Source organism: Candoia aspera, chromosome 3, assembly GCF_035149785.1.
Source record: "Candoia aspera isolate rCanAsp1 chromosome 3, rCanAsp1.hap2, whole genome shotgun sequence".
In the NCBI taxonomy this organism is placed as follows: domain Eukaryota; kingdom Metazoa; phylum Chordata; class Lepidosauria; order Squamata; family Boidae; genus Candoia; species Candoia aspera.
In genome coordinates this window covers 2,703,116-2,773,358 of record NC_086155.1, presented here as the reverse complement: position 1 = coordinate 2,773,358, position 70,243 = coordinate 2,703,116, and the positions used below count along the sequence as shown (strand labels likewise).

The window sequence follows — 70,243 nt, the reverse complement described above, 5'->3', positions numbered from 1 at the left end:
AGCAGTGTGACACCGTAGAAATGGACTTGGAGTCACATGCACCCCTGGAGCATCAAGTACCCTCCACATAATTTCCTCCCTAATTTTTGTCCCAATATGTGCTCTTTCCTCCTCTCCAGAACTTTAGGCGTGGTTGTACACTCAAATATGTCTATGTGCCATTTGTCCACAAAAGAATAGGTGGAATTTTAAGACTGAAGTACAACGTTAGAAGGCTGTGTCAGTTTTAGAAATAATTTAGCAACAGAAATGACTAAACATTTCTTCCACATAAAACCCAAAATTCTTGGCTGCTGAATTATGCATTTGTGTGGCACAATTCTGGGATTGTGGAATATATACTGTCATGTCTAATGTCTTCTTCTAGTAACTGAGTTTGGTCTGCACAGCCTCAGTGCGCGAATTAATCATTCTTTCTAGTTTATCTTCTGTTGAGCTGCCTCCCTAAGATTTCAAAAATAGAAAACTCTGTGGGGGGCGGCGGGTAAATTGACAACCATCTGGCAGTTGTAAGACGTTGCCGGAGGTTGATTTGGCCAGTTGTAAGTTCAGCAAAGGATTGTTACCTTGTCGTGGTGCTGGAGCACCTCAGTGATGCCATGAGCTAAACCGTGAAGGGCCACCCAAGACGGAAAGGTCATGACAGAGAGGTCAGACTAAATGCGATCCCTGGGGAAGGTCATGGCAACCCACCCCAGTATTCTTGCCGTGAAAACTCAATGGATCAGTACAAGCAATGCGTGGAAGTGGAAGAAGACAATAGAATAGGAAGGAGAAGAGACCTCTTCCAGAAAATTAGAAACATCGGAAGTAAATTCCAGGCAAAAATGGGTATGATCAAAAACAAAGATGGCAAGGACCTAACAGAAGAAGAAGAGACCAAGAAAAGGTGGCAAGAATATACGGAAGACCTGTATAGGAAGGATAACAATATCGGGGATAGCTTTGACGGTGTGGTCAGTGAGCTAGAGCCAGACATCCTGAAGAGTGAGGTTGAGTGGGCCTTAAGAAGCATTGCTAATAACAAGGCAGCAGGAGACAACGGCATCCCAGCTGAACTGTTCAAAATCTTGCGAGATGATGCTGTCAAGGTAATGCGTGCTATATGCCAGCAAATTTGGAAAACACAAGAATGGCCATCAGACTGGAAAAAATCAACTTATATCCCCATACCAAAAAAGGGAAACACTAAAGAATGTTCAAACTATCGAACAGTGGCACTCATTTCACATGCCAGTAAGGTAATGCTCAAGATCCTGCAAGGTAGACTTCAGCAGTTCATGGAGCGAGAATTGCCAGATGTACAAGCTGGGTTTAGAAAAGGCAGAGGAACTAGAGACCAAATTGCCAATATCCACTGGATAATGGAAAAAGCCAGGGAGTTTCAGAAAAACATCTATTTCTGTTTTATTGACTATTCTAAAGCCTTTGACTGTGTGGACCATAACAAATTGTGGCAAGTTCTTAGCGGTATGGGGATACCAAGTCATCTTGTCTGCCTCCTGAAGAATCCGTATAACAACCAAGTAGCAACAGTAAGAACAGACCACGGAACAACGGACTGGTTTAAGATTGGGAAAGGAGTACGGCAGAGCTGTATACTCTCACCCTACCTATTCAACTTGTACGCAGAACACATCATGCGACAAGCTGGGCTTGAGGAATCCAAGGCTGGAGTTAAAATCGCTGGAAGAAACATTAACAATCTCAGATATGCAGATGATACCACTTTGATGGCTGAAAGCGAAGAGTTGCTGAGGAGCCTTATGATAAAGGTGAAAGAAGAAAGTGCAAAAGCTGGCTTGCAGCTAAACCTCAACAAAACCAAGATTATGGCAACCAGCTTGATTGATAACTGGCAAATAGAGGGAGAAAATGTAGAAGCAGTGAAAGACTTTGTATTCCTAGCTGCGAAGATTACTGCAGATGCTGACTGCAGTCAGGAAATCAGAAGACGCTTAATCCTTGGGAGAAGAGCAATGACAAATCTCAATAAAATGGTTAAGAGCAGAGACATCACACTGACAACAAAGGTCCGCATAGTTAAAGCAATGGTGTTCCCCGTAGTAACATATGGCTGCGAGAGCTGGACCATAAGGAAGGCTGAGCGAAGGAAGATAGATGCTTTTGAACTGTGCTGTTGGAGGAAAATCCTGAGAGTGCCTTGGACTTCAGGAAGATCAAACCAGTCCATCCTCCAGGAAATCAAGCCAGACTGTTCACTTGAGGGAATGATCTTAAAGGCAAAACTGAAATACTTTGGCCAATGAGAAGACAGGACACCCTGGAGAAGATGCTGATGCTGGGGAGAGTGGAGGGCAAAAGGAAGAGGGGCCGACCAAGGGCAAGGTGGATGGATGATATTCTAGAGGTGACGAACCCATCCCTGGTGGAGCTGGGGGTGTTGACGACCGACAGGAAGCTCTGGCGTGGGCTGGTCCATGAAGTCACGAAGAGTCGGAAGCGACTAAACGAATAAACAACAAGTTGTTGGGTCTGGGATATGTTGACGTATTTAATTTCATGCCTCTAACCACCTTGTGAGGGTGATGGCCCAGAGCCATCCACTGAGCTGAATGAGGCTTTGGCTTAACAGGTTGCATTGATTCATAGCAGCCTTGCCAAGCCTTCCAACATTGCAGCCACGTCCCTGGTCCATGCTTTTGTTCTAGGGAGCATCACCTTTGCTGCAGTTTTCAAAATAAGATGACTGGTCAATAGGGGAATTTTCCAAGAATGGAGCCGTTTAGAGGGAAGCAAATGTTTTTACGTGAGTGCAAGCTGTTTAAAATCTGAGCTGCCACATCAAGAGATTTACTGCAGCACAGGCGTTGTCAGACTATAATTTAAACTATGGTGTGCTTTCATCTGATGAAAGGGACAATTTTTTTTGTCATAACAAATGAGATTCACCCATCAAGCTAAGCCAGTTTGTTGAATAAATCATCATTGCCTTGATTCACTTGTTGCAGAACACCAAAAAGCCATGAACCCAAAAGGTGTCAGGAGACTGTGCAGGAGACTAACAAGGCTTCCTACCTTCTGGATGGATTCACACGTACATTTCCCTTGAGAGGACATGGCTCCCCTTTCTCAAGGCATTAAGCTACCCATGCCTACATCAGAATTTACCCGGGAATTAAAGTCTTGCAGCTCACTCTGAAGGCATTTCAGAGAGATGCCACAATGTTTTTTCTCTAGTATACAACTGGGAAACGATTGGAATGAATTTGTTTATTACTGTATTTACTTTGGGATTTTATAGTTTCATCCTCAAAAGGCCTCTTCTATCAAACCACAGCAGCTGAAATTTTGGGAAATGGCCTAAAGTCTCTGGGGATGATGGAAGTTGCCATCCAGGCTGCAGAAGGCTGTCAAAAAGTCCTCCAGGAGGCAGGACAGGGGTCCTGTTATTGCTTAACATTAAATAATCCCCATTATCACACCCATGGAGTAGGAAGCCTGGGGAACCCACAGCAGGGGCTTATACGACTCGCTCTGCCATTCCTTGCACTGGCACCCTTCAGTTCAGCTACTCCCTGCCACACGTCCACTGCTGCTGGCTTTGTTCCTTGGGACTTGACTTCCTATGAAGCCCTTGCCGTGGGGTTGATACGGAGGGATCTGCATCCAATACACTGAAGGTCTCATTTTCCAGTCCATCACTTCCTGTTTTGGTTAACAGATGGTACGGGAGCGGTTTCTCCTAAGTTTTCCATTTGTAATTGCTAGAGAAAAGAGCCTGTGAGCAGCAATGTTTGAAAAGATGGGGCTTGGGATGAAGGAGAGTGTGAGCTTGGCTAAAAACCAACTCTCGAAAGAGACCAGAGCTCGGCTGCAGAGCACATGCTTTGAGTGCAGAAGGGCCTGGGTTTCATCACAGCATCTCTCACTGAAAGGACCAGACAGCTGCAGGTGACCTCTTTCTACCTGAAGATACAGCACTACTCAAAAGCCACTACCCGGCTCAGAATAGGACAACTTCAGCTTGCCTGTTTGGCCAGCCTGAGCACTGTGGTTGAGCAACCAATGATCTGACCCATAAAAATCCATGTTTCTTAAACGGTAGGAAAGGCTTTCTGAATGGACAATATACTTCCAGAACCGGAAGAGTGGGTGCCTGGGACTGGCACACTACAGGATATGTCTGGGTGTGGAAGTGGATGGGGGAAGAGAGACCATTTTCTGGCCCTGCCAATGCTCTCCATGAACCTGATGCAGGGCTCACCAGGTGTGCTGCCTGCTTCTGTGGAGCCATTTCTGTTAACTTTTATATTATAGTAGTAAAGGAAACAGATACAACAGCGGCATGTCATGTTTCTCCTCTGGAGGACACCATTTGCTGATGGAACAGAGAGCCTACAAGCAATGTGGGGCAGTGCTGACAATCCTTGCTCTGAGCTGGGTCCCACAGTCTGACCCAGATCTCTCTCCTCCACTTCTCCCTGTTGGATTCTTCCTCTTCCTTCCCTTAGAATTTAGACTACAAGCACCCAACAAAAGCAGGCCAAGCCTTCTCTATGGCTTCAGTTAACAGCCACAGAGGACATAGGACAGTGCTACCACAGGGGGTCCTCGAGTCCCAGCCACATCAGAAAGCGGTGTCTGGGAGGACCTTGCTGGGAACAAGGGCAAAAATCCATCCCTGAGTTTGCTGTCAATCGGCAGTCAGGCGCTCCTCTAGCATCCTTTGCAATTTGGTGTACCCCTCATCGAAAGCGAGACTTGAATTAATATTTGTTTGTTTATTTAATAGCCACCCACCTTGTACAGGCTGGGTTTAGAAAAGGCAGAGGAACTAGAGACCAAATTGCCAATATCCGCTGGATAATGGAAAAAGCCAGGGAGTTTCAGAAAAACATCTATTTCTGTTTTATTGACTATTCTAAAGCCTTTGACTGTGTGGACCATAACAAATTGTGGCAAGTTCTTAGTGGTATGGGGATACCAAGTCATCTTGTATGCCTCCTGAAGAATCTGTATAACGACCAAGTAGCAACAGTAAGAACAGACCACGGAACAACGGACTGGTTTAAGATTGGGAAAGGAGTACGGCAGGGCTGTATACTCTCACCCTACCTATTCAACTTGTATGCAGAACACATCATGCGACAAGCTGGTCTTGAGGAATCCAAGGCTGGAGTTAAAATCTCTGGAAGAAACATTAACAATCTCAGATATGCAGATGATACCACTTTGATGGCTGAAAGTGAAGAGGAACTGAGGAGCCTTATGATGAAGGTGAAAGAAGAAAGTGCAAAAGCTGGCTTGCAGCTAAACCTCAAAAAAACCAAGATTATGGCAACCAGCTTGATTGATAACTGGCAAATAGAGGGAGAAAATGTAGAAGCAGTGAAAGACTTTGTATTCCTAGGTGCAAAGATTACTGCAGATGCTGACTGCAGTCAGGAAATCAGAAGACGCTTAATCCTTGGGAGAAGAGCAATGACAAATCTCGATAAAATAGTTAAGAGCAGAGACATCACACTGACAACAAAGGCCCGCATAGTTAAAGCAATGGTGTTCCCTGTAGTAACATATGGCTGCGAGAGCTGGACCATAAGGAAGGCTGAGCGAAGGAAGATCGATGCTTTTGAACTGTGGTGTTGGAGGAAAATTCTGAGAGTGCCTTGGACTGCAAGAAGATCAAACCAGTCCATCCTCCAGGAAATAAAGCCAGACTGCTCACTTGAGGGAATGATATTAAAGGCAAAACTGAAATACTTTGGCCACATAATGAGAAGACAGGACACCCTGGAGAAGATGCTGATGCTAGGGAGAGTGGAAGGCAAAAGGAAGAGGGGCCGACCAAGGGCAAGATGGATGGATGATATTCTAGAGGTGACGGACTCGTCCCTGGGGGAGCTGGGGATGTTGACGACCGACAGGAAGCTCTGGCGTGGGCTGGTCCATGAAGTCACGAAGAGTCGGAAGCGACTAAACGAATAAACAACACAACACCTTGCAAATTGTGGCTCTGGGCAGCGAATTTAGGATTAAAAAACCAACACAAGTGAAAAACATAAATAATAACACATTGGTGCCTGAGGACAATCTAACCTGACTCATGTTACAACAATCACAAAAAAAATCACACTGACAAGCTCACCCAACCTCCAGACCCCATGCCTGAGGGAACATCCAGGCCTTGAAGCCAGTGGGGTCGGGACCAGACAGATCTGGGGAGGTATGGTGCTCTAAATCCTACCCACTGCTGCAGCCTCTGCTTGGCTGCAGATCTCTGGTGTGACCAAATATGATGAGCTCAAGATTAAATCCGAGATGTCTGAGAAGCTCTCTGGGTTCGAATCCCTTCTCAGCCATGACACTCATTAAGGCAGTTGTCATTGCTCAACCTAAACCTACTTACAGGGTTGCTGTGAAAAAACGGGGCCTCAAATCACTGATTCAACATGACTCAAAATCCTGTTTTGTGCCCTTTGGAGTAAAACCAGTAGACAAAATGCAAGTAGCCAGAGTACTCGTGTAAGGTAGGTCCTCAGGCATACCATGAAGAATATTGCGTACTGCTAAACAAGGAATTCCGTGTCCCACAGAACCTTGTATCCAAGTTTTCTTTCCACTGCGAACACTGCCACCTGTAATTAGGTTAAGGACGAGCAATGTTTCCTGGACGAATTTCCTAAGCAAATTCCTTTGCAAATATGAAGCTGCTCACGATTGCCCTGGAATAATCTCTGTTTCAAGCTTTCCAAGCCCGGCACCTCCAGTTGTGCTGCGTTTGCAACTTCCAGAATACTGGAGACCAGAGATATAAAGGCAGCAACGGTGGGGACTGAATCTGAAACGTTGGGCGGAAAAGAGTGAAAAGTTGCTTGTGCACAGAGTTTATCCACTTCACTGAGATTTAGGCAGGGGAATCGGCTGGTGGGTTTTATCCAAAGGAAATATCATGCTAAGGCAAAAGGGGGGCGGGGGGGGGACCAATGCTCCCATGAGCCTTTTATCTCTGCTCTTAGCCTGAAATGTGAAATGATGAATCATCTCTCATTGGGCCTTAAAATAGATTGTCAAACAACTTTTAAGGGAACATTTTAAAAGGGCCTCTCCCTCCCTTCTCCCAAGCTCTGCCTCCATTCAAAATTTTGATGGGTCATGAGAAGAGTTTGAAGTGGGTTATGGATCATTTTCCTCAATAAATAAATGAACAGATATAATGCTGTAGACTCACTTGTTTAATTGGGTACTCTTTAGGACTTGGATGGAGAACAGATTGCGCTTTGGGCCATCTATATGCAGAAATTCAAAAGGGTTTTAAATTCAAAACTTTTAAGCACCACTGTACAGTATGTGTTTTTATGCCAGTCCCAATCACCTACATCAGCCTTCCCCAAATTGTGATTTCCAGATGTGTTGGACTACAGCTACTCACAAGAGCATGTCAGTCAAAGAAACAATACCGCCAGTCAACACATCCTACCTGAACCCACACGTGCTGTTAGGACGAACTGCTGTATAGAAATGGCCAACAAACCTCACTTCCCATCAGAGCGCCGAGGATGCTAACCCCGACTGGTAATGAAATGTCAGCAAGAAGAAAACCAAGCTTAGAGAACAGCAAGAACCAAGAAATTTGGCCCTGAGCTACATACATTCTCAGCTATGGTTAACTTAACCATCGTGTGTTCAATTCACACAGCGTTCTAGGTTCCTTTAGCACACTGAACCATAAACTGGCCGTATAGGTTAGGTTCATACAACCCGCTAGTCTAAAAGGTGGTTTCCATTTGTGGTTCGGGCTACTGTGCAAGCCTAGTGCTTCTAGGCTACTTCGTTGTTTTACTGAATCCAGCAATTCATGAGAAAGATCTAACACATCGGAGTGCCTCAACCTCTCAGTTCAAGACAGAGATACAAAGGGAGCCGCAGATGTTGTCCAGCAAGTCCTTAGCCAATTAAAAGCCCATCTCTTGAAGACTCGAAGGAACCCATCTCGAAGTAGAAGAACCCCTCAACAGCTGGCTAACAGGGGAGACCAGCTGACATTATGCGGAGAAGTTGGAAAGATGCTTCGAAGGAAACAATAACATCAACCCGCTCATTAGTAAGGGGGAGGAAGTATTCCAAAGGAAAATGCGCATTCCAGCCAATTTTCCAGTCGTTTCCTGGCTCCTTTCCAGCTACGTGGAACATTTGATTTCATTTACAAGGCAGTTTCACTAGAGAGCTGTAAACTTAGCCCCACTGCAGATGGCACCCAGGTGGGTCTGGAAAGAAGGTCCAAAGAGAAGCAAAGGGAAGGAAGAAGCCTTGCTTCACACAGTCAGAAGCAATGGCTTGAAGGAGGAACTGGGTCCTCAGCTGTGCCATTCTTGCGATGTCAGGCTATGGGAAGCTTTGCACAAGCAGCTTCCCATGAGGTACAACACCCAGGAGGTTTCGCTTTCCAGGAGCAACAAACCACTTGATTGGTGCGTAAACTCAGTTAAGGAAGAGCTTAAGATGGGCTAAAGGTTGCAGTGCTAATTTTTCTCAAGGACGTCCTCCTCAGCGAATCCACATGCATTACTGAACCTCCTCAGAGTTGCTGTGCCTTCCTTGTTTTTCCCTCCGTTAAATTATTTATCTGCCACACAGCTATCGAAATCTCTCTTGGAGGAATATGGAAACCCAACAGTGAATGGGAGAAGCTGATCATGTTTGTGATGCTTGGGATAGGAATTTGTTCTTAATCTCCTGTGGTTTTCAGCTTTTGGCTAGACTAACGGAACCCGGCAGCTGCAATCCCAGCATAACTGGAGGGCACCAGGGAAAACTGACGTGGTCCATCCTGAGACTTGAGGATGTTTCAACATAGTGACAGAAAGTGGTAATGCAATCGGACAGTGTGATGTTCTTCTTCTTCTTTACACCCTAAACGATGAGGGGGGAAGGGGGAAGATGGGAAGTACTGGGAAAACATAAGCCAGTTAGAAATGAGAAATAACGTCCTTAAAACTTCCACCCCCATCCAGTCCCAAGTGCAGGACAAAAGCCTTGTTCTGGAAAGCTTTTCATTCTATCAGCAAGAACTGATCTTGGGCTCTGCCAGGCATCCCCATTCCATATTTTCCTTTTGGTTTACAGTCCATCCAGCTGCAAAACCAGTGACCAGCCCTGACATGAAAATGGAGTCAAAGACAAAAACATCTTAACTCCAAACACAAGCATGGACGTTGCAGGAATAGAAGAGGAAGCAGCGGACGAGTTTTCTTGACATCACCACAGGCCGTCCACGCAATGGGGTTCTGCTACCCTCTGCAGGCCAAGACGCTTCAGCAGAAGTTAATTCCATGGGACTCTGGTCATCCTGCTTCGTACATCCTACTCTTCGTGCATTCCCACTGTGGCATACCACGGCCTTGCTCGATCAGTCCTGGTTGATTCAGTCCAGTTCTCACAAACCAAGTATTAAATGCTTCCTCTTCCTCCAAAAATCAGACAGAGGCCTAGTATGCTCAATCTGAGCAGGGAGCTCACAATCTGCACCTTCCTGGAATTTCCCCTCGACAGATATGGATACCGTTGGCTTGGGAATAAAGCTAGTCCAGTTTCCTGCTAGGCCAGATCCAGAATAAGAGTCCAGCAGCCGAGGCGTAACTGGTTTTTCTCACAAGAATTGGTTTTTGCCTATTTTCCATAACGCATAAGGTTTTATGGTCCATTCATTTGATAAAAGGAATACAGTCCTGCGTTCTATATAAGATACGTGACGCTCTATGAATCTGATGATGAAAGTTACCATCTGTGAAATAATACTATTTTGGAACTGTTACAAGGCCCTGTTTTGGTTCTGCTGCAGAAAATTAACACGGGCACTCATCTAGAAGAGTGTGTCTCAACCGTGTCAACTTTAAGATGCGTGGACTTCAACTCCCCATGGCTGGCTGGAGAATTCTGGGAGTTGATGTCTGTGCATCTTAAAGCTGGCAAGATTGGGAAACACTGATCTAGAAGCTCTCTATAAAACCATTTTGTTCTATGCATGGTGGCATCCTGAACTGATGGGTATCTGAGACGCCAAGATGAGATCAAAGTCTGTTCTGTTTCCTTTATAGCAGGGTTCCTCAACCTTGGCAACTCTAAGCTGTCTGTGGCGGGAGGAAAATATTCGCAAAGGCCAACCTTAGTAGTTCCTGCGAATGAGATCACGTGATCACAGTGAAGGCCATCTGTTACTGTCCCATCAGTTCTTGACTGGATTTTCCCCATCTAGGATTTGTCCTTTCTTTACTTCTTTACTTTTCCATAATTTAAGTTATATTCGTATGACGTGCTTGAATTATTTTGTTGTTTATTCGTTCAGTCGCTTCTGACTCTTCGTGACTTCATGGACCAGCCCACGCCAGAGCTTCCTGTCGGTCGTCAACACCCCCGGCTCCCCCAGGGACGAGTCCGTCACCTCTAGAATATCATCCATCCACCTTGCCCTTGGCTGGCCCCTCTTCCTTTTGCCCTCCACTCTCCCCAGCATCAGCATCTTCTCCAGGGTGTCCTGTCTTCTCATTATGTGGCCAAAGTGCTTCAGTTTTGCCTTTAAGATCATTCCCTCAAGTGAGCAGTCTGGCTTTATTTCCTGGAGGATGGACTGGTTTGATCTTCTTGCAGTCCAAGGCGCTCTCAGAATTTTCCTCCAACACCACAGTTCAAAAGCATCGATCTTCCTTCGCTCAGCCTTCCTTATGGTCCAGCTCTCGCAGCCATATGTTACTACGGGGAACACCATTGCTTTGACTATGCAGACCTTTGTTGTCAGTGTGATGTCTCTGCTCTTCACTATTTTATCGAGATTTGTCATTGCTCTTCTCCCAAGGATTCTGATTTCCTGACTGCAGTCAGCATCTGCAGTAATCTTCGCACCTAGAAATACAAAGTCTTTCACTGTTCCTACATTTTCTCCCTCTATTTGCCAGTTATCAATCAAGCTGGTTGCCATAATCTTGCTTTTGTTGAGGTTTAGCTGCAAACCAGCTTTTGCACTTTCTTCTTTCACCTTCATCATAAGGCTCCTCAGTTCCTCTTCGCTTTCAGCCATCAAAGTGGTATCATCTGCATCTCTGAGATTGTTAATGTTTCTTCCAGCGATTTTAACTCCAGCCTTGGATTCCTCAAGCCCAGAATGTCGCATGATGTGTTCTGCATACAGGTTGAATAGGTAGGGTGAGAGGATACAGCCCTGCCGTACTCCTTTCCCAATCTTAAACCAGTCCGTTGTTCCGTGGTCTGTTCTTACTGTTGCTACTTGGATGTTATACAGACTCTTCAGGAGGCATACAAGATGACTTGGTATCCCCATACCGCTAAGAACTTGCCACAATTTGTTACGGTCCACACAGTCAAAGGCTTTAGAATAGTCAATAAAACAGAAATAGATGTTTTTCTGAAACTCCCTGGCTTTTTCCATTATCCAGCGGATATTGGCAATTTGGTCCCTAGTTCCTCTGCCTTTTCTAAACCCAGCTTGTACATCTGGCAATTCTCGCTCCATGAACTGCTGAAGTCTACCTTGCAGGACCTTGAGCATTACCTTACTGGCATGTGAAATGAGTACCACTGTTCGATAGTTTGAACATTCTTTAGTGTTTTCCTTTTTTGGTATGGGGATATAAGTTGATTTTTTCCAATCGGATGGCCATTCTTGTGTTTTCCAAATTTGCTGGCATATAGCATGCATTACCTTGACAGCATCATCTTGTAATATTTTGAACCCCGAGTTTAGAACCCTGTTTTTCCAGCAGGTCCTGGCCAGGGGCCACTTGCCAACCTGCATCAGACATGGCTTAATCCTTGGGGGCTTTCCTGACACGGTGTTCTGTTGCTTCTTCACAACCCTTGGTTTGTGGAGTCCTTGGTGCTCTCTGAGCCTTGTTGTTTTCTTGCCGACGTTTCATTGCCAGACTAGGCAACATCTTCAGTGCGAAGAGGGAGTGGGCCTTGCTCTCAGTTTATACACGGTGGCTTGCCCTGCTTGTGTTGGTGGGGGTGTTGTTCTCTCCTTGGGAGTTCCTTGATTGGGCTGTTGTTTGCTGCTTGGTTGACTGACTGAGTTAATAGTTCCTTGATTAGGGTGTATTGTGCTGTTTGATGGTTCGTCTGGTGTTAATCCTAGTGTTGATTATTGCATATCTGGGTGTTGGTTGCTGGCAAGGGAGTGTCCTGGTCTTCTGGCTTTTCTCTTGTCTCTTCTGAATGGTATGTAGATGTTGTTTATGTGTCTGTTGACGGCTGCTTTGTCTGAGTGCCCGGCTTCCAGGAATTCTCTGGCGTTTTTGGATTTGGCTTGGTTTCGGATGCTCACCGTTTCCCATTTGAAACTAAGGCTGAGTCTGTCCATGTGTTGTGAGATTAAGGAGTTCGCATCGCGTCTTCTGACTGCCAGTTGGTGTTCGTGGATGCGCTCTGCTAGTCTTCTGCCTGTCTGTCCTACACAGTGGCTGTCACAGTCTTTGCATTGTATGCTGTAAGTAACTCCTGTTTTTTCTTCTTGGGCTATTGGGTCTTTTGGGTTGCTTAATACGTTTTGAAGAGTTTTAGTTGGTTTATGTGCTACGGTGATGCCATGTGGTTGTAACAGTCTGTTGGTGGTTTCTGAGATGTTTCTGATGTATGGCAGTGTTATCCTTTTCATAGTTTCCATCGGTTGGGTTGCAGTGGGTTGGGTGGTGAGGCCCTTTTTGATAAAGTTGAGCAGGTGTTCATTTTGCTGGAAGATGCTGTGCAGATGATCTTTTTGGGGGGTTTCTTTGGTTTCTTTTTCTTTGGCTTCATGACGGGTTGTTAAAATCCTTCTACTTCACTTTGAGTCATGTTTACTTTTTTTTTTTAATCCGTTCAATCGTGCCCGATTCTCGGAGACTGCCTGGCGAAATCCGTGCAGTTTTCTTGGCAAGGTTTTCAGAAGCGGCTTGCCGTTGCCTCCCTCCTAGGGCTGAGAGGAAGTGACTGGCCCAAGGTCCCCCAGCTGGCATCGTGCCCAAGGCAGGACTAGAACTCACGGCCTCCCGGTTTCTAGCCTGGTGCCTTCACTACCACACCAAACTGGCTCACTTACTTATTATTATTTATTAAATGGATATGCCGCCTGACTCCCAATTATTTAGTGAGCGAAGCCCCCTTTGGATTGTGTGGGTTCGTTTTCTGTCCCTCCCCGATTGTTTTTCACCCTTGCCATCTTTTATGCTTCATTTTTGTTCATTGTCGTATCTTTTTTCCCCCATGTTTTTACCTGCCACCCGCTCAGAGTCCTCATTTCCGCAGCATATCAATTTAAATAAATACATACCTACATCAAGAAGGTATACAGCCGCCCAAACTCAAATCATGGCTTGTAAGGGAAAACAGCAGTCTGAGATAAAACCACAACCAATGAATTTGGCAATTTGGCGGTTGATACATACAATAACAGCAACAGCAATAGCAGCAGCAATAATAGCAATAATAACCGCAATTAGCAGCAATAAATAATAATAATGGCAATCACAGTAATCACAGTAGCATCAGGGGGTGATGCTGGGGGTGGGGGTGTAGTGGGTTTGTATTTGGGGTTTTATTTTTGTTAGCCGCCCGGAGTCGCCGTGAGTGAGTTGGGCGGCCATATAAATCTCTTTATAATAATAAATAATAAATATCAGCAGCCATTGCCAGGCTCCCGACTCATGTATCACCATCATTATATGGGGCTGCACCGTCTCTCGGGGATGGGGGCGAGGGGGGCCGCGGGAGGAAGGGCCCTTTTCCCTGCCGGGCCTCCGCTGCCGAGACCCCGGGCGCAGGCAGGCGGGCGACGCAGGCAGGGGTCCCGGTCGCGCCGGGCGCCCCGGCCCTCCCGCTGGCACCAGGCCGGGCGGCGGCGGCTGCCTAGCAACGGGCCCCCGCGCCGTCTCCAGGGGGCGTGGCCGCGCTGGCGCCGCGCATGCGCCGCGGGCACTTCCGGCTGGTAAGGGAACGTGTCCCTGGGCGCTGCGAGGCCGCCGCTGCCGGGTCGGAAGTGCGGGCTGCGTCGGGACTGGCGGCGATGGAGCAGGCCGAGGCGCACAACGGCAGCGGGGCGGCCGAGGCCCCCTCGGCCGGGGCGCGGCCCCCCGCCACCCCCGAGGGCATGGCGCTGGCCTACGGCAGCCTGGTGGTCATGGCGCTGCTGCCCATCTTCTTCGGGGCGCTGCGCTCCGTCACCTGCGCGAAGGGCAAGGTGAGGGGTGGACCGCGGGCTCGGCGCGGCGGAGCTCCCCGCCGCCGGAGGCTCCGGCCGCGTGGGGGCGAACTGGGTCGCCGGAGTAGAGCCTCTCCGCTCGGGGAGGGTCTACCTCAGCTGGTCGGGGCAGCGGGGCCCTTCCTGCGCTGGTTGGTGCTGCGCTGCCTCCAAGCAGCGTCCCTGTAGTCCAGCGTTTCTCAACCTTGGCAACTTGAAGAGCGGGGGACTTCAACTCCCAGAATTCCCCAGCCAGCTTTCCTGGCTGAGGAATTCTGGGAGTTGAAGTCCCCCCCTCTTCAAGTTGCCAAGGTTGAGAAACGCTGCGGTAGTCAGTTGTCCTCTCGTCTGTGGGTGGGGGGGTGTTGCTCCTTGGGGGTCTCCCCCTCCTGGCTCCCCACCCAGGCTGCCTTCCCTGCTTGGCCGGGATCCAGCTGGGCTGGAGGGTCCCAGTGAGAGGAAGGCAGGCAGCATGAAGAAGAGTCCCATGTACAGCAGTTGGGTGTGCCTTTTCTGTGGCCCCCTGCCCTTTCTTGGCCCTTAGGGGTGAAACCCCTGCTGCTTCCCAGGTGGAATGCAAGGGGGGCATGCCAAGAGGTCAGTAAAGGTATGGCCCCCTTGCCCTCACCTCGCATCTGGAGGCCAAAAATAAGAACTATTTTGTCTGTCTGATCTCTGCTGCTTGGCCTCTTCCCCCAACCGGAGACTTCTGTAAATGCTGTTCGTTTTTTCTCCTTCCCTCCCTCCGCCCTTGAAGAAGCCAACCCTTTCAATTGAGGGATCGATCTATTTTCATGAGGTTTTTTTCTTCTTCTTTCCCCCTCTTGAGCGGGTACCGTGGGGAGTCTTCACAGGGTGTGAGCTAAAAGAGGCAAACAACTGACGTGTTAGAAGCGAAGAGGGCCAAATGGGAAAGAAGTCCCACCTCTACAGACTTGGCTACTTCTTTTGCTGGAAATTATGGCTAAATGTGTGCCTGAGAGAATGCACCGAGCCTTTGAAGAGGCCGGGTTTTGCATGGGGTGAATTCAGCCTGGACTGAGGTGCTGACATTGGCAGCCGCCCAGTTTGAGGCAACAGTTCTACTATTTCTGCAGCATATGTAAAGTGTTAGCATTAACAGCTGCGTGGTGAGCGCTAGTGAGTGAGTCAGTAAGTGGCTTTAATCCAGTATGGTTAAATCTGTAAGAGGTTATCGCACACTCCTTTGCAAAGAAATCCACTAGAACCCGTGGCTTGGGTAGACAGGTCTCTGTTTAGGGATGCACAGGTCTTGCTAACTTTCTAAATCTCCTTTTATCTTTCATCATACAGCAACTTCCATGTTTAATAGATGAGGAAGCTGTTTTCCTTTGTGTGTTGCTGAACTACAGTTCTCAGCAAGTGAGCCTGGTGATGAGGGATGTTGGGAGTTGTAGTTCAGCAACATCTGGAGTCTATGAAAATTTATTTATTTATTATATATCAGACTTATTCGCTGCCTATCTCACTCAGAGAGCGACTCTGGGCAGTTTACGTGAAATAGGAATAAAACATTAGTTAAAATACAGTAAAACAATAAAACAATACAATAAAGAAATTCCCCCCATCTCCATCCTCGCCTTGATTTTCTGAGTAGAATTCTAATTTTTCATAGGTTACTTTCAAATTTGATTAAAACCAAAGAATAAATGCTGCTGTTTAAAATAGGACACCTTTTTCCAAACAGACATTCTCTGGATATTTTGGATTGCAGTTCGTATCAGACTCAGCAAGCATATCCAGTGGGCAGGGAGAATGGAAATTGTGATTTAAAACATCTGGAGGGCACCAGACTGGAAAAGGCTGCAACTGTAGGGTGTTTGGTTGTTTTTTTTTAAATCTCATCTTAAGGGGGAAAAAATGTCAAAATGATTCCAAGTTGTCACATGAACCAGCCAAATGCCCCACCACAAAAAGGATATGTAGCAGGAATGTCCTTCAGATTAAAAAAAAAAAAGCAGGAACAAAAAAAGGTCAATAAAAGCAGCTGCGTGCCGTTAGCTGAGCAAAGCTCCATATGGTGCCTTCCTGTGTAGTAGCTAATTTGTTTTTGCTAATTGTGTGTGGATGTCCGCTTGAGTAGTGCTCCTGAGGGCTATAAAAACCAACAGAGGACTGGGTTGCCTCATCACAGCACAACTTCCACTGTGCGATGGGGATGAGTCCAGTTGCTGTGTATGAAGTGGGTTGTCTTTTAGCTTCATTGCTAGAGTCCTGGGTTCTGCGTGCTACATCAGTGGACTCAACCTTGGCCAATTTCTCCTCTAGAATGCTTCAGATATGCCAGAGACCATTACCAGCCGAGACGCTGCCCGTTTCCCTATCGTCGCCAGCTGCACCCTCCTAGGCCTCTACCTCTTCTTCAAAGTAAGTAAAGCCACAGGGGCCCTTTGCTTTCTTCTGACTTGTAGCTGATCCAGTAGTTTTATCTTCTGGCCAGGAAGGGACTATGGTTTTTCTTGGAGATGGGAGCAGCCTTTCCACCCGTCTGTCGGAATGGAGTTCCCAGTTTCCGGGTGCCAAACAAGAGCATCGTGTCCTGACGGCTGGGTCTGGTTTGGTCTGTCATGTACTTGAGGCACTAGTTTCATTCTGATGAGTATAGCGGCTATTTTGTTCCCTGGAGGTCAAGGAAGGCCACAGGTGATTACAGACCTGTTGTTTCTAGCTTTCAAAAAAAGTGCGCACAGAGTTTTTAATGTGAGAGATTTGCTGTCCTGCTACAAAAGAGAAGGTGGATTATTTTAAGTGCTTCCCTGTTCAGAAACAAGAGCATTGGGTCACATGATAAGCAAATACAAACTTTAAAGCAACTTAGCCATAAAACAGCCTTAAATCAGCAGATAGGATGGCAGGGGAGGAAGGAGTAGCTATACTCTGATCTGGTACTTCTGTGATCTGCTGCTTGCACTATTTCACCTCTTAAATACAGGTAGTCCTCGATTTACGACCTTTCGTTTAGCAACCGTTTGAAGTTGTGGTGGTGCTGAAAAAAGTGCTTACAACTTGCACTTATGACCGTCGCCGCGTCCCCACGGTCACGTGATCAAAATTGGGATGCTTGGCAACCAGCATCTATTTACGACGGTTGCTGCGTCCCTTGGTCACGTGGTCGCCATTTGCAACCTTCCCAGCTGGCTTCCGACAAGCAAAGTCGATGGGGAACTGCGCGATTCGTTTAACGATTGCCGCAAAAAAAATCGTAAAATTGGGTGTGGTCACATGATGCCTCACTTAATGACCACGCCGCTTAATGATGGATTTTGCAGTCCCTGTTGTGGTTGTGAGTCGAGGACTACCTGTTTATAATAAAATATTCCAGAGTGGTTCCTCAGACATCTCGAAAAATGCCAGATCCAAACAGGAAGATATAAAACATTATATAACCAATGACGTCAGTACAGGGAGGCTGTTCACTGGGAAGGCGTTCTATAACTCGGGCCCTACAATTTCTATTGTTAGTCTTCCGACTTACTGAATAAAGGGACGAGAGAGAGTGCCACCACTGAGCTTTAAAAAGGCAGTGGGATTTCGTTTAAGCGATCTCTCACGGCAGCTTTCTGTTTGGTGCTTCCCTGTTCTCTTGCACTCCTGGATTTCTCACCTCCTCCGGTCTGTTCTGCTGCTGTTATGAGAAGATGATCATTCCTGAATCTCTGTAATTATGGAGCGGATCGCAGCACCCAGGATTAATTTCACTGCCTGGTCTGGCCATCTGCAGATGCACCCAGGGCTTTCCTCTGGACTTCCATTGCTTTATTATTCGATTTCTGTCATGCTTGTATTGATTGATTGATTTCCTCCTCTTTTCCCCACAACAACAACCCTGTGAAGTGGGTTGGGCTGAGGAGAGGGATGGGGCCAGCGTCACCCAGCCAGCTTTCATCCTGAAGGGAGGGCCGGAAGTCACAGTCCCCCGGTTTCTGGCCCAGCACCTTCACCCCTGCACCAAACTGGCTCTCACTGAGATTGGATTCAGGACTTCAGGGCAGGCAAGACAAGGCTTGGATGGCTGCCCTGGCCTCCTTTCCTTTGACTGCAGCCTGAGTAGGCGCTGATGTGGTTATGGGCCTGGCATGCTGAAGGTGTCCAGATATGGGAGGTGTGCCAAAAGGGCTGTTGTGGGGGGGATGCCATTCCCCCTCCCCAGACCCCTAGGACTAGGAGCTTCTGCCCAAGACTTGAAAAAGCTCTGCAGCCTCATGGAGGGCTGTATGCAAGGGATGGATTGGCCTTGAGATGTTGAACTGAACTGGATTTCAGGCTGTTCCCTTCCCAGCTGATTTGCCGGTCTTGGGCAACTGGCCGTTGCGGGCTGTGCCATCAGGCCAGGAAACAAACACGGTTCTAATTGGCAAATAATGTTTCCTGCCGGGCGGTGGTGGTTTACTTTGAGGCATTTGTGTCTCCAGATATTTCGGTAAGCTGTTCTGGAAGTCAGCAGCGTTGAGGCTTCTGCTGGGAATAACCGTGAGAGATGGGGAACAGTTGCTGACTCTTCTCCTGCAATTATAAATCCATTTTCACCATCTCTTTCCATTTCTGACACAGGGGTAACCTTTGCCAGCCTTTCCCCCTGAGTAAAATGGACTGAGAAAGCTCCAGGGAAAGGGGCCACTTAGGGTCCTCCAAGGAGCAGCATATCAGCTGATCATAAGGGCTGGTTCTCTGTTCCCTTTGGCTGGTGCTGAAGTAGTGGCAGAGCGCAGGAGAGGACCGAAATCCCAGGGGGCTCTACTCCTTGCTGGCCACGCCTGCCCGGTGGGTCCTTCTGGGCAAGCGAGCAAGGCCGGAGTGGGGTTTTGTCTTGCAGTGCTCGATTCCCTCCTCCGGGGGGACCGTCTCCAGATACCTGCCTCTTGGTCTCCTTTAGGATTTTTCTGCCTGGCCTAATATTCTGAGCAGTGTCGGGCAGCTGATCTAGCTACCCTTTTGGTTTCCCATAATTCCCTTCCCTTAGTGATGCATGGTGGGAATTAAAAGGTAGCTAGGCATGGTTTTTTTGCATTTAAGGGTGCCCACTTCACTCTCCAGTACCGTAGAAAAGAATCAGCCACTTTCTCCAGGACCACCTGAATACTGGAACTGGTTATCCTCTTCGGAGGGAGAGAGAGGGGTAAATAGGCAGAGCAAACTGCTGTCAGGCCTTGTAAAGGCTGGAGTTCATAGTGGCTTAATCTTTATTATTTGTTTGTTTTGCTACTTATATGCAGTTTTTTTTCATTAGGAGCCTAAAGAGGTTTACAGGGAGAAAAAAAATAAACCTACAAAACAGGAAATAAAAAACCTTCTACTTTCTTGAAAATGCTTGTCTAAACAATTTGCAATAGTTGGGTGTTAACCTGATGCAAGGTGCTGAATTGAGTGCTTGTCAAAGCACAATGTGGGGCGTAAATGGAAATGTCCTTTGAGATAAGATTTGTTTGTCTTTGGTGTTTGTCCTCTCCTTGGAGTTTTACTTGCTCACATTTTTGAGGCACTAAAGCTGCAAAGGAGGCCTGGGAAATCCATCGGAATGGGAATTCCTCGTTGGTTCAGATCCCCATTAGTTGAATTCACACATTGTGCTAAACAGTGCTTTTGCTAACCAGGATTTGCCGAGTAAGCCACCATAGGCCAGGTGGGTCCAGCAGAGTAAATCATACGCTGAGGTTCATGAACCACAATGACTGGGTTTGCACTGCGCAACACGACAATGTGGCTTCGTGCCAGAATAAAATTTAAGCCCAGTAAGAATCCAAGAAGTCAGCATTTCATGAGAAAGTTAAGAGAATTTCTGGTCTGATGTGGAGTTGAGCTGGGACTTGAATCCAGATCCTGTTGCTGGAGACGCTCAGTATCAAAGTAGCTGGCCGAAGCATCTTTCTGTCTTTGTAAAACAAACGGGTTTCTCCAGAGCTCTTACAAAATGTTTCGTTCAGCTGGAGCTTTGGTGCTTTCTTTACTAAAATTTGTCATGACAGAAAAGGAAAGAGCTTTCTGTGAGCAGGCAGGCTCATCGATTGGACGTGAGAAAAAAGAAATGTTAATGTGCTTTTACAATTGCACTTGTGTGTTCAGGAAACTGGAAGTTAACCTTGCTGGTTTGTCTTGTCTCTTAGATCTTCTCTCAAGAGTATATCAACCTGCTGCTCTCCATGTATTTCTTTGTCCTTGGGATCCTCGCCCTTTCCCACACCATCAGGTACGGACAAGAAAAATGAGGATTGCAATGTATCGTGAGTGCAGTGATATAAAAACGAGTTTGTAATGCCAGGAGATGCAGCGAAACAGAGAAAAGCAAGCTTTGCTTTGTAAAACAGACGCAATAGAGCATAAGAGTTAAGGATGCTGAACTTACCAAAGTAACTTTATTGATTAGTCGAATGACCATATCAGAAAGTTGGGCATCAGCCACTATAAGATATAAAATATGATACCATAAAGCAGCTAAAATACAGTAAAGTTAGCTAAATCATACAATGATAAGATAAAATACGATAAAATACAGTAGGGTAAAATAGAGATAAAACTGTAAGATAAAATGCAAGATGTAATAAAACAAGTGATAAAATACAGAAACAATGTGAGTTTAAATGAATTCGTCACCTTTACATGCCACCCCAATGCGTTCTATAAATTGCGTTCTCAGTTGGACAGCCCTAACTATAAGCTTAACAGTTCTACCGACCACATACATATTTGTGCCCTGGAGGAAGTAACACAGTCTTTTGTTATGGTCCCAGTATGTGGTTCTGTCAATGTCTGATCCTTGCCCTTTTCCCACACCATCAGGTAAGGACAAGAAAAATGAGGATTGCAATGTATTGTGAGCGCAGTGATATAAAAACGAGTTTGTAATGCCAGGAGATGCAGCGAAACAGAGAAAAGCAGGCTTTGCTTTGTAAAACAGACGCAATAGAGGATAAGGGTTGAACTTACCGCTAAGTGAGTCATCCTCATCCTGTAGTTTTCTCTGCCTTCCACAGGCCCTTTTATACCTTTTTGGCTATTCCTCCACTTTCCCCCCAGTGCAGAAACTTAGTCTTTGGGGTCAGTGACAGCAAAAGCATTTTTGAGGCCCAATCGTCTGCAAAGAGAAGATGCCCGGCTGATTACTGCACATCAAATTCGAGGTTAAAATACTGGAAGTGTCATGAGTACGGATGGTGAGCAGGAAGGGGCCCCTATCCGGGGGGGGAAAGCGCATGCGTAGTTTAGAGGTTTTGAACTTTCCTTCGAAGAAACTCAGAGCAGACCGCCTTGAGTTTTGGGTTTATCTGTGTGGGTTTCCCACGCTCCTTCAGTTTGGCAGGATTTTCTCTCTACTAGAGTAGGACAATAAACACTAGAGACCATGATATTGTCTCAGCGTGGTTCTTCACCCTAAGGTAGGACAGGAAGAACTGCCTTATCAGGTGGGAAATGGGCATCCAGCTGGCTCTTCTTAAACCCAAGCCTCTTCGCTGCCACGAATGAGGATATTTACGTGTGGGTGGATGGCACCTGACTAACCCTTCATCTTTTGATGCCAACTTTTCTTTTTAAGAACAAAAAGTGCCGTGGCCCCTTAGAAAGCTGGCAGAGTTTTTAAAAGCTTAATTTTGCTTTTCAGTTGCTAAATAAGCTCGCGGTGGCTTGTCTGGTTCACCAATAGCCGTGCCTTAACAAGCAGAAAATAAGGGATGTCTTGCAATGCCTTATTCGTATGATTAGTGAAAACTCTTATTGGCAATCCCAGAACAGAATTTGGGGTGTGCAGCCTTGCATCCCCTGCAGCAGGGTTCCTCAACCTGGGCAACTCTAAGCTGTGCAGACTTCAACTCCCAGAATTCCCCAGCCAGCACAGCTGTTGAAGTCCAGCCAGCAAAGGAGTTAAGTCCACACAGCTTAGAGTTGCCAAGGTTGAAGAACCCTGCCTTGCAGGGTCTCACCCAGCTGAATGTGGGGCTACTACTGATTCTTCTTGAAAATTTCCAAACTCCTCCAGAAGCAATATTTATTCAGCCAACTGAAGGCTTAAGGCATCACTGCAAGGGTTCAAATTTCCAAGCTTCTAACTCAGTGTTTCTCAACCTCAGCTGCTTTAGGATGCATGGACTTTAACTCCAGAATTCCCCATCCAGCATGCTGGCTGGGGGATTCTGGGAGTTGAAGTCCACAGATCTTAAAGTGGCTGAGACTGAAATACTGTTCTAACTTTTGATACTCCTTCAGTTAGCTTTACAGGTAGTCCTCACTTAACAACTATTTGTTTAGTTACGGTTTGTACTTATGACAGTGCTGGAAAAACCAACTTGCAGCCGGTCCTCACGCTTACGACTGTTGCAGTGTCCCTGCTGTCACATGATTGCGATGTGGTGCTTGGCAACCAATTTGCATTTATGACCGTCGGAGTGTCCTGTGGTCATGTAATTGCCATTTTTGACCTTCTTGGTCAGCTTCTGGCAAGCAAAATCAATGGGGAACCGCGTGATTCACTTAATAACCACGTGGTCCACTTAAATGCCCACTGTAATTCACTTAATGACCGCTGCAAAAAAGGTCGTAGAATTAGTTCAGATTCACTTAATGGCCTCTTCACTTAGCAACTGAAATTCCAGTCCCAATTGTGGTTGTTAAGCGAGGTAAGCTGCAAAATGGTATTGTTTCTGTGGAGTTGTGATTTTTCTTTCAGGCTATCACAGTTGCTCTTGTTGGTTATGCTTCTTCAGACATTGGCTCTTTCCTTTCTTTTCACCATCCCTCCTTCTTCCTCCAATCTCATTTCAGCCCCATGATGAACAAATTCTTCCCGGCAAATTTTCCCAACAAGCAGTATCAACTCCTTTTCACTCAGGGCTCTGGGGAAACAAAGGAAGGTGAGTCTGCCCCCCCGTTTCACCTTCATTTTCTCCCTGAAGATCTGCGTGCGCAGTGCCATAAGACGGATGCTTTTGATATCCTTCCTGGCTGTGCTGGGTTGGGGCCAACAAGCGGTGCCCACGGGTTTGCTCGCCCAGCTCCAAATATTAATGAAGTCACTGCTATCGCTGTGTGTTGCAGCAAGGAGCAGCCGAGCTGAACCCAGCTCAGTGACAATTTGAGGGTTTCTCCAGAGCAGCCTTCCTCGACCTTTCGACCCAGGGGGAACCCTTGAAATGTTTTTCAGGCCTCGGGGAATCCCTGCGCATCCAGGCTCAAACATAGGCCAGAAGTTACAAAATTATTATATTCGTTTCATGGGTAGGCCTGTACAGATGCACTAACAGTGTTCTTAAACTAAAAATAAAGAATGAAACTTGCCTCTTTCATGTGAAGCTGCCTGAATTTGAAATAATTTTTTAAACAAATCGTGATCTCCCAGGGAACCCCTAGCGACCTCTTGCGGAACCTGAGGGTGCCACAGAACCCTGGTTGAGAAACCCTGCGCCAGAGTGTTCCTGGGGGGTGGGGCCCCCAAACAAAGGCTTGGTTTACTAGAGTAGGTGGGCTGCGTAGACCACAAATACATATCGGGAGTATTGGATCAGCTTGGGAGCCTGCCATTTGCATGAGACGTTTCAGTCTGTGATTGATGATTAAGGGAGGAGTGGGAAAGCATCCAGGGTTTTGGCTGAGTCGAAAAAATCAGATAGCAAGGAGAATACGCAGGCAGTACAGAAGCACCTTTTTTTGTAGGAGAAAACGACAAAGAGGCATCTGCAGAATTCATTCCAGTATTTCACCGAAGGTGAGGGGTGAACAGGGGCTTGGGCAGAGGTCTCACCCCATCATCTGCTACTTGAGTCTTTTAATTGCAGTTGTCTGGAATTGAATCTGGGGCCTCTGGGGTGCAAACCTTCACTCCACCTTTTGCCTGTGGCCCTTCCCCCTCACAAAGCTTTGCGTAGAAAGGGATCCAGGTTGGTTCACTGCCATTTCCAGCTGTGTTGGTGGAGAGGGCTTTGCTCTTCCCGGGACTACCGTTAGTCAGAGTAGGTCATTCGGATTCAGTGGACCAGCGGTGTGACTTTGTGTAAAGCGGCTGTGTGTATCAGTACCAGCTCCCTTCGCTGACTCAGAGCCTTGGCAGTGCTACCAGAGTGGCCCAGCGTGGCCCCTGTGTCCAAGCCCCTGTGTCGCTTTGTGTTGAAGAAGCTGGTGACAGGGAAAATGGCACTGTCTGTTGTTGCAGAGATTGTGAACTATGAGTTTGACACCAAGGACCTTGTCTGCCTGGCCATGAGCAGCATCGTTGGCGTCTGGTACCTGCTGAGGAAGGTATGCTGATCTGCTGAAGCAAGACAGCCTGGTCAGGCTGCAGGCAGGGATCTGCAGAACCTCAGGGCTGGGTTCCTGCTGGACCACGGGAGTTGGGATGTGGCTCATTAACGTGTCCGCCTTTCTCTTTCCTCCAGCATTGGATTGCCAACAACCTGTTTGGCCTGGCCTTCTCTCTCAACGGGGTGGAGCTGTTGCACTTGAACAATGTCAGCACAGGATGCATCCTTCTTGGAGGCCTCTTCATCTATGATGTCTTCTGGGTAAGCACCTGCTGCTGCAGCTGGTTCCCAGGCTTAGCAGATCCTCCAGACAACGTCAGGACGGAGGTCTGGTCTGCGGGAGCTTCTCCTTAACCCAGCTACTTCTAGGGGGCTACCTAGGTTTGGAAAGTCTCAGCCAATTGGTCTGGAAAAAAAAAGGTAGGAATGTGTTGGTTTGGAGTGGGCAAAGCTTTTGTTGGCGGCCAAGGGGGAGGAGCGGGCTGAGAATTTGGGAGCCGTGGATGCAAGAGGACGTGTGAGGACTTCCAGATTTGTAGGCTGGTGTAGCTCAACTTCTGGCACATTCATTGTTCTACTGAGCCATGGCAAGATGTCAAGATGTTAAAGACTCTGGAAGCTCAAGTATGGAAGAAATGGAATCTGTTGTAATACTCCTGTACTTTGTGGACCGCTGCCTGCCCATCACTCCTCCTCTTCATGTTGCTTTCCTCTTCCCTAGGTCTTTGGCACCAACGTGATGGTGACTGTAGCAAAGTCATTTGAAGCCCCCATCAAATGTGAGTAGCTGGCTTTGAGCTCCAGAAGCAGTAGGGATAGTTCACCCTAACCCTGGTTGGAGTTTGAATGGCAGCTTTGTGCCAGGGGTAGCTGCTTCCCAACCAGGTGCCTTCCAGATGTGTTGGGCAGCAAGTCCCAGGGTTGTGGAATTCCAGGCACCTGGGGAGGTAGGCTGTGGAAACCCAGCCAGATCATCTCATCCTCTGCATCTGGTGCATTCAAGGTCACCCTGGTTCCATTCCTACTCGTCAGGAAGGGAGGCAGAGTTGGATCTGACCTGTTCTATTTGATACAATCAACAGGATTCCCAGTGGCTTCTGGTAGAGGAAGGCGTGGGGAGGAAGACTGGTTCCTCCGTGGGTGGAGGTCGAGAAGCTCCTCCTAGGATCATCCCCTGAAATGCTGCTTGGGGGCACAGCCCAAAAGTTGATTTGGAAGCTTTAGGTGGTGCAGAATGCTGCTCCCTCATCAGAGAGCCGACGAGCCATTTGTCTGGCATTAGCAGCAGTCCAGATGTCGGTCTTAGCCTTCTAAGGATGAGTCCAGCATGATTTTGGTGCCTCTCCTTGAATGGACCTTTCCAGCCAAAAGGGCTTGGTGGAAGCACGGTTGATCTGTCTTCACTATGGCAGCCAACTTTTCTAAGGCTAAAAACCACCCTGAGCCCTTTGTGGTGGGACCAGAGAGCTTAACTGGGCAGTCAAGGACAAATTTAATTTAATATCCAATGCGGAACTGTTAAAAACAGGCCCCTGCACCTGGAATCGGCATGAAATTTGGCACAGCCTTTGGATTCTTCAATCTCTCCTCTTAAGGACCACCCCATTTCTCCTCCTGTCTCTCTTTTTCCCCCCACAGTGGTTTTCCCTCAAGATCTGCTGGAGAAAGGCCTGGAAGCCGACAACTTTGCCATGCTGGGCCTGGGAGACATTGTTATCCCAGGTAAGGCAAACGCTGTAGTGTTGCTGTAAACGTGGTAAAACCTGGGTTGCGTAGGATAGAAGTCAATTGTAGGGTGACGCTTTTGTATTTTCTTGTGAAAAATAACGGCAGGCAGGCAGGCAGGCAGACCAAGTTAAAATTTTTGTGCAGGGGTTCCCTGAGATCTGACTGTTTTTTCAAGGGCTCCTCCAGGGTAAAAAGGCTGCAAAAGGCTGGTCTGGGGAATTGTCCCCGTGGCACTTGTGGCCACAAGGGGGAGCTGTGGGCCTGCAGCTAGGCCGGAACAGGGAAATCTGGCTGGCTGGCTGGCTGGCAAGAAGAGGTGGGCAAATGTTAGGCTAATGGTGACTTTATCCTGACTCCTCTCCTTCCAGGAATCTTCATTGCTCTCCTGCTGCGCTTTGATATCAGGTAATCCTCTGCAGCAACATTCAAGGCTGCCTGCTCTTGAAAAATGCCACCACTGGCACTGACAGGGGAGAGAGCGGGAACGACTGGGTTCTCTCCAGCTCTCTCTTCCCCTGTCACTTTCCTAACTCCCTCGGCTTGTGGGTCCGCGCCTGGGTTCTGGGCTGCCCTGACGCCCCCCGCCCTTTTGCTTGTCATCACAGCCTGAAGAAGAACACGCATACGTACTTCTACACCAGTTTTGTGGCCTACATTTTTGGACTGAGCCTCACCATCTTCATCATGCACGTCTTCAAACATGCTCAGGTGAGCTTTCTGGGCGAGCCCCCAGACTCTGTATGAGCTTAATGGGTTGCAAGAAGAAAATTTGCCTTGGGAAACCAGTCTGGCCACACCACTCTTCCTATACTTTGATGCTGACCCGACTGCTCTCTGAAAGTCTCTCAGAGCTTCCCGCAGCAGTTGGTTGTGGAAATGGCCCATTTCGTTGGAAGCTCCTCAGATCCAGACAAGCCGGCTGGATTTTGGTAGGCATAACCTTGTTCTGACTGTCCAAGTGTGTGCAAATGGATGCTCTTCTGAGTTCCAGCAGTAGCAGAAGAGGGGAAAAATAGCAGGCCTTCTGCCAATCAAGAGCCCTTGGCCAGCAAAGCCCAGCTGTTATGCATATCTTACAGGTAGTCCTTGACTTACAACCATCTATTTAGCAACCATTCAAAGTTACGACGGCACTGAAAAAAGTGAGTTGTGGCCAGTCCTCACATTTACGACCATCGCAGTGGTCGCATGACCAAAATCCGGGCTCTTGCCAACCGGCATGTATTTACAATGGTTGCAGCGTCCTGGGGTCATGTGATCGCCATCTGCAAACTTCCTAGCTGGCTTCCAGCAAGCAAAATCAATAGAGAACCACATGATTCACTTAATGACTGCCACAAAAAATGTCGTAAAATAAGGTGTGGTCATGTGATGCCTTGCTTAACGATTGCACCGCTTAACGACAGATTTTCAGGTCCCTATTGTAAGTCAAGAACTACCTGTAGTTCATATTTTTAAATTTTATTTTTTTAAAAAAAATTAAATACAATACGAACCAAAGAAAATTATTTCATTTTGAAATAAGTGTTAATGTGAACTTTCCTAGCCAAATCCTTCTCCAGCCGGGTGCATCAGGCTGCAGAACCTTGGCCGCAGCCCTGCTGTCTTGTGATTATGACCGCTGGGCCCCTGAGGGCGCCAGGCTGGAGAAGGCTTCCTGCTGGGGACATCGAGAAGGCCCTTAGCAATTCCACTGCTGGGGATGGGCGGTGGGTCTCAGCCGGTCCAGGCTGGGCCCTGGTTCCATCTGGTTGGCCTCCCTCATTCTAATGCTCCGCCTTGATCTGCCCCCTCAGCCCGCTCTGCTGTACCTGGTTCCGGCTTGCATTGGCTTCCCTCTCCTGGTAGCCCTGGTCAAGGGAGAAGTGACAGACATGTTCAGGTGAGTCAGCCTGTGTGGGTGGTGGCGGCAGCAGCAGCAGTGCAGCCAAGGCCAGTCCAGGAGGGAGGTGGGGGGCGAGGTGGTGATCCCCATCCCCAGTAGGCTAGGCAGCCTTCTCGGGGGGTTGGCATCCTCTGTGAGCTGGGGAGTTCTCCCACAGAGCGTGGATTGGGGCCAAGAGCCAGCTATCTTCAGTGCAGTGCTGGAGACTTTCCGGCCCTCCCTGATGGTCAGCACGATGGGGTCTTGCATGTGGGGCTTTTCGGAAGGGGAGGGGAGTCTTCCAAATGAGAGAGGAATAGATCTGGCCCCTTTTAAAACCCACGTGTAGCCGGATGAACCGCATCCAGGGCCAGCCTAGTGGTGCTGAGAACTTTTGCCTCACTGTGTCTTCCCCTCCCTCCACCTGAGCTGGCTGGAATCATAGAGGGCGTTAAGGTGCCTCCTGCTTTACCCTTGAACGGTTGAATAAGCCATGGGCCCTGTTCGTACATCATGCTCATCTTAATCATGGGTTTACTCAACCCAGTGTTCTGGGCTCCCACAATTCACTGGACGTAAATTAGTTGGCGAGGTCGTGCTTCGGGGCTTTGGACAGATCCAAGGTGATCCACGCGCAGTGCTGAGCCAGTATTCCCGGCTCATGAACTCCAGCAACTGAGCATATACAGCAAACGCAGAGCAAGGCAAACAGATCATTATGGTCTAGCACAGTGTCTAAGCCAGCCATACCTATAGCTCAGGAATGCTGGTCTCCTCCTGGAAGAGGCGTGCAACTTCCCTGAGTTGCCTTTTGTTCATAATTTTTCTGCGTGGCGTAGCTCCGGCTAACCAATTTTATTTCAAGGCAGCTGGCGCGCTATGTGTCTGAGTAAGGGAGTGCAGCACACAGAAGCATCTGCCGTGTAATAAATAAAATCGGTTAGTTGGAAAAGGGAGACTCCTGATCTTCCGCCACCGCAGACTAACTCAGCACTCCTCCCCCAGTGGCTACTGTGCATTTGTTCGTAGGATGGTTTTCTCAGCCCGTTTCTCCCCGGATGTGTGCTCCTATACGCCATGTCATCCCTGGCCAGGGATCTTCACTTGGGCCTGATTTCAGGGCTTTACGAAAGAGCCCAGGTTGACTCGGATCCAATCCGGAGCTGGCTGATTCGAACGGGGTCCGAATTTGCCCCTGCGTTTGTGCCTCCCAGCGACTGCTGTGGGAAAGCCAGAAATGGCTGTAACTTTTCTCCATAGCAGGGTGGGATGCGATGTGGACACATGGCAGAATACCTCAGAGCAGTGTTCCTCAGCCTCAGCAACTTTACGATGTGTGGACTCCAACTCCCAGAATTCCCCAGCCAGCCATGCCAGGAATTCTGGGAGTTAAAGTTGCTGAGGTTGAGAAACATTGCCTCAGAAGGAATTAAGCCTCTTCCGTCTCAGAAACGGGTCCGAGGGCACTGGATTCAGGCTCTTTTAAACCCCTTAAAAATGTGCCTATAGCTTTGGCTGTAAGGGTTCTGTGAGCTTGCTTTTCGGCTTGCGAAAAAATTCAAGCTCAGAGGACACCCCCCAGCCCCACATTCTAGCCCCGAGCTGCGTATGTTCTTCACCGTTGCGGTCTACAACTTTGCCTTTTGACAGAATTAAATGTCATTTGCTAGCCAGGGAGTAATGCACCAGTCCTGTCCCTAGAAGGTCCTCTTTTTGGAAACTTTCCCGGTAATTAGGAGATTCTGTTCCATCTCCTCCTCCTGGCATTTTGCACAGCCACAACTCACCCTGCCATGGGTATTCCCGCTGGAAGAAGAAAGGCGATAACGCCCTTTGATCCACCATTGTTGGAGTGCCTTTGGCCATGTACGGAAAGCGGTCCCTTCACTACTGAATTACAGCAGGCTTTCACACAACTAACTGTACTTAATGAACCCACAGCTGCCTTTATCCAACAGCAGGGTGTGAACAGTGTAATCTATGTACAGGTAGTCCTCGACTTACGACCATTCGTTTAGTGACCATTCAAAGTTACAACGGCAGAGGAAAAAGTGACGTGTGACTGTCCTCGCACTTACGGTGGTCACAGCATCCCTGTGGTCACGTGATCAAAGTTCAGGCACTCGGCAACTGGTTCGCACTTATGACGGTTGCAGCGCTCTGGGGTCACGCGATCCCCATTTGCAACTTCCGACAAGCAAAGTCAGTGGGAGGAGCCAGATTCGCTTAACAACTGCGGTGATTCAGTTAACAACCGTGGCAAAAAAAAAAAAGTCGTAAAATCGTCTCGCTTTGCAATGGAAGTTCCACACCCAGTTATAGTTGTAAGTCGAGGAGTACCTGTAATAATGAAAGTTCTCATAAAGTTGCGTATAATCGCAAGTCAGAGCGAGCAGGTTAAAACGCCCAGGTGCATGGGAAAGCGTTGCTGTGTTCCTGACGCTGTTGCGAGATTATTGTCTGTCGTGCCTCCTGGTGAAAGGACCTTCGGTGAACTCAGGGGAGGAGAGTGTTTGTTGACGGAAATACAGTAAAGGGTGGGTTCTGCCTGATCGAAGCTGGGCAGCTGGCGTCAAGGGTGTTGGGTAGGAAGGAAGGGCACTGGGCATCTGAGGGGTGACCTGGATTGTGGCAAAGGGCTTCACCGTGGAGCCAGAAGAGGCTTGCAGACATTGTAGTGCAGCGTTTCTCAACCTTGGCCACTTTAAGCTGTGTGGACTTCAACTCCCAGAATTCCCCAGCCAGCATGGCTGGCTGGGGAATTCTGGGAGTTGAAGTCCACACAGCTTAAAGTGGCCAAGGTTGAGAAACACTGATGTAGAGAATAAGGAAAATGATTTTGAGGAAATAGGACGGAACCCTTCCCTAGGCAAAAGGGCCTGAAACATTTTTTAAGTCTAGAAAGAGGTAACACTCAGAAGAGCCTCAGGCAGACACCCCCCTAATTCACTGGAGTATAAGAAGGGGGAGGCGGTCCAGCACAATCCGACTTGGACGGTTCTGTTGTTACAGCCCGTCTCAATAAAAGTAGTTTTAGCTCTCTTGGGGAGTTGGTTTTCTGGTGTGGTCTACCTCGTGGGGCTGACATTTCCTGACCCCTGCGTGGAAGAGTTGCTGTGGGAACGACCGTTCCTAGTTCTTGACTGCTCTCAGACCTCCTGTTTGAGGATCACCAGGAGCTACGTCGAACCAGGACTTCTGATGGCACACTGTCCTCCTTTCGTGTCCCCATGTAGGGACTTTCTTGCCTCTGGGCTGGACTCTGCCCGCGTTTTGAATTTTCTTTGCAAAGGCTAGTGGGTGAAGCCTGTCAGAATTCACAGTGGGGTGCCGCTGCAAAATCTCAGCTTGGCAAGCTGGGGAAGGGGGCCGGCTTGCTGGGAGTCGTGCGCTGCTCCAGTCCAGTGAGGCTCCTGGGGTCTTCACAGGCTAGTGTGCTTGAGAGGAAGAGGGGCATGGCTTCCTCCGAGGTAGCTTTGGCTGGGGAATTCTGGGAGTTGAAGTCCACACCTCTTAAAATTGCCAGGGTTGAGAAACACGGCTCTGGAGCGATGTTCCCTATTAGAAGAGAATCTCAGTAGCTCAGGGTTGAACTGTGGAGTCCTGGGTGCTCTCTGAGCTTGGTTGCTGGCTTGCAGACGTTTCGTTACCCAGCTAGGGAACATCATCAGTGCTACTCCAGAAAGTTCATCTACGTGGCCTGTGAACAGGCCATATCCCTGTACCCTCCGTGCTGCCCATCTTCATGCCTTGGCAAGCTGATCCTGAAAGGTTATAGCACAGAGGAGTAGCCGGTCCCTATCATCAGAGGCCCTTCTACCCTGCCTAAAGTATCACCTGAGGGTGTCCGAGTCTCGGAACCCACACTCGGTGTTTAGTGCTTGTGCATTGCCCAAAGAAAGCTGCTGCTTTTTAAGAGTGTTTGGCATCTGTTGGGTTACGTCCACCGGTAAGGCTACGCTCAACTGTCCCACCTCAACCGCCCTTTCTGACCCCGAGGTTTCCCTCCTGGAGAGAATAAAATGCCTGGGTTGGAGAACGTGGGGCAACCAGCCTTGAGCAGGACTGGAAGAGCTCCTGGCTTGCCTAATCTGGGCAGAGAAGCAAAGCAGGCTTGGAAGGGTTAGCTCTGGGGTGGGAGACCACCACAAAGCCCACGGGTATGGGCTAAAGCGGGAAATAAAACCTTGCATAAACAGAAGGCGAAGGCAGGGTTCTTTTTTTTCTTTTTTTTTTTATGTTGTTCTTTGATGCTTGGCTTGACTAGGTGGAGACCAGTCCTCCCAGGTGCAGCCTCTGAGTCCCACCCTGAAATTCTCCAGCCTGCTGCTCCAGCTGTTCTTGTTTCCCCTCTGCTCCACACACATCTCGTCCTGTTCACGCTGCGACCTCTGCTCTGTAGCTTTCTGCCTCCAGAGGAAGAAGGTGGCAGGCAGGGAGTCACCTAAGCAGGGGTGGGCCATTGCAAGGGGTCTCTTCACCTTGCACGAGGTGTCTCCTCAGCCTGCAGGGCTTCACAGTCCAGGGTCAACTTGTTTCCCAGGTGAAGAGCGAGAAGAACTGGCCTGACCGGACCTCCCTCGGTCAGGTGCAGCTCCTGGGAACTGTATGGAGATGTCTGTCTCGTTCTCTTGCAACGTTACGCATATGGCTTGCCTTCGCCTTCTGTTTATGCAAGGTTTTATTTCCCGCTTTAGCCCATACCCGTGGGCTTTGTGGTGGTCTCCCACCCCAGAGCTAACCCTTCCAAGCCTGCTTTGCTTCTCTGCCCAGATTAGGCAAGCCAGGAGCTCTTCCAGTCCTGCTCAAGGCTGGTTGCCCCACGTTCTCCAACCCAGGCATTTTATTCTCTCCAGGAGGGAAACCTCGGGGTCAGAAAGGGCGGTTGAGGTGGGACAGGGATCAGGGTGGCCTGGGTTAGTCCGGCAGGCTGGATCAGGCCTCAGGTGCATCTCAGCTACCACTTCCGCCTCATTGGACAGACCGTCCCCATTTTTATTGCCTGAGCTGTTTCTCTCTGGGTAGCCCTGGAACAGTGTTCCTCAACCTTGGCAACTCTTAAGGTATGTGGACTTCAACTCCTAGAATTCCCCAACCAGCTTTGCTGCCTGGGGAATTCTGGGAGTTGAAGTCCACAAATGCTGGCTAGGGAATTCTGGGAGTTGAAGTCCACACATCTTAAAGTTGCCAAGGTTGAGAAACACTGCCGTGGAACAAGCTGAAGGGGGAAATTGGGCAGCTCTGCCAGCTCACCTGTGCAGCGCCACCATTCCTAAGCTGCTCTCTCTCTTCTGCCCCTTCCCTCTCCCACTGTGTTTCTCCGTCTCTTTCCCACCTGCCCACCCTCGCCACCCCTCTCTCTCCTGCAGCTATGAATCTTCTGCCGAAATCTTGCCCCATACCCCACGGCTCACCCATTTCCCTAACGTCTCCGGGTCTCCATCCAGCTTGGCTGACTCCATGCAGCAGACCCTGTCCTGTTCTCACAGACGCCGGCAGCAGAGTCCCAGCATCATGTAGCCCCCCAAGGCGAGGCCCTGCCTGCCCGCCTGCCTGCCTGTGTGACTCTGGCCAGGTAGGGGGAGACCCGAGGGCCCTTCGGAGTGGGGAGGGCCTGGGGGCACTGCGTGGGCTGCTGGTAGATAGGAAGTGCTTTTTAATTCTAATGAAAAATGCATAGGGAGCATATCTGGACTAACATACAGGGAGTCCTCAACATATGACCATTCATTTAGCAACCGTTACAACAGCACTGAAAAAATGATGGTCCTTGCTCTTACAACCGTCACAGCATCCCTGTGGTCACATGACCAAAATTTAGGTGCTTGGCAACTGGCTCACACTTCAACGGCTGCAGTGTCCCGGGGGTCATGTGATCGCCATTTGCAGTCTTCCCAGCCAGCTTCTGACACGCAAAGGCAATGGGGGAAGCTGGATTCACTTAATGCCCGGGGCAAAAAGGTCATAAAATTGGGTGTGACTCACTTAACAACTGCCTTGCTTAGTGGTGGAAGGTCTAGTCCCAATTGCAGTTGTAAGTCGAGGACTACCTGCACTTCATAAAAAACCGAACTTCTGGTTTATAGTGAGCCGGTAGATCCATACCAAGCGTTCAGGGAACTCTGGAGGCTCCGCTCTTCTTCCAGATCACGCCAGGCAGTCAGTCCCCCAGAGCAGCAGGCTTTTCATGGCATTCTAGATGCAATGCTCCGTGCTTGGTGGGAGTCAGTATCCATGGGGCGTGGATGGATGGATGGAGCAAAATGTTTTGGAGTTCCTCAGAACTCCTCCTCCGGCACCTGTTAGGAAGAGCCTAGGTCTGCCACGTAGCTGCAGGGCTGGAATGGCTCTCTGCTGGAGCCAGCCAAGGAAGTTGGTTTTGCAGATTTGTTCTTCGTTTTTCAAAAAATGTGAAATGGATTTGCAAGTTAGCAGTACAGGTAGCCCTCAGCCTCTGACCACACTTGGGACCGGAATTTCCATTGTAAGTCATTGTGGGCATAAGTCAAGTCACCACATGACCGGACCTGATTTTGTGACCATTTTTATGGTGGCTGTTAAGATAATCACTGCAGTTGTTAAGCAAATCCAGCTTCCCCGATGGGCGTTTATTGGCAAAACAGCACAAAACACAATTGTGTGACTGCCTGACGCTGCAACCGATCGTAAATGCAAGCCAGTTGCCAAGTGCCCAAAATGCGATCCTGTGGCTGCAGGGGGGTGTATGTGACATCTTGCAACACTGGGAAGTGCTTTACAGGCTGTAAAGCACCCATTTTGAGGCCGTCGTAACTTCAGACTGTCCTAAAACAGATGGTCGTAAGTCAAGGAATACCTGCAATTTGGAGAAGTTTCAGAGAAGAGTAGAGAAGGTGATTAGGGAACTAGAAACAGCCCTGTGAAGAGAGATTGAAGGCTGGTGGATATGCCTGATGAGGGGGCTCCCTTTCCTGTAACTGTTCAAATTAAGGTCTAACACTCATCGGTCAGGATGTTTTAATTTGGATTCCTACCCTGAGGAGGGGTCAGACTAAGTGGCCTCAGTGGCCCCTTCCAGCCCTGGGATTCTGATATTGGCAAAATATCAGAATAGGTGCTGCAATCACACAGCATTCTTACCCTGGGTACTAAACCCATCTATTGCATTATCCATCAAACCATCAAATAATAATGATAATAATAATAATCAAGAAAAACCCTAATCGGGTTATTTATTCATGTGTCTATTTAGGAACTGTATACAGCTGCCCATCTTAAGCAAAATAACACTGGGCCGTTCACTGTCTAGAACAGCCTCTCTCAACCTTTTGACCCTGGAGGAACCCTTGAAATATTTTTCAGGCCTCGGGGAGCCCCTGCACATTCAGGCTCAAATAGAGGCCAGAAATTACAAAATTATTATATTCATTTCATGGGTAAGCCTGTACAAATGGATGAATAGTGTTCTTTAACTGAAAATAAAGAATGAAACTTACCTCTTTCATGTGAAGTTGCCCGAATGTGAAATAATTTTTTAAATAAATCGTGATCTCCCAGGGAACCCCTAGGGACCTCTTGCGGGACCCTAGGGTGCCACAGAGCCCTGGTTGAGGAGCCCTGCTTTAGAACAATAAAAAAACAATGCAGTTAAAAATAGACATCACAAAGATGGAGCGCAGCATACAAAAGCTGAGGCATCTCGCGCATCATCCTCAGTTGCAAACCTGCCTGGTGGTTGTATGAATGCACGTGCTCAGTCTTCAGCTGACTCGGTTAAAGGAGCTGTGCAAACGGAGCTGTTGTGAGACCGAAAGAACGTGGCTGTCGAGCTTTTGCTGTTCAGGGGTTGCTGCTGAGTGGGAGGCGCGTGTTCGGGCCTGGGGCCCAGGAGGCCTGCTAGGCTGGCTCGGGATAAAGCTGGGTCCCTGGTTGATAAGCTTCTGGAAAGCAGTCATGGAGTCCTGATAGGGCAGGGTTCCTCAACCCTGGCAACTCTAAGCTGTGTGGACTTCAACTCCCAGAATTCCCCAGCCAGCACAGAATTCTGGGAGTTGAAGTCCGCACAGCTTAGAGTTGCCAGGGTTGAGGAACCCCGTGATAGGGCAAAGTAATGCTTTAGAACAGGAGGGCTGGCAGGTTTGATGCTGAGCTGCCTGGGAGGAGAGCTCCCTCTGCCACTGGGTGCTTCAGAATCATTTATTTGTTTATTTAATTTATACGCCACCCATCTCGTTATGGAAGCGACCCTGGGCGGCTTACAAATAAAAGGTCATAAAAGCCATTATAAAAATACAAGAAATGCAAGGAAGTTAGAAGAGGGGAACTACAAGGCGGAGAGAGTGTGTTCAGCCCACCAACCGTCCCCAGGGCTGCCCATTGCTCTTGGGCCCCCAAACCAGTTGGCAGAGCCAGGTCTTGGCACTCTTCCGGAAGGCCAGAGGAGTGGGAGCCGGCCTCACCTCCGGGGGCAAGGTGTTCCACGGGGCAGGGGCCACAGCAGAGAAGGCTCTCCTCCTCAACCCTGCCCGTCGGAATTCTCTAGCCGATGGCCACACGCCCTTCCTGCCCGACCAGGTGGGACAGGTCAATGTGATTGGAATGAGATGGTCCCTTGGGTAGCCATCTGCTCTCAAAAGAGGGGGGACGTCCATCTGTCCTTCGGCCCGGGAGGAAGGAGGGCACGTGTTGAAAAACAGAGCCTCTCCCAGTTGGCTCGGCGCTCTCTGCACCCACCCTCTCACTGGGGGGTTCTTGCAGGATCTCCACCGCTGTGGGACCTTCCCAGTGCAAGTTGCCCTCCTGCTGGATCGGTGCTTTCCAAGAGGCATTTGTTCTCTTGGGTGGGGCTTGGTCGAGAGAGCCTCCCAGCCAAGGGCACCCTGCACCTGCTCGCCACACACTCCCTTGCATGGGTTTGTCTTATGTGCTGTGACGGCGGGTCTGCCAAAGTGGGCTTGGCCAGCCTCCCATGGCGGCCCCAGCAAATCCTCGGTGGTGGATGCAAAGCCCAGCAAGCAAGTGAAGGATGCAAGCCCAGCTGCTGTTCCCTAGCAGGGTTTCTCCACCTTGGCCACTTTAAGATGTTAACTTTAAGATGCATGGCTGGCTGGGGAATTCTGGGAGTTGAAGTCCACACATCTTAAAGTGGCCAAGGTGGAGAAACTCTGATCTAAAGGGATTCCCTCTCTGCTGACTGCCCCATCTGTAGGTTGCTGTTCCGGTTGGAAAATGAGCACTGTTGAATTGGGATGTGGTGGTGGGGAAGCTTGCTTTCTGAAGCCTTGTGATTGAAATGCCGTGGTGAAAATATTACCCTTAAGGGCTGGAGTTCGCATGGAACATGCCATCCGTGGAAAGAGGCCACGCAGGGTGGGACTCAAACCTCCCCTAAGAAGCCTTGATGCATGGAAAACTGAACTTTGAGGCTGACTAGAAATGGGTTGTCCAAAAAACAGGAGTATGGTAGCCCCCTTTCTGACTACAGTAACCAGTTTGTGGAGTCCCGGGTGCTCTCTGAGCTGGGCTGTTGGCTTGCAGATGTTTCACTACCCAACTAGGGAACATCCTCAGTGCGAGGGAGGGTGGGGTTTGCTGCATCCTTATATCCAGCAGCTTGCCCTGCCAGTGTTGGTTTCCTCCTTGGTAGTTCCTTGACTGGGGTATGGTTTGTCTGTTTGATTGTTTGCCTGGTGTCAATCCCTGCTTCTCTGGGTGTCGGCTGCCGGAGGGGATGTGTTCTGCTCTTTTTCTGTTTCCTTCTTAGCTTTTTATTCTCTCTCTTGAATGGTGTGTAAGTGCAGTTTATCCCTGAATGTCTGTAGATGGCTGGTTTGTCTGAATGCCCAGCTTCCAGGAATTCCCTGGTGTTCTTGGATTTGGCTTTATGCTAGCAGCTAAGATGCTCACAGTTTCCCGGTTGAAACTGCGGTTGAGCCGTCCACGTGTTGTGAGCTTAAGGAGTTTCCATCGTGTCTCCTGACTGCCAGTTGGTGTTTGTGGATGCGCTCTGCTGTCTTCTGCCCATCTGTCTGTCCCACGTAGTGGCTGTGACGGTCCTCACACTGCCTGTTGCAGGTGACGCCTGTTTTTGCGTCTTGGGCTACTGGGTCTTTTGGTTCGCTTAAGGTGCTTTAGAGGGCTTGTGTGCTACGGTGATGCCGTGTGGCTGTAAGAGTCTGTTGGTTGTTTCTGAGATATTTTTCATGGATGATAGTGTTATCCTTTCCATAGCTTGTGTTGGCTGTGCTGTGGTGGGTTGAGGGGCCAGGCACCTTTGACAAAGTTGCGTGGGTATCCATTTTGCTGGATGGTGCTGTATAGGTGGTCTGTTTCCTTCTTCTGGGGTTCCGGGTTGCTGCAGAACAATACCCCAATCAAGGAACCACCCAGGAGAAAGCCACACCCCACCAATGCTGGCAGGGCAAGCTGCTGGATATAAACGGGGCAAACCCCACCCTCCCTCGCACTGAAGATGTTCCCTAGTCGGGCAACGAGACGTCTGCAAGCCAACAGCCAAGCTCAGAGAGCACCCAGGACTCCACAGTTCAACCCTGAGCTAGTAACTGGTTTTATTTAAAAGCAGAAGCTTTCGTGAGCTGCAAGCAGATTTCATCAGACCCTCCCCAAAGCTTGCTTGCTTGCTTGCTTATTTATTTATTTCTCACATTTCTTCACGACCCATCTCGCCAAATAACCATTATGCCTTTTAATAAAATTGGTTAGTTAGAAAAGAGGCTACTGGACTCCTCCGGATTTTTTGCCACTGTAGACTAACACAGCGACCCTCCCATAATGTCTGCCAACTTGTTGGAAATTAATAGCATTGAAGGGTGGGTGGGGGGTATGCTAGGGGGTGGATCGCTGCAGCAGTCGGGGGCCGAATTCTGTCTCTGGTGCTGCCTTGTGTCTTGGGGGGGAGTTGTGACTGCCAGCTGGCCCTCCCCAGCTCCTTGGGGGTTTGGTGTCCCAGGTTGGCGCTGAATTCCAGGCCTCGCTATGGATCCTGGTGGGGACGGGTGGCCGGATCGAGGCCATCTGAGGGCGGCCAGCCTCACCCTTTCTTCCTCCCTCCCTCCCCAGCTACGAGGAGAACACTGCCCCAAAGGAGGTGAAAGGAGACGCCAAGGAAGAGAAGACAGAGACAGAGCAGGAGAAGAAAGAGAAATGACCGTGCGCATTTTTTGGCCAGGCTGGGCTTCATCTGCTCCCCCGACCCCCCCCCCCCCCATCGCAAGTGATTTTCATTTTTTTCCAAGCCAACTGGATGGCGTCACAGCCGTACGGGGGGTGCGCATGTGTGTCCGTGTGCGTCTGTCTGTCTGTCTGGAGTGCTTCGGGCACGAGAGGCAGATCCGCCCTTGGATCTCATCCCTGCCTCCATGGACCTCTCATTCCCTCCCTGGGGAGGAGACGGGCAGGTGGTGGGGAAGGAATTCCACCCTCCCCACCCACCCTCTGAAAGCTTTTGACACCGGCTCCCCTTACCTTCTTCGTGGTCTCGGTGGGAGGGAGGGAGGGATACTGGGCGCTGATTTTTAAATTTTGTATTGTGGATTTGCTTCTTCTCATATTAAAAGAAAAAAAATGAAGGTCTGAAGCAGACTGGCCAGGTTCTTGGACTTAATTCTCTCCTGGGACGCGAGGAGGGGGCCAGGTTTGCAGGTAATGTTCTTCACAGGCAGCCGCTGGCTGGAGGCACCACTTAGATCAGCATTTCTCAACCTTGACAACTTTAAGATGGGTGGACTTCAACTCCCAGAATTCCCCAGCCAGCAAGGCTAGCTGAGGAATTCTGGGAGTTGAAGTCCACCCATCTTCAAGTTGCCAAGGTTGAGAAACACTGGCTTAGATATTCTAACTTGCAGGGGAAGATTTGGGGGCTCAGAGAACAGGCTTTGTGCCTCCCATCCTAGACTCGAGTTCAACTCCTGACAATTTCGTGGACACGACCGTGTAGTTTTCTGAGTAATAATACAGAAGTATTTTACCATGGTCTTGTGCAGGAATGTTTCTTTAAAACAAAAAAATTAGTTCTCAACCTGGGGATTTCCTGGTGGTCTTCCATCCCCCTATGAACCTGGGCAGGCCCTGCTGATCTGTCTGCGATCTGCCCAAGATGGATCAATACTACCTCCCACTGTAGTCTCCCAGGGGCACAAGGAGGGCCATCTTTGCACACCTTGGCATAGAGAAAGAAAAACCGCAGCCTGTCTGGAGAAATCTTGCCCCACCTGCGAGTTGTTTTCTAATTGGCGTCTCCCCTACTACGCCTCCCCATCTTTAAATTCAGTAAATAGTGTGAAGGAGGGGACTTCAGTCCACATGCGGTTTTAGTGACTTGGGTGGCAGATGGAATCAGGGATAGCTCGGCCTTTAGGGAAAGGAAGGCTGTGGCCTCGTGGGCACTTGCAGGGGAGTGGCATCAAGATGCTGGTTGGAGAGCCGGGTGCCAGGCAGCCTGCCCGTCACCTGGCTACCCTTGTCCTGCGCGCGAGATGGGAGGGGCAAGGGAGGGTGACTGATCATGCGGATTGTTACAGGGCCTGGGTTTAAGGCAGTCTGGTCCAAGTGTGTGACTCCCACTCCCAGCAGGGGAGGCTGGGCATTTGGGGAGCGGTGGGACTGCGCATCAGGAAGGCACTGCCCTGGAGAGGCCAGATGGGTGCATCTCGGGTGGAAAGGAATCTCTCCCCCGCCATCTCCGTAAGTAGAACCTTTGGTCCTCACCTGTTGCACCGAGGCCCTTTTCAGTCTGGACAGCAGAGGGCAGCGCAAAACACTGGAGCTAAAGTTTAATAAGCAGGAGCTACGTTAACGGACTCGCATTATTTTCAGAGTTACCATCATCATCATCATCATCATCATCATCATCATCATCATCATTTTACTCAAGCAGTGAGGATTTTTAACAGCTACTAGACAACCTGTGACCCGTTGGGTCATTGTTTCAGAGAGATTTCCTTACCTAAACAGATGGACAGAATGACCATGGGTGGGCAAAAGAGCAGTAGGGATGATTTCTGACTTCCTGCTGGCCTCCCCACTGACTTTGCTTGTGGGAAGCTGGCAGGGAGACGGTCAGTGGGGAAGCCAGCAGGGAAGGTTGCAGGTTGCTCAGGTAAGTCTCCCGCACCCGCGCACCCCCCCAGCCCCTTTGCACTCATGCCATGCCGGCCACTCACGCATCCTCTCCAACCCGCACTGCATCTCTGCACACCCTCCCTGACCCTCCACGCGCCTCTTGCGCACCCCCTCACCCCTCCCACACCCGGCACCAGCCACTTACCTGCCTGCCAGCCTTGGACTTGCACCTTCCTGCTGCTTCCCACTGACTGCTTGTGGGCAGGGACCGTCGGCAATCACGGCCAAGTATAGACTTCCTGCCGGCTTCCCCATTGACTCGCGGGAAGCTTCAGGGAGCATTGGAAATGACAGTCATGTGACCACGGCGATGCTGAAGCAGCCACAACTTTGCCAAATTTCCACAGGAGTTATGGGTCCCAAATTTTGGACTCATTCTGCAAGTTAGCCTGTTTGAGGGACCTTGGTTCAAAAATTGTTGCCCTATGATGCACCGTTTTGCCCAGTTGGAGGTGACAAACAGACACGAGAGTTTTAGCAGTATATAGATTAGCCAGTGAGTATTGAAGAGGACTCCAAGTGGACTAGCAAATGTATTCAAAGGCAGAAGCTTTCGTGAACTGGGGCTCCCTTCGTCTGATGCGCAGAGTGGCTAGACTGAGGTAGGATTTAAATGGGATGATGCTGGGGGAGAAGCCAAGTTGGTTATGCAGATGCAGGTTGCAGGTGAGACAGATTCCAAGCACCTTATCAGTGTTGCCTGAAGAAAGCTCCAGGTCACGGCAGTGAGCAAGCCAGGCGCATAAAATCTGAAAGTGTGCAAACCCTTATGTTCCGCTAGAAGGGCTGAATTTTCCCAATTGTAAAGATGCGCACGGCCACCTACGACAAACACACCTCTGAACTCTGTTTTGCCTCTCTGCAGCGTGTCTGCATTAAGCACATTCACAGGCAAAAGAGCTACAGGTAGTCCTCGACTTATGTCCAGAATTGGGACTGGAACTTCTGTTGCTAAGCAAGGCGGTTGTTAAGCGAGTTATACCTGTTTTTACAACCTTTTTTGCCACAGTTCTTAAGCGAATCCGGCTTCCCCCATTGATTTTGCTTGTCGGAAGCTGGCTGGGAAAGTTGCAAAGGGTGATCATGTGACCCCAGAACACTGCAACCATTGTAAGTGCAAGCCGGTTGCCAAATGCCTGAATTTTGATCATGTGACCGCAGGGACGCTGCAGCGGTCGTAAGTGCGAGGGCTGGTTGTAAGTCACTTTTTTCCAGCGCTGTTGTAACTTTGAATGGTCGCTAAACGAATGGTCGCAAGTTGAGGACTGCCTGTACCAACTTGGGATAAAGCTTCATCGCAGCCTGCCAAGTTTTTGTTGCATGGAGGCTTCTACTGCAAGAAACATGTGAAGTCTTGGCGACGCTCTGCCATTTACCCTCCAACAGGTCTACGCAGCTGCTACCCTCCCTGCGGAGTATGGAAGTGCGAATCACGTCAAAAATGTTTGCTAAAAGGGGAGGGCCGGTTCCCAGGAGAATCGGCAGGATTGTGCCTGCCAGTCTGGTGCCAGACGAGCTGCCACGTCTGGCGGTATTAAAGGAAGGCCAGGAAACAGTTCGTGTCCTGGCAGAAGAAGGTGCAGTGTTCGCCCTTCGTATCTGGGGACATTTGTCTTGGAGGAGGGTGTGAGGCTCTCAGTCCTGGGGGCTCTTTCCAGAACCGGCAGCAACAGGTGAGAAAACCGAGTGGCCCGCATGCCAAAACAGCTGCCCTGAAAGTGCATTCACTGCATTTGCCACGCGAGGCAAAGAGATCAGCCAGAATATTGGCCCAGGCGGCCTTTCGGAGGGCTACCTTCTCGGACCAGCTAAGGAGGCCCTATCGAGATCTGCAGGGAACCCAAGTGAATAATTTTGGATCATGCTGGCTTTGTGTTGGCGGAGCACACGGTGTCAGAAACAGGTTCTTCCCTCACCTTCACAACCCTGCAGAGTAGGTTAGCTTCCCATCTCGCTGCAGATAGGACAAAGAGGCCGGCTGTTCAAGGTTCCCTGGCACATTCCTGCGAAGCTGCAGCTAAACAGAAGGCCGTTGCGCCAAATGCTCTTGGTTCTTCCAGGATGCTTCCTGGGCCCTGATGCAGGCAGCACCTGTTCTGTAGAAAACAAGCATCTGGAACACGAGTCAGTTGGGTTGGAGACATGTATCTGTGCCCTGAGCACATCCCACGATGGCCAGGAAGCCCTTGCCCTGCGGGAGCCTCTGGGAGATTCAGCGTGGCAGTCAGGAACACGCAAGGCTCATGCTGAAAGACCCAGACGGGCTGCCAGGTTTTGGGGGGGGTGGGGCGCAATTTAAGCAGTGTGCTTTGTCCTTTAAAGCCTGAGACAACTTTAGGCCTGGCTGTCCAAAGGCCCCTTTCTCTCAGTAGGGACGGATCTGGAGATGCAGGCCAGGAAAGACTCTGATTTTGGGTGGTTTGACGTTTTCTTTTTTTTTAATGTGGTTATCCTGCTTGAGTGTCCTCTGGGCAGAAAGGTGGGATTCGACTGTATAAATAATAATGAACATTTTTGTTTCTTGATCATCCAGGGCTAGCTTTTCCTCTAGACAAAACTATGAGCATCGTAACCGGCGGGGGAAACTGAAATCCTGGCTTTAGATCAGGACCATAGGGCAGCCAAAAAAGGTGTTTCCCTTTTTGGTTTTGAATATAATTTGAATTTGATAGCCCGGCCTCTAAAGAGTTCTGGAACACTCAGAAGCTTGTATTCGTTCACATAATACGCTCACCCGGGTCAGCTAAAAGTTTGGTTTCTGCATCTTCACTACATGATAGGCTGATTTTAACTTTTTTTGTGTGGCTTCATCTGTTCAATGAATCCAGCCCTGTGGTGAAGTGCAGTCCACCCCCAGACAAATGAGTTAATTCTGGAACCCAGCCTGTGGTTGTGTAAGCCCAGGTTAGCCAACTCCAGTTGTTGTGGCCACATGCCATCCCACCCCCAAACCATATGATGGCTTAATTTAATGTTTGGCACAATTTGCTCCAACAAGAGACAGCTTCCCACCACACAATGAATCGCAAATCTCTCAGGCTGGTTTTCGCCAAGGCTTAGCGTGGCACACAACCTCGCCCTTCTGAGGTTGGGGTGGCGATCGGGGTTTCTGCCCCAGATGGGTTCTGTTTTAAGGCCGAGAGGTACCACCTCTCTCTTCAGGATCCTGGGATCAGCCGTGGGGGGTGGGGGCAGAAGGGGGAGATGGGTCCCAGGCACTGAAGGCTGGACCTGAAGATGAGTAGATGGGCTCCAACCTGCAGCTGGGGAGGAGCAATGCTGGCTTAACATCTGCAGCAGCCTCCTGCATTGTGACCCAGCGGGGTTCTTGGCCCCCTCCTCCCCGGCCAGCCTTTCTCCTCTCTTTTCACACTGCCCCTTCTGTTCAGATGCAGGTGGGTGTTTCTGGACAATCCACCCCCTTGAACCGCCTTGCCCTTGGGAGGCAGCCGAAGCCTTTCCAATCAATGCAACCCTCTGTTGCTGGGCTGTTTCCAAGTGACCATCCGGCCATACGAGCTGATGGGGGCAGACCTTTGTGTCCAGAAAGCCTGTCCCTTTTTGGCAAGCTCAACGGAGTCCTGGTGAAAGCAGGACAAGCCAGGGACTGACCCCATCAGTGTCCTGGGGATACACGGTGGCATCCAGGCCAAACCTGGTTGCCAGTCTGCATGAATGTCAGGTAAAGGCTGTCCACTTGACACTGAGAAACTGGGTGGTGTTCTGGCATCACCACACTCCCAAGGCCACTTTTTCTGCCACCTCCCCAGCCAGATCCTACTGCATTTGGACACACGCCGAATGTGGCACTGCTTGGCCAGTTACAGGATCTTTTCCTGCTTCTAACTGGTTGGCTGGCAGTTCTTGCAGGCAAAGGGTTCAGTGGGTTACAGCTCAACAGGGTAGCCTCCTGAGTAGGAAGACCTTTCCATTCCATGAATTCTGCTCTACAAGTGGATGGCACCTGGTGCCATCTAGCCAAGTCACCTTTCTGCTTCCGAAGGGTTTCAGGAATCACCTCACAGAGTGTTTTTCAGACTTGGCGACTTTTAAGATGTGTGGACTTCAACTCCCAGAATTCCCCAGCCAGCCAGGAGTTGAAGTCCACACATCTTAAAAGTCACCAAGTCTGAAAAACACTGACCTAGCAAGACCAAAACAGGAAGTTTATCCTGCCTGCTGGATCTAGTCTTCTGGATATCTGGGATAGAATGCCATTAAACATGGAGGCTCCATCTGGTTCTTTCTTAAGTTGAAAGAAGCTATTGATGGCCCTCAGATGGATTTTCTCCTCCTCTATCCAGGAGGTGGAATTGCACCCGCCATTTCCACCCACCCTAATTTTCCCAGCCAGGATGAAATCAAACCTTTTAGGGGCAATAGCAGCAAAAACACACGTCATGCCAGTGGTGGAGTTAAGTCCAGATTAGCTGAACTGGGCAGGGGGAGAGGAAAGGCTGTGGGGCTTAACCCTAACGGGCTGGGCTCACACCACTGTTAAGTTCATTGCAGAAACTGACCTCCTTCCTCCCCTTCCCCCCCATCATTTTTACTGCAATAAAGTTGAGGTCCTGTGAGAGGAGCCCCCCAATTTTGACCCTTTCACCCCCTCCGTATTTCACATGCAGCTCCGTTTTTCTTTTCAGCTGGAATGGCTGGCAAACCCGTAACCTAAATACGGTCGGAGACTGAGAAAGCCTCCAGTGGTGACATGAAATTGCTGGGGGGGGGGGGGGGGCAGGCGGAGGAGAAAAGAAATTAATCTAGGGGGGCTTCCAGCTTCCCTTCCCTTCTGCTAAACCTTGAGCCAAGCTTGGAGGAGAAGTCATAAATTGTCGCCTGGTGCTAAACAGGCTCGGCTGGCCCCTTGGCTTTGGCAGTGAATTCCTCCATTTTCTTTTTGGAAGGCAGAGGGCGGGGGTGGGTGGGAGATGATGTCTTTAGGGCTTCCCCATAATTCAGACACTGCCGGGGCATGGTGCTTTTCCCCTTAACCCAATGTCTGTCATTTTTAGTTTTATTTGTTTGTGGGTCGGGGACCATTTGAGGGGGAGGCAAGACCCAGCCGAATCTCTCCGCCACCATGCTGTGTGAGCTGCCTCTCAGCTGGCAGGGAGCTCGCTCGGGAACATGCCGGCTGCCAGAGTCAACAACTCATGTTTGCTGGCTCGGTTGCCTGTCCACAGAAACAGCATTGAACCGTCCTTCGCCGCACTGGCTGCGAGCATTAAACCCGGCGCCTTGCACCCTGCCATCTCATGACCCTTTGCTGTCTCCTGCAGATGTTTTCGATGACTTGCAGCTACTTTTTCCAGCAGCCTTGTCCGCAAAAAGGAGAGAGGCCACTTTAGTTCCAATTAAATACCTCCAGCTAAGCAAACAGAGTTCAGCAGGGACGGGCACTCTTGAGCACACAAGCCCGGCCCACCGAGTCACCAAGTCTAGACTCCAGATGTGATTTTGCCAGCTACCAGTGGCCTCAGCAAAAACGACGTTCGCCTGACCGAGGGCCAGAGAAGAGGGTGGGGGAATTGGAAAGAAAGAGGGTCTTGTCGCATGCCCCCACCCCAAGATCTGGGCTAGCAGTAACCTGGCACTGATGGGAACATCCTTCTAAATGCGTGCATTCCTCCTCTGCAGCCCTGGCAGGTCTATGCATGGTAAGGATAATGTGAGCGAAGCCCTTCGTGTCCTCTGCCAACTTGGGAGGCAAAGGCTGAGGGGACTGAGCATGTCCCATGGCCACAGAGTCCTGCCACTTGGAAAAGGAAGAGGGGCTTGGCTGGGAGGGCAGGGGGAAGCCCACAAAGGCCAGTTCACGGAGGGAGTGGTTGGCATGCCACGCTGGCATGTGGAATATCTCATCAGCAGAGAGCACCTGAGAACCTTGTGTCAGCCCTTCCAGGTAGACCAGGCAGGAATCATGGCCAGGTGAGCTAATTCTACTTCACTGTAAGGCTACATTGACAGAAGCTTGCAAGTCTGAAAGTCCAAATCTCCCACCCTCCCAATTTTTCACCTTAATGGTCAGGGTGGGTCTTTCCTAAGTTCCTTCTTAAACCGTTACCTTCTCTCTCTGACTCCCTTTCCTTTTATCTGATCCTTCCCTAGGCAGCATCTCTTCCCTTTGCCCTCCAAGGTCACTCTCACATTCCATCACTCCTTGCCAGCTGGAACTTCCTTGCCTCTAAAGGTTGGCATGTGTCAAAAAAGGTGGGCATGTGTCAAAAAAGTCAAGATGGGGACTTTGATCACACCGTTACAGCCACCATCTTGACCCTTCCGACTCCCTCTGCAGAGGCCCCTGAAAGTTGGGATCCTTCCTGTGTTTAGGTGTCAACAGTCATAGAATCAGAGAATGCTGGGTTGGAAGAGACTGCTAGGCGCAGAAGGACCAGGTGATCCATCCAAGGGAGCGTTGGACTCCCTGCTGTTTTTCTGATGGATCACTTCTGGGTTTCAAGAACCCTTACAGGGCTGAACCCAGGATCATATCACACCAGAGTTTCTCACCCATGGCAGCTTGAAGATGGGTGGACTTCAACTCCCAGAATTCCCCAGCCAGCCTGGCTGGCTGGGGAATTCTGGGAGTTGAAGTCCACCCATCTTCAAGCTGCCATGGGTGAGAAACACTGTATCACACCATCAGGGTAGGGTCTGCAATGCGATGGAAGTCCCTCCCCTTTTTAATGTGACACACACACACAGGAGCAGAGCTTTAATTGCACAGAGGTTTCTCAACCTTGACAACTTGAAGATGGGTGGACTTCAACTCCCAGTTGACTTCTTTGACCCTCCTCTAGAAGATGCTCCTTGCAAGCAAGAAACCAACATTAAGAGTATTTTCATCCCTCTGAAAGACCATAAGCAACAAGAAAAAGGGGATGGGAGGAAAGAAGATATTTCAGGTGTTTGGAAATAGGCAGGATCCCCATGTCAAGATTGGGATCCTGAGCAAAGCGGCAGTTTGGGTCACTGGCCAGAGCTGGAGCAGAAACACCCCCCCACAAAAAAATCAGGCACTCAGTAAGGCACGCTTGCTGCTGGAAACGCTCTTCCAAAATGCAAACCGGAAACGTTCCGCCAATCCGGCAATTAAATTTGGTGCCAAGCTAACGGCCACACATGCCAGCTGGCGAGCTTAGGGGTGGGCTGGCACTGTGGCTCTACCAGGACTGCCTGCCCTGTAGGGCATCCTCTGCTGCACTGGGAGAAATCACCTAGAGGACTGCCAGCTTGCCCAGGCTGCTGCCTCACTGCCTGGAGGGGTGGCAGCACCAGGCTGTGGGATCTCGGGGGCAATGGGCATGAAGGCAGGTGCCACTGTTCCACTGCCTCCCAGCACCCTCTGCTGCCTAGTTGGCTGGGCCAGCTGGCAAAGGAGCCGGGCGCATCCCAGTGAAGCATCCCATGGCTGTGCCCTGCTGCTTAGTTGCTGAAGGCTGCTGGCATCCTGAGCCGCTGCTACCCTGGTCTTCAGCCACATAGGATGGGAAGGGGCATCCCATCAGGTCCACCCATTACCCTCCAGCCTAGGATCTGACCCGCTGGCAAGCAGAGAGAACCCCCACTCCCTCCCCCCCTCACCAACGGCCTCTTCGGATCTCCTCCCGGGGCAGGTTTCCTGCCAACTGTCCTGAAAACTCTGCCCTGGGTGGGCCTCCGGCGTGCTGGGCCAGACCTCCCCGGCCCGCGGCTGCGTGGGTTCCCCTCCTCCCCGGCCAGGCTGGCTTTGGGCCACGCTGCCCAGCTCGAGGGCCATCGGCGCTCTGCAGAAGCCAAGCGAATGGGTCTGGGGGCTGCGCAAAGGCTGCAGGGAAGCCCCCGCCCCCGCCCCGCTTCCCCGGAGCTGCTGGCCCGCGTCGGTCGCCCCAGCACCTGGACGGGTACAATAGCAGGCCCTCCCGCGCTGGCCCTCCCTCCTCCCCTCCCTCCCCCCGCGCCCCCCCCCCCCAGCCTGGCTCCAGCCTGTCTGGCCAGCTGTTCAGACCACCTTCCTGCTCGCGGTGGGGTCCCTCCAGATGGGAAAACCTTTGCCTGCTCCTCCCGCGGAGGAAACGCCGCCCGCTCCGGCAGGAAACCTCCCGCTCGCCTCGCACAAGCCCAGGAATGCGGCGAGCGGCGAGCGGGGCTGCGGCGGGGCAGCTGCGGCGGAGGTCGCCTCCCGGTTTATCGCTTCCCGTCGAGTCCCGGACGGGCCTCCCGCCTGCCCCCCGACTCCGCCCGGCTCTTCTGAGCAGCCTTTCGAAAAAGCGAGCGAGGAGGAAAGAGACACGGGTCCGGGGTTTCACACCCGCCACCGCCTCTGGAAATCGAGCTGCGGGCTCAGTCCCTTTGCCACGTCCTTGCTGGGCCTTCAGAGAGCCCCTTGTGGGGGTCCTCGGGGTCTCCGGAGCCCCCTGCGGCTTTCACGTGCTTTCATTCGGTTCGAACGACATTAAGTTTCTAGTCCTCACCACGTTAAAAAAAAAAGAGAGGATTGGTTCCTGTCCCTTGTGAGCTACCGCTATGAGGGATTGATAGATAAGGTAAAGGAATTACAGCGTTTGAACAGGCTCTGTAGCCAAATGAGCAAATACCTTCCAAGGGATCTTTGATATCCTTCTGATTTCCAGATAAGTATTGATTTCTTCTAAGGTGGGGGTTTCTGATGAAGAACTGCAAATGCATAGGAACAAGAAAAGGGAGATGTCATGGAGGCACCTTTTTCTGGCCAGACCTAAAGGTTTTTTTCAGCTTTCACCAGGGTATTTAATGGTGCTTAATGTTACTGCCCTTACTAGTGGTTTCCTCGTTTTTTTTTCAAGATTTATTAATGTATCATTTATAGCCAAGAGTTGCTTGGGCGATTGGGGCAGCTTATAAGTATCCAATAAATAAATAATAACAGTTAATACATTCTGGCTGCTCATTTATCTGTGGAATAGGCAAGGACCTGCTGATGCTGCCCCACGAGCCATTGGCTGGGCTGCTGTGATGTCACCGCATGTTCACAAATTGGTTACCAGGATACAAGACGTCAGACCTTTGGGCCCAGTGTCCCCAAGCCCCGATGGCGGCCTGCTGTGTGGACGTCAGATCCCAGAATCCCCCAGCTCACGTGGCCATTGCTAAGAATTCTGGGAATCGAAGGGCACACATCTGAGACTTTCTAGCTTTGGAAAAACTGGATTGGACCAACATCTGAAATATATACAAGGGAGGCTAAATTTCATTTTATGCAAATGAAAAGTCTGCACTTGAGAACAGAGTGCCCTTGTTGCCACAGTCTCGTACGTCAGATTTGAGTGGTGTGCACGGGACTGACACCCCAAGCGTGCCGGTAAAGAAGTGTGGGCTGTCAATCGCACGGCCGTGCCCACCATCCTGACATTTTTGACAACCCCACCCCCAAGGGCACCCCAGGCTCCATCTTGCCAGGAGTTCGGTTTCAAACCCAGTTTATTGGGATCTCGCTGGAAAATCCACAACCAGCAAAGGGCACAGACAGAGCTTGACCACGGCCTCTGCAATGCAAAGGCACACTGCTCCTGTGTATGGAGGCTCCATACCTAATGATCCCAAATGAGAGCCATGGAAAGATCTTTCCTCTGTGACATCATCATCATCATCATCATCATTAAAAAACAACTATGTTCATGGCTTGAACAGCTGGATCTTGAAGACGGTCCTATTGATCCCTGCTGTTTTCCATAGCACCGGCTCCCCCAGCTGGGCGTCCCCACATTCCTCTCCCGGTTTTGGAGGCCGGCTGATGCGTAGGGCCTGGTGCAGAAGTCGGAAACAGGCGTGAATTGGACGAAATCCCAGGCACAGCCTCTTGGTTCCAGCTGGTCTAGGCTGATGCGGACGTTGGGGGGAGGCAGGGAGGAGAATCTGCTTGGCTGTTTTCAGGCCTCTTCTTCCTATAGGACAGTGTTCCTCAGCCTTGGCGACTTGAAGATGTGTGGACTTCAACTCCCAGCCATGCTGGCTGGGGAATTCTGGGAGTTGAAGTCCACACATCTTCAAGTCGCCAAGGCTGAGAAACACTGTCCTATAGGAGTTCAGGGTCACTGTTATCCATCTCCCTGGTCAAGAGGATATTCCCAGGCCTTTGTACAGGATATTAGGGAGCTGGTAGCACCTCCCCGACTGCATTCAGTTAGCTGCATTCACACAACACACCTAACCTGCCTGTGTGGGTAGCACACATTCTGGGATGCATGAATCAGCAAAGCATCTGCCACCCAAACGGGCTGGGCTTGCGTGAGACACTGAGCTGCAGAACTACCACCAGGTTTAACATCAGCCAAGCTTCGCAAGTGGTGGCAATCCCAGAACCAACTCCTGGCTCAGGGTTGGTGCGGTGCAAGGGCAAAAGCACCTGAGCCTGGCGTGTCCCGCAAACACAGCCTGGAGTTAGATCAGCCTCTCGTGCGAAGCAGACGTGATGTAAGCTGTTGCTCCCGCCAGCCCCAATTTCAGCCAGGGGTGGTGGTGGCCTTTATTGGTGGCTCTTCCTTCCCCCCACGCCCACAGGTGTGTGTCAGTCTATTATGCTGTTGTTGGTGTCAGTAATCACAAACACTTCTGCTCTGTTCACGGTTGGGCTTTTGGAAGAAAAGCGCAGGGACTCGGTAAATGCATGCAAATACAGTGATGGAGATAGAAAAATAACCTTTATTTTGATTTTTTCTTCCCAGCTGGGGGTATGGAGGAACCTGCGTGCTGTTTGGAGAGCACCCAGAACTCACTTCCCGGACATCCAAGAGCTCAGCATTTCTGCATGCGATATTAGAAGCAAGCCCGTAACCTAAAGGGTACTTACGGTACTGGGGAGTAAGTCAGACCCAGAGGCTAAGAGGATCATAGGAAATCTCTGGTCTGTAGCTAGACTGGTGAGCCCAAACCAAGCTTGGCAAGGCCCAAGATTCGTAACAGACCCACAAGCCAGGCAATGCCAAATTTGGGGACGGGGCACCTCCAAAGAGCCTATTTTGAGCCACAGCGGCTCCCTCTCCTCAAAGGGGCTTGGATCTGCGGATTTTATTTCACCTCCCCCCCCAGCACCTCATCTCTTCCACAGCTGGGCCCCCAGAACCCCTTTGTTATGGTAAGAGAAGCACAATCTCTTTATCTGCATTTGAAGGGCTGGCAATATCACCATCTGGAGCAAAGCCTCCTGGCCATTCAGCTCTTGGACAGAAGCAGCTGTGTCCCCCTTGTTTGGCAGAAGACAGATGCAAAAACAGGAGGGCCTCCCCCACCCCACCCCCCTATTGGTCCAATATTTGCAGTTGAAAGGGCCTGCAAGGAGACGAATGACACAGGACCCTTTAGCAGGCAGCATCCAGAACGCAGGTTCGGTGAAAGACCCTGCATCTCCAGCCTCGTCCTATATTCTAACCTTCAGCCTATATATTTCTAGCCCCAATTTTTCTCACTTTCTTCCCTTTGATCGTCACAGCAGTCTGGCTGAGGTCGGGGCATCCTGAGGCACTTTATGGCTGAGCCAAAATGGGAACCTGGTTTCCCTCACCGGCAATGCTTCAGTAGGCACACCATGGTGGCTGGTTTCATACAACACACTAGACTCAGCTAAAGTGGGCTTTGCACACTTTGTGCCTCATGTTGAACAAAATCAGCCATGATCCGGGCATGCTGCATGATCACGGTGACCATATTTTCTTGGAAAAACTAAAGGTGCAACCTGGAAAAGGGGCAAAATCTAAAAGAGGTTCATCAGGATAAAAAAATTTAATTGTGTTTGTTAATAACTTAGCTTTACAATGGGAAATTCAAGCGCAAAGCCAAGAAAAAGTTTACAAACTTTAAACTTGTTCTAATCAAAGTTTAAAGTTTATTCTGTTTATAAACTTTGCACTTATTCCAATAAAAATATCTAAAATCAAACAGTGTATCTAAATGTATTTTAAAAGGACCATTCAATTTCCATAGGAATGCGAAAGACCCTGCCTTAAGTGGTACTGTTTGTGCGGTAAAAGTGAAATGCCCAAAATAAAGGACAAAAGGGAGTTTTTGAAAAATAAATCTAAAGGACAGCTTTCTGAAATAAAGGACTGTCTTTTATAATAAAGGACGCATGGCCACTGTATGCATGATCCAACCCTAATGGGGTTTACATGACTATGTTTTATGGGTAAGATCTGAGAGGAATTTCATGTATTTTATGGAACGTACTCTATGAATTATATATATCACAGTTGTTCAGTCTGCACCTGAATGATGCAAGGCGTCACCCCACAGATGTGTGTGCAGACAAACAGCAGGCCACGTCCTGGCTCAAATCAGGGTTTGACCTGCTGGTACACACATTTACCCGGTGACGCCTTGTATCAGTCACCAAGCAGGGAGTCAACAGGTGAAGTGCAGAACAGCTGGATAATGGCTGACAATCCAGCATAAGCTCACATACGGAAAAGTGAGGCAAGGCCAGGCCATGAGACGGGCAGATCTGGACAGAGGGGAGCCCTGGTGTCTAAGACCGCCCCCCCCCAGTGTCGGTTGGTTGTGTCATCTGTTGGGACACGTGGGAGTCGTGGGAGGTGGCTGCTGGGCCTGAGCCTAAAGTGGTGGACCTTCACCTGGACACCAAATGCTGCCTCGCCAACATGTGTGTGTTCTCTCCAGTTTCAGTCTCCAGCTGCTTCGAGACACGACATCGAGGTTTGCAACTGGGCAACCGTCATTTGGATTCTACTGCTGAATGAGAACCAGCGTAAGGACTTTCAGATTGGACGCTGTAGTCTCTTTTCGTTTATTGTTTGAAATGTATTCATGTATAGGTAGTCCTCGACTTACGACCACAGTTGGGACCAGAATTTCCATTGTAAGTCGTTGTGGTCGTAAGTCAAGTCACCACGTGACCAGACCTGATTTTACGACCATTTTTAAGGTGGTCGTTAAGCAAATCCAGCTTCCCCAATGAGTGTTTTTTGCTGGAAAACGGAAAAAACGTCACAAAATGCAATCACATGATGGTGGGACACTGCAACTGGTTGTAAAGGCGAACTGGATGCCAAGTGTCCAAAATGTGATCATGTGACTGCGAGGGGTGTGTGTGACGTTTTGCGACACTCGGAAGTGCTTTACAGGCTGTAACGCACCCATTCTGAGGCTGTCGTAACTTTGGACCATTGTTAAACAAATGGTCATAAGTCGAGGACTACCTGTAATGCAAAGTAAAGCATTTAAGCTGAATCTTGCTTTTTTCTGATCCATCATCATCATCATCATCACAGTCTAATTGACTAGGCATTGACTCCCATAATTCTGAAGCTAGCCAAGGACCTAAGAGTCATGGTGATACTTCTGTAAATAATAATAATAATAATTATCCCCTCTTATTATTATTCTTGCCCCACCCACCCTAAAAAAGGAACTGGGGAAATTCTTAGATTTCAGCATCTGTTTGGGACAGTTTGAGAAGGATGTTTGTAACTCATAACAGTCTTTTCAGTGGCTGCCACTTTGCCAAGAACTAAAGGGCTGATAAAGTTCCGTGGTCTTGCCCGAAGGGACGGAGAGTTTTCTGCCAACACTCTGGCCAGAGCTGAGGACTAGCATTTCAACTTGAAGCATGAGGTGGTTCTGGATAGAAACCAAGACTCAACCCCAGCCTCTGGAAAAGGCTGACCTGTGGCCAGAAGATGTCTGGGATGGCCAGCCCACTCAGGCTTATGGGTTCACATATTCTCCAAGGAGGCACTGCGTGGCTGGGCTCCCACTCCAGCATCATTACAGTCCTTGCTTAATGATCACAATTGGGACTGGAATTTTGGTTGCTAAGCGAAACAGTCATTAAGTAAATCCGATCCAATTTTATGACCTTTTTTTGCTGTGGTTGTTAAGTGAACCACACGGTTCCCCATTCTTTTTGCTTGCCAGAAGCTGGCCAGGAAGGTCAAAAATAGTGATCATGTGACCATGGGATGCTGCAATGGTCAAATGTGAACCAGTTGCCAAGAGCCCAAATTTTAATTGTATGGCTGCAGGGACGCTACGACAATCTCAAGTGTGAGGACCGGTCACAAGTTGTTTTTCTCAGCACCATCATAAGTCTGAACTGCCACTAAATGAATAGTTGTTAAATGAGGACTACCTGTAGTCACAAGCATCACACAGTACGTGGACTCTTGCAGTCTAGGGGATCATTTGCAGAGTAAATGATTGACTGATTATAAAGCAGTGTTTTTCAACCACGGCAACTTTAAGATGGGTGGACTTCAACTCCCAGAATTCTCCAGTCAGCATGCTGGCTGGGGAATTCTGGGAGTTGAAGTCCACCCATCTTAAAGTTGCTGAGGTTGAAAACCACTGCTCTACATGTTTTCTGAACTACGATTCCCAGCAGCTTGTCAATAATGAGGGACTTCTAATAAAGCAACATCTACAAATTCCTCACCCCTTGCTGCACTATAAATGTAATTTTACTAGAATTCAACAGAAGCCAGACACCATCTCCCTTATTCTACTCAGAGTGGAAACGGATTTTATTTGCCACCACAACCTCCAGACCACTCTGCAGTTCAGGTTTGCACAGCCTTGACTCAGTCGGGCAAGCAGAGTCTCAGGAGGATGCTCGGGTTGGACGGCCCTGTTTAGGAGCAGGCCTCCTTCCGCTCCAGTGGACCCAGAATGTAAAAAGGGGGTGGCTTTATTTTGCCAGCTTTCTTTTGCAGAATTACAGACGGAATCTGCCCCAGAATTATATGTTTAAGAAGGCCAGCGGAAGCCAGAGGGAAGAACAGGCAGAGTCGGCAGCCGCTTTTCAATAGAAGAGCCTCCGACTCGGGTGCCTCGAACGGGAGCGAACGCGCCCGGCCGCATCTGCTGCTGGTGTCCCTCGGCAGACCTGGCTGCTGAGAAGGGCGAGGCCCCCGGAACGCTGACCTTGCCTTGTGTGGTCTTCTCCCCAGCTTTATAGAAGTCGGCCACTTTCATCTTGGCCGCTGCCGGGCAACCTTTGCTAAGCCCGAGATGCTGCCCGCGGTTCCCAGCTTAGCTCGGAGCAGGCGCCATATGGCCGGGAGGCTGGTGCCAGCGCCCTCGCCTGTTTCCCAGGATTCACATGGTAATGAAGCGGCCCTCTGGCAGGGGAACATGGGCCAACCTGGCCAAGAGGGTGGGAAGGCGGCTGATGCAACAGGCTGTCAATGGCTTGGGAACCACCTGTTTGGTTTTCCCACCGTAGGGCAGAAGGGGGAGGAGGGGGGCTCTGGAAGCCCCCCGCCCAGCAGACGGGGCTGAATTTCTCCCCTTTCCCAGCCCTCCAGAGCTCTTCTGGGCTGCAACATCAGCAACCTGGTGGCTTTGCAACCCAACACAACCCCGTTTGGCTTTGAGGTAGCACTGCTGGAACTTGTTGGCAGCCCTGCTGCCGTGACATGGGGGTCAGCGAGATGATTCCTGCTGGGGGTCGGACCAAGGCCAAGGTCCAGAAGGACCTCCTTTCTCTCAGATGGGCGAAGGTCATTGCAGGCGGGGAGTGAAGCTAGGCCATGCTGCGGGTGATTTCCCTTCACCTCCCCCCCGGGTTTGGGAAGATGTGGGGGCATCTCTTTTGAAAAATTAAAACTATTTTAGGAAGAAGGGATGCTCCCAGGGAGGCAAAGCCGTGGCCCAAGGCCTGGGACGTTCGTTGCTGACTCCTGGCTTAAGGGGTGGGGCTTGGATTGTGCAGTCATGCCCCCTTTTTGACTCTTTTGACACCACCACCCCTGTCAGAGAGGTGAGGTGGGATAGGAACTCAGGAGAATTGGGAGGAAGGGAAGGGAAGACCCCGCATGCGTGCCTGGCAGAGGGGTGAAGGGTGGGGGTTACTGAAAAAATCACAAGAGCTGGCAAATCCCTCAGTTTGCAGCCAATAAGAATGGAGCTAGGCTACTAGAGCTAGACATCTGGGGTGCACACTAGGGATAGTTGGTTACAACAAACTAGGTTTAGCATGTCCAAACTAGTGTTTGTTACCTATGTTTTATAATAAACCAGGTTCACCTTGTTCACCCAGGGGTCCTCCTTGTCTCCTGGCAGAAGCCCCTTCTCCCTGGGATGCCTGCAAAGCTGCTTTCTCACCTGTCTGGAAAGCTGACCCTAAACTTCCTTATTTCATAAAACCTGACTTAGTTAAACTTAAATTGGGGCTTAACATGAGGAAAGAAGGTCTCTCCTTCTGTCTGAGGTTCCTAACCTGCTTTGAGGACCACATTGGTTGAGATGTGGCATAAACTTTGAGGGCTATAAAACCAGAGGGGAGAACACCTCTGAGCACGTGAAGAGTGCTGCTTCTGCCTTACTGAGTAGCTGGTTTAAGGTTTCCAAGGCTGAAGAAAGAAACCCTAAGCTAATTCAATCCAGTAATGCTCATTTTCAAATTAAAACCTAGATATTGTTCCTCTTCGCCACAGATTTACTGTAATACAGCCTGGCATGAAAGCCATAAAAGCAGATGGAGGGAGGAAGCCTGTCCAACTGCAGACCGTGCAGCGCTGTGCTGTGAGAGAGATACTCTGTGTGTGCTCAGAGGTACTGGTTTTCTACAATAATCAGTCTCAGCCTTGAGCCTTGAGCCTAAGATCAGGTTCCAGAATGAAGCCCCAGGCAGTGCAGCTTGTGCGTTATGCTGCTCCTAGAAAGGCTGAACCCCCCCCACTTCCGCCAAGGAAATTAAGGGGCCTTTTTGGTTCTTTTCGCCACCCAACTACTGGCAAGGCCAGTTTATCCTAAAGTTCTGGAGTGGATGACACACGGTTATTCGGTGGACTTCTTGGGCAGGCTTGAACCCAGATCTCGCTGCTGCCCTCACCCTCAAGCTTGGCACTGAGCCCTTGGTGTGTGCTCAGGAACACTCTCTTCCTGTGCCCCCGCTTGGAGGGCAGTGGCACGAGAAGGGTGCCTTCCTCCAGAGAGATGGTGCCAGGTGAGCTTGGCATCTCCATCCTGGGCTGCAAGGGGCACCCGCTGTGTGACCCCTGACCCAGGGGGCCCGAGCTTTGACATCGGGCTAATCGGCGCAGAAGGCCGAGGCACAGATACAAGTGGAGGCCGTCCAGGCGGCTGGGGTGTGTGTGAAAGGGGCCCCTTCAAATTGTTCTCCTGTGCTCCGGCTGCCGAGTGGGCCAAGAGGAAGACATTCCTGCAAACAAAGGAATGCTGAAAGGAAGCTCACACACCACCAGTGGCGGGGGGGGGGGGGCTGCCGAGCAGCAGATGGGAACTAATTAGTGGCTTTGATAGCCCGTGTGGGAACAGAGCACCCACCAGCCCCCCCTCGTGGGCGGGGGGCAGCTACTGAATGGGGAAGCCCGCCTGCAGCCAGGGCCCACCCTGGGAAAAAACGGGGCCGGCAAGAACTCAGGGCTCAGCCAGAAGGCCCTCCCCACCCTTTGGGGGGGGAGGGGGAGCCTGAGCTGCAGCTCCCATCATTCTCAGCCTGAACAATGGGAGTTGTAGTCTAACATCCTGGCTTGGGCACGATCAGTGTAAGCGAAAGAGGAGCCCCCAGCAGCACCAGTCTTGGCAGCTTGCATCTCTGCATGCTCCCGGCTTCTGCAGGGATTCACTGCATCTGGGGGGGACCCAGGAGGGGGGAGGGCCTTTTCTGCTGTGGGGCGCCCACCCCTTGCAACATCCTTCCCCCAGATATTGGATTGGCCCTGACCCTACTGGCTTTTCGCCAGGCCCTGGAGACGTGGCTGTGCCATCGTGCTTGGGGGTCTGGCAATGGTGGGGCGCTTTTACAGTGGCTGCATGGAGTGCGACGCCCTGATGGATGTTGTTGCTGATCAGAGTTATTTTTGTTTTAATGTGGTTATTGATGGCTTTAAAGGTTGGGTATCTGTTTTCACTTCTTTTTACTGGGTTGTTGCTTTTAACGGCGGTCAGCCGCCCAGTGTCACTCAGGTGAGATGGGCGGCCATACAAACTGAAAAAAATAATAACATAACATAAAATATAAAATAAAATAAAATATAAAATAAATAATAAATAATAATAAAATAAAATAAAATAAAATAAAATAATCTCTGCATGAGATGGGGCGAAGCCATTCAGGGCCTCTTGATGAAGCAGAGTAAGTGGCCCATGGGGAATTTCTCTGGAGTGTGCGGGGTTTCTGTGAAGAAAACCAGCCCAGCAGTTTATTCCAAAAGGCTGTGTATGGAGAAAGCTTCTTCTGAAGCTGGTCATCACTATCCCACAGACAAAAGGTGTCTCGAAAAACACAAAGATTACATCTTGCCAACACAACTACACAGTCCAAATAGAAGGTAGAGCCAGGACGGGAACGACATATGATGTGACTTTGTGGAAAATAATATTTCAAACAGAATATGATTATTCCTTGTATGTGCACATTTCCATGAAGCTCAGGTGCAACAGTTAGCCCAACCTGGCTAATCTCAAACAAATAAGCAGGGCTGGGCCTGCTTAGGACTTGGATGCAAGACGATGTGGAAATTCCCAGGACTGGAAATTGAAAATCACATCCTGGAAGGTGGCAACATCAAACCACCCAGCGTTGGGAGTCGGGCAGTCTATAAATACTACAAATAAACAAACAAGCAAACCGCACAGACATTTTCATGAAGTCACCGGATAAATGTTACTTTTGCTGTAAAAAATGACAATTTGGTTCTTGTAAGAAGAGCCTGAGGCTGGATCAGGCTCTCGGCCCATCTGGTCCAGACCTCTACCCCATACAGGGGCCAGGCGGAGGCCCTGGGAAGCTGCCAGGCCCGCACTGGAGGGTACCACCCGCTTTCCACCGTCTCTGCAGCCAGCATTCAAGGCTTGCTACTGGCCTGGGTTCAGGAGGTGGGGATTAATAGCCTTGGATGCCGGGATTCCCCAAGAACCTGGCCAGCCACCCCAACGTGCTGATGTCCACAACGGTTAGCTGCAAATTCCATGTGCTATGTACAGAAATTCATGTGCCTTTTATTGGTCCTGAATCTCCTCAGTCTCCACCCAGGGACAATATCTGACCCGGGGCGTTCAGTGGTACCCCTTGACAATCCATCCTCCTGGCCAAAGGCCTCCTTGGCTGACGGGGTCCCCGCTTTCCCCAATCTGGTGGGTTTCAGAAAGTTTGGGAGTGGGAGAAAAATGCACGGGAATCTGGGAAGTACAGCCTCAACTCATTTGATAGCATTGGAGCGGGGACACTGCCCCATGGGCCGAAGAAGTATTTCAATGCTGTCAGAAGGCCCACTTATCTCTTACCACCACCTCACCACACAGGAGCAAAATTTGGCAAATTTTGATTCGGAAAGATAGACTCCCCACCTCCAAAGTGGCTTTTGCCTATGATCTGTCCAATGCTGATAAAAAAGACCCCCCCTAAAGAAATATAAAGCACCCTTTCAAGCATATTGGCTAGATCAGAGTTTCTCAACCTTGGCAACTTTAAGATGCGTGGACTTCAACTCCCAGAATTCCCCAGCCAGGCTGGCTGGGGAATTCCGGGAATTGAAGTCCACGCATCTTAAAGTTGCCAAGGTTGAGAAACACTGGGCTAGATTCACACAACATGCTCAGCCCAGTCAAAGGCTTAGCAGCTGCATTCATACAACACATTTAGTGTTCACGCCGGCAAGATTTCTGTGCCAGGTTTCTGACATTTCTTGCGGTGTTGTAGGAACTCAGCCCATTACTGGGCAGTTTATCATTCGCTGGCTCTATCAGGCAAACCCAGAATATGGCTACCCTCGGGTTAAGTCAGTCATGTGAACCCAGCCCTTCACTCCCCAGCCTTGCCAGAGTGGGAGAGGGAGGGGATCTCTTGCTTCACCGGGAGATCAAAGGTGCCAGTTCAAAGGGAGCACAGTTTGCACAAGGCTGCAATTAGGTCCATAAAAGCAACCTGCAGCTGCATGAAAGCTGAAAGCCCTTGGTGCTGCACCAGGGGCCCAACCTGGACCAAGGGGTGCTGCAGCCTCCCTTCCAGCTGGCCCCTCCCTGCCCACCGCAGCTGAGCTCATCGGGCCAAGGACATGCCTGCGGTGCCAGGGGGCCTATCGTCTGCACCTCCATCCGGGCCGGCTGGCCGATAGGCATCAGGTGTGGGCTCAGGTGGGAGGAAAGTCGGCTTGCTGTTGCAGAGCCAAGGTGCCAGGGAAGGGGGCAGCTCCGTCACTGGAGAGGCGATGCAGCCTTCCCATCTCAGTTGTCTGGAGAAAGAGGGCAGGGATGCCATGGAAGATTCTCAGTCAATTGCCTCAAAATTGCCACAGTCGTGATTGGACCTTGTTGACATGAGGGTGGCCCTTAGTCCAAGTGCTGCATGAAGATCCCGGACCAGTGTTTCTCAACTTGGCAACTTTAGGACGTGTGGACTTCAACTCCCAGAATTCCCCAGCCAGCAAGGTTGGGTTGCCAAGGCTGAGAAACACTTCCATGGAAAGGAACATCATCTATCCTTCTAACATCCCTGGAGTCTAAGTTTGAAAGGTGCTTATAGCCAAAAGTTTACACTGAAAATGAGACTGACAAGTCCTCATTTTTTTCTTTAGATACTTTAATTCTTCTTGGCCCATCTCTGGACTTCTCCCACTTAACTGAGCCATTTTTATTAGAAGGGGACCGGACATGCCCTGCAAGGGGACTGTTTGAGGGGTTCTGTTTCATAAAGATGGCTAGTGGAACTCCCAGCTTCAGGAGCACTCTATCTGAAAGGTCAATCATTGGAAAAGCAGCAAAGGGAACTTTCCCATCATGCTTCTGGACTTCCTAGGTACACTGGATTGATCCCCTATCAGACACAGGAGGCCTCGTCCATGTTGGCTGTTGGCTAGGGGACTTCAAGGTGTTCTGTTATTCCACAACCCCCCTGCACATGACTTCTCCGGCTCAGGGTGGCTATCAGTCATGCAGAAAATATTGAGAACACATGGAACTGATTTATCACCGTTTCTTCTGAATTTTTTTTCAACTTCCTAGCCTTGGGATTTCTCTATGGCCTCCTATCCAAGCACCAATCAGATGTGACTGAGATAAGCTTTTCAAGACAAACAAGGCTGGGCTAAGTGATGGGTGACTCCAGGATTTTTTAAAATACTTATTTATATTGCAATTTTTAAAGGAAAAAACTAATTAAAAGTCAGTAATGAATACCGATCCAACAGATAATCTAATTAACAGATAATCTAATTAACTGTTAAGTTATATTACAACTGGTAAGAAAAATCAAGAGAAAGACAAACAACCCTCCAAGAATTAACATTGATATGTCACCTACACGTATTATGCATCTATTTAATGACCGTATATCAAATTACATGTAAAGATCTGTCTATTCTTGTGAAATATGGTGAAATCCATGCCAAAGGAAAACCTATCATTCTCTGATGAGTAGGAAAAAAACGTCTTTTCTAAAACCAATAGCTTGTATTTTTCTTGAATTCATAGTATTATTTTTCCAGTCTCTCAATAAAATACTCTTGAATATAACTAAAGTTCCTTAAAAATGGAAATGAGGGAGTCCAGGATGATGGTGTCATCCTTCAAGGGACGCTGCGGACGGAGAGTGACTGTCCCAGATTGCGGCTTCGAATCCCAGTTCAGCAAACACAATTCTATGGCTGTTCCCTCGGTGGGAGTCCCAGTGAACCGCAGGGGATTTTCTTCCATGGGGACCCACAATGCCAGGTGCCTTGGTCAGCATCTTGCCAATGAATACGTTTCCCAAAAGGTAGTTGCAAGTCTCTTGGGTGGTGCAATCCTGACTGAGTTCATACAACATGCTAAATCCACTTTAAAAAGGCACAATCTCTTGAGTTCACGTGATGTGCTATAATCCAAGCAAACCAACGGATCAGAAAATTCTTCAACCCCATTATAACTCAGTTTAGGAAGTTCTGTGACCCCAGCTCTGAGTATAGTTATTTATTTTATTATTCAAATTTAGCCACCGCCCATCTCCTAAGGAATCCTCTTCCTTTTAATCCAGGGAAATATTCAACTTTCAGGGAATAACTGAAAGTTGACAGTGGGAAAGTTTTAAAGGCCTTGCTCTTCATTCCAGTTCAGTTAAGCCCCAGAACTAGTCCAAAGGCAACACCAACCATCTGAGTGTGTTCCTTCTGTTCTCATCTGAGTTAACAGCCTAGGAAACAGCTTTAATCCCAAGGTGTGGTGGATTGAGCCATGAACCGTGAACAATAAGCCATAAACCATAACCATAAACGGGTTTACAAATCCCAGTGACATCATCAGCACAAGGCCAAATCAATCCAAATAAATGGCGGTCTGCAGAGCTACCGCAGGGGAGGGAGCGGGAGGTGTCCTGTTGCAGGCACCCAAATCTAGTATTTTTATTCGGTTTGTGCTCCTAGCTAAGTGCAGCAGAAGATCTATCCATTATGTGGCCCAGATCTTGTAAGACCACCATCGCTCGCAACTTTCTGGCCTCCTTGCTCGCAATCTGATGAGATTTAGGGCTTGGGATGCTGACGGGCAGAGGGGGGCATGCGCGCCCTGGGTACAGAGTACCCATGGGTATAGAGACCCTTTGGGTACAAAGTAGTGCTCACACAGCAGTGTTTTTCAAACTTGGCACCTTGAAGATGGGTGGCCTGCAACTCCCAGAATTCAGGGAGTTGCAGGCCACCCATCTTCAAGGTGCCAAGTTTGAAAAACACTGCCATAGAGGAAGGAAAGCTGGGAACGGCTGCTTGGAGATGGGTGTGTGGAGTCGGTGGTGCTTTCCCACAGCATCCTGACCCAGGTCAGTTGCAGCACGAGGGCCTGCATTCCCACCACGGGGGGCGGGGGGGCTCCTGCAAAGCTGCTTCCCTTCCTCCCGGCCCAGCTGGGCGCTCGCTGAGTTCCTGTCGGGGGGAGAGCCACAGCGCGCTCCGCATCCCGTTCAGCCGCTCTCGGCCGCGCGCGGGCCCCGTGCAGGGAGCGCGCCCCCCTCCCTCGGCGCTCGCGTCCGGCGGCCTTGGCAGCGGGAGGGAGCGCCCGCCCAGGGCAGCGGAGAACAATGGAGGGCAGCGCCGAGCGGGGCGCGCGCTGGAGCCGCTCTGTCTGGGCAGCCCGTCGACGCCGACAATAGCCCGCACAGCTGCACAACTGGCCCCCCCTTCCCTGCCCTCCAGGCCGCGCAGCCCCGATGGGGGGGGGAGAGGGAGGGAGGCGCGTTGTCAGGCGTGGGAAGGGCCACCCCCTAATTTCTGGGGGGCTTCCGGAGCGCCAAAGGCGGGGGCGTCGGCGGAGAGAGCCTCTCGCTTCCCGGATGACTCCTGCCAGTGAGTCAAGCGAGGTCTCGTGTTTAGGCCAGCTGCGAGGGGCTCTTTCCCAGCCCGCTGGAGGCTGTCAGCCCGGACTACAGTTCCCATTATCCCGTAGGTCGGGGAAGCGGGTTGCCCTGCCAATCGAGCACCTTCCTGGTGCCTACTGCTTTCGGCTGCGGGCGGTTCGTCAAGTGCAGCCTGGCAGGGGAATGATTGGTTGATTCTGTGCCATCCAGACGTTTTCGACTCCTAGGGGCAAGGATCGCAGGGTTTTTTCAACCTTGGCCACTTTCAGATGCGTGGACTTCAACTCCCAGAATTCCCCAGCCAGCAGCTTAAAGTTGCCAAGGTTGAAAAACTGGGGATCAGAGGGTTAAGAAGGGAGAGTGGGTACAGCTGGGCTCAAAGCCCTTTTGTTCCTGAAGCTGACTCTCCAACCCAGTGTTTTTCAACCTTGGCCACTTTCAGATGTGTGGACTTCAACTCCCAGAGTTCTGGGAGTTGAAGTCCATGCATCTGAGAGTGGCCAAGGTTGAGAAACACTGGTCCAACCTGAGCAGCTGTATTGTACTGCAAAAATCTCAGCGACCACAAGAGGGCAGTAAAGGGCAACCAGCACTCTCTTTTTTGCCATCTAGCAGTCCCTGGGAGTTTTGCAGCCCACTGTGGTGACCTATCTTCAGTCCATTATTTTTCCACATCACTTGCTTTCTGCATAATTGGGCCGATAGGTCCTAAATGAACACTCTTCTCCCTAAAGATAAGATAATACATTGAGACCAAAGTTAAATGTTAGGTGAAAATAAACATCCAGTAATGATTAGGTTTGCCCATTGCACTAAGCCATGATTTCCTTAACTATGGCTGGTGAAATAAACTTCAGTTAGCTAAGTTCACACAACACACTAAGCCATAAACCACGGCTTGCAAATCACAGTGGCTGGACTCATGCAATCAATTAAGCTAAGATCAAACAAAGCACATGCTGGTTTAGTGCAGCATCCAAACTAGGACCGTCTCTTTGCTGATGTTCATCTGTGGGCCTCAGAACAGGCATCCACCCTCTCTCCTCATAGAATCCTTAAAAGTATGACAGGCCAAAAGGAGCTCTGCAGTATGCATGGTGACCTTAACACTACTGCATCTTTTCTCAGGAAAAAAGGCATTTTTCTCACCCTGTATGTTAATACACATTTATGCCTTTGAATTTGAAGTATTAGCCCACAAAAACCAATGCTTTGCTAATAATGTTATCACAGGTAGTCCTCGCTTAACGACCACAATTGGGGCTGGAATTTTGGTTGCTAAGCAAAGCAGTCATTAAGCAAATCCAACCCAATTTTACAACCTTTTTTGCAGCAGTCATTCAGCGAATCACCATGGTCATTAAGTAAACCACATGGTCATTAAGCGAATCATGTGGTTCCCCATTGATATTGCTTGCCAGAAGCTGACCAGGAAGGTCAAAAATGGCGATCACGTGACCACAGGACATTGTGATGGTCATAAATGTGAACCTGTTGCCAAGCGCCCAAATCATGATCACATGACCACAGAGACACTGCAACGGTCGTAAGTATGAGCACTATTGTAAGTCGGTTTTTTCAGCACTGTCATAAGTCTGAACCATCAAACAAATGGTCATTAAGCGAGGACTACCTGTAAAGGCATTGTGCCATGCAGCCAAGGCAGCCAGATTTGCTTTTTCAACTGAATACAGAATTGCACACACCACACACTCCAAATGCATGTAAGCATAGACTATGAGACCGATCCATAGTTTGGTAGCGTCTTCACGACCAACCAACTGTATCAGGGCATCAGCTTTCATTGGCACGAAGCAGCGGGTTCTTAAACTTCTGTGATAATTCCTCTCTGCTACTGTAATCTCTCTCCTTTGACCCTCCCTAAACTATGAAGTGTGTTTCTAGGCCAAAGGCAAGCTCTGCAATTTAATGTTTACAATGATATTAAGAGGAAAATGTTCTCCCCGCCCTGAAATTCCTGCTAAAAACAGTAAGTAACCGTTTCCAGCATTACAGCCATCCACAGAAGTCAATGTCTACCAGAGACCTTGACATCCAGCCTGTTAATGCCTTGAGGGCAGGCCAAGCCCCTGGAGAATTCCATCTTAAAAACAAATTCAAAGCAAGCAGTTTGACAGGGAGTCATTATCAACTAGAAAGAGGCCAGATGATGCGGTGAGAAGCTGCCATCTGAACTCAGCACCTAACCAGGATTAACTCTGAGCAAGCTTGGCATATGCTGTGAATGCAGCCCTCAGATTTCTAACTGGCTTTGGCTCAACTGTGGTTTAACTCCTGCCCATGTTTGTAATGCAGTGTATTGTGTGAAATGAAAAAGCCCATGGATTTCAGAACTGTCCCACATGAGTTGTGTGAACCCCAACACAGGGGTTTACTTGGAAAGTCTATGGATGGCTGTTGGCATCATTTTTTTTTAACATATATGGTGGCAGGTTACATGCCCACCTCCAGACCCCCTCCCCTCCCAGGCAGGATGACACTGATCCCTGGCAGGGGTGTCTGGAGGTGGGCATGTAACCTGCCACCCGATACATTAAAAAAAACTGATGCCAAGCCAAGGCTTGGGTGCTGGCTGCCTCGGGGCCCAGGGCACAGGAGGGTATTCAGCCTTTCTCAGCCTTCTGACCCTGGAGGAACCCTTGAAATATTTTTCAGGCCCTGTACATTCAGGCTCAAATAGAGGCCACCAGTTACAAAATTATTCTGTTTCATGGGTAGGCCTGTCTGTATGCATTAACAGTGTTCCTAAACTAAAAATAAAGCATGAAACTTGCCTCTTTAATGTGAAGTTGCCCGAATTTGAAATATTTTTTAAAATCAATCGTGATCTCCCAGGGAACCCCTAGTGGCCTCTCACGGAACCCTGGCTGAGAAACCCTGGTCTTTAGGCTCGAAAAGGCTCAACCCGGTCACGTCCCCTCGGTGCAAGCAAAGCATCTTTTGCCAAGCTGCATTCATGGGCTGGCGAGGACCGCGGGGCAGCCACCCTGGAAGACAAATATGGGGTCCCCTCACCAACCTTTGCCCAGACTGAAGAAGCTGCTTGGAGAAGCAGCGAAACGTTTCAACCAAAAGAAAGAAATCCAGCTGCCATGACTCAACCTACAGAACATTCCGCCTGGATGCCTGAGAATCTTCATCGCCTCGAGGCGTGCCAACTTGGGCGCCCGCTAGGTGGCAGCCAAAAGATGCAGGATCCTCTGCTGCCCTCTAGTGGCGCGGCGAGGTCTTTGCGGCCCGAACCAGCGGCCCAAAGGCTGCGCGTTTTGCACCGGACCCGCTGGCTCCGCGGCCGCCAAGAGCTTTGCTGCGGGGCGCAGAGGCTGGGAACGGGGGCGGCGGGGGGGGGCACCCGCTCTGACCAGCCAGCTCCTCGCTTGCAGCGGCGCGCTGGGCTTCCCTGGAGGCGCGGGCGGGGCGCGCTACTTCCCCGCTCCTTGATGGAAGAGCCCCGCGGCGCTGCGCGGCTCCCGGGGCCGCCTCGCAGGTGAAGGGAAGCGCTTCCCGCTGGCCCCGCCCGCGCCCCGGCTGTTTCCATGAGCACCGGCCGCGCGGCGCCAAGCTGACAGCGCTCGGGAGTTTTATGAATGGGTGACGTCACGGCCCTTGGCGTCTCGCGGTCTGAGCTGCTTGTTCAGGCACAGAACCGGCCCGGGGCGGCGGCGGCGGCGGGGAGGGGGCGGCCCTCCTGCTCCTGCGGTGGGAAACGGCTCTCAATGGCCAGCCTCCAGGGCTGAGGAGAGGGGGAAGCGGAGCGGGCCGGGGGCGGCGGGAAACTCTGAGCAAAACGGGAGCGGGGGAGGCAGGGAGGAAGGACGATATTCCCGGGACAGGGTTGCGGTGCAAATTTTAAAATGGGCGGAAATCAGTGCAAGAGGCGAAGGTGGTTGGCCTTTGGAGGGGGAGCAGGGAACGGGCGAAAGGCCCCGGTTGCATCTGACGAGCAGGACGGGAGACCGGTCCTCGGGGACCCGCCGCGGCGCTCCTGGCGACCCGCGTCCTGCTGCTGCGCTCGGTCGGCGATCGATCGCGGGCGCCTGGTGACTTGGGAACCCCTTCGCGCGGCTCTTGGTCGCGTGTATTTAGCTGTGCGTGGTCGCCTCTTCGCCAGGCTGTTTGATTTCACCCCGCTCCACCACCAGCCCCGTCAGTGGGGAGGCCAGTTCGCGACCGCCGAGTGCCTGAATTCAGACGTCGACCTAAACGCGATTCCCGGCCGAGAAAACTTGAGACAACACGCGTGCGTGGAACATGCTTGAGAATCCCCGTCAATACGTGTCGCATTGCGAATTCAGGAAACAAAAACGGGAACATCTTGCCATATCAGTTCCGGCTGCCGCCCTCGGTGGCTCTGTTCACACAACACGCCGAACCAGGTCAGGCCAAGACCTAGATGCTGGATTGTCACCGTCTATGCCCGCGCTTCCTTAACCGCAGTTTTTTCCCGCGGGAGGCGTAACTTAACGTGTTGTGCGAATCCACAGCAAAGAAAAACCCCATCCAGATTGTTTCCTCCGTCAACCTGATGCCCTTGAGGTGCCTCGCAGTACAGATCCGATGAACCCCAACTGGGAGTCGGCGGAGTGGAAGTCATGGGCTTTGTAGTCCAGCATCGGGGCAGGAGGGGCGCACACCCGCGCAGGCCTGTCCCAAGACAAGCAGGTTCCCGCATGAAGCTGGAGCGAGCTGAAAAAAACGGTTAAAAAAAATTTATCCGGAGCGCTGCCTGCCTGAGTTCCCCCCTTTTTTTTTATTATTTATTCAAGCGATTGATACGGCCGCCCAACTCACTCACGGTGACTCCGGGCGGCTTACAAAAATAAAACCCCGAATACAAAAGCCGCTACCAGTAAATTTAGGCGTGAATGCGCCCCCCCCAGTAAGTTGGCCGTGGTGCGTGTAAGATGTGCTTGAGGTGCGGTGGGACGGAAGAGGAGGCGATAAAAGGAATGTGAAGACACACTTTTGTTTCCGCCTGTGCGGTTCGCGGCGGGGGGGCGAGGGAAAGTGCCAAAGTTGTCGATCAAACCGCTCGCAAGTGCTCGCCGCCTCCTTTCAACCTTCCCCTCCCCCCGATAACGTGTCCCGAGGCTCCCTCCACCTGCAGCTGGCCCCGATCCCTCTCCGCCCCCCATACACGGGAGCAGAGGGGTTCGTTGTGAAAGACCCGCGAACTCGCGTCCCATCCAGTTCAATGAAAGCTGGAGCGCTGGAAGCCACGCCCTCTTCCCCCATCGCCTCTGTCATTGGCTTCCCGGCAGCCGTGTGGCCCCGCCCCGCAGCCCCGGAGTCCTATAAAGGTCGCAGCGCGGGCGCCGGAGCCCTACTCGTGGTGGAGGCTGTGCGTGTGTTTTGCTGCCCGCCGGCGCCCTCTCGCTGGTGCTGCGTCCCGCGTCGCCTTCTTCCGGCCATGAAGGTGGTCCCCGCCGCCGCCCCCGCGATGTGCCCCGGCCCCAGCTGCGCTCTGAAGGGCGCGGGCGGCGCGGGCGAGCCGCTGCCGCGGTGTCTCTCGGAGCAGAGCGTCTCGCTGTCCCCGGCGGGCGGGCCTCCCCCGCGGGGCTTGCCCCTGGGCCCGGAGCAAGCCGCCGCCGCCGCCGCCTCGCTGCTTATGGACATGAAGGGCTGCTACTCGCGCCTGGCCGCGCTGGTGCCCACCTTGCCTCGCCACCGCCGCGTCTCCAAGGTGGAGATCCTCCAGCACGTGATCGACTACATTTGGGACCTCCAGCTCGAGCTGCAGGACCCGCTGGGCACCGGGGCGCCGCCTCCGCGGGGCGTGGACGAACCGGCCGGAGCCGAGGTGAGCCCCTCGCGGCCAG

The 70,243-nt window shown here is 50.3% G+C and overlaps 2 protein-coding genes across 3 annotated transcripts in view; both read left to right on the top strand.

Moving 5' to 3' along the window:
• The first annotated feature begins 13,955 nt into the window (after window positions 1-13,955).
• On the top strand, window positions 13,956-39,611 carry HM13 (histocompatibility minor 13). 2 transcript variants are annotated; one of them, XM_063296816.1, is made up of 12 exons: window positions 13,956-14,188; window positions 16,478-16,576; window positions 20,311-20,393; window positions 22,961-23,049; window positions 24,345-24,430; window positions 24,568-24,693; window positions 25,154-25,211; window positions 26,071-26,154; window positions 26,529-26,565; window positions 26,766-26,868; window positions 27,957-28,042; window positions 33,394-33,567. In XM_063296816.1, the coding sequence occupies exons 1-12, from the start codon at window positions 14,015-14,017 to the stop codon at window positions 33,542-33,544; spliced, it is 1,176 nt and encodes a 391-aa protein (XP_063152886.1). In that variant the 5' UTR covers window positions 13,956-14,014; the 3' UTR covers window positions 33,545-33,567. The 2 variants fall into 2 exon arrangements, with proteins under 2 accessions (XP_063152886.1, XP_063152887.1); XM_063296817.1 differs by lacking the exon at window positions 33,394-33,567 and adding an exon at window positions 39,083-39,611 and having other exon boundaries at window positions 13,965-14,188.
• A 30,153-nt stretch (window positions 39,612-69,764) lies between these two features.
• ID1 (inhibitor of DNA binding 1) overlaps window positions 69,765-70,243 on the top strand; it is a 2,214-nt gene continuing 1,735 nt past the window's right edge. Inside the window, exon 1 of the mRNA XM_063296814.1 lies at window positions 69,765-70,224. Coding sequence (XP_063152884.1) covers window positions 69,835-70,224 — 390 coding nt within the window. The 5' untranslated portion in view covers window positions 69,765-69,834. The remainder of the gene's footprint in view (window positions 70,225-70,243) is intronic.

Bases quoted from the DNA above. Each gene is read 5' to 3' on its own strand.
- HM13 (XM_063296816.1), top strand. From the start codon at position 14,015: ATGGAGCAGGCCGAGGCGCACAACGGCAGCGGGGCGGCCGAGGCCCCC. The intron at 14,189-16,477 runs GTGAGGGGTGGA...TTTCTCCTCTAG, and splicing joins TCACCTGCGCGAAGGGCAAG to AATGCTTCAGATATGCCAGA. The intron at 16,577-20,310 runs GTAAGTAAAGCC...CTTGTCTCTTAG, and splicing joins GCCTCTACCTCTTCTTCAAA to ATCTTCTCTCAAGAGTATAT.